The 53,930-nt window shown below is 35.2% G+C and overlaps 1 protein-coding gene across 4 annotated transcripts; it reads right to left on the bottom strand.

The window, feature by feature from the left end:
- Positions 1–27,785: 27,785 nt before the first annotated feature.
- Positions 27,786–40,350, bottom strand: LOC122315629 (putative GPI-anchor transamidase). Of its 4 annotated transcripts, none has more exons than XM_043131654.1 (11): positions 39,923–40,345; positions 39,628–39,841; positions 37,867–37,908; positions 37,607–37,751; positions 36,075–36,304; positions 35,667–35,724; positions 34,238–34,315; positions 34,003–34,091; positions 29,127–29,208; positions 28,186–28,374; positions 27,786–28,108 (listed from the first exon to the last, which is right to left on the bottom strand). In XM_043131654.1, the coding sequence occupies exons 2-11, from the start codon at positions 39,786–39,788 to the stop codon at positions 27,968–27,970; spliced, it is 1,215 nt and encodes a 404-aa protein (XP_042987588.1). In that variant the 5' UTR covers positions 39,789–39,841; positions 39,923–40,345; the 3' UTR covers positions 27,786–27,967. The 4 variants fall into 4 exon arrangements, with proteins under 4 accessions (XP_042987588.1, XP_042987589.1, XP_042987591.1 ...); XM_043131655.1 differs by having other exon boundaries at positions 39,628–39,838; XM_043131657.1 differs by having other exon boundaries at positions 27,786–28,130; positions 39,628–40,350.
- Between the last annotated feature and the right edge of the window lie 13,580 nt (positions 40,351–53,930).

The following is a 53,930-nucleotide window of genomic DNA, read 5'->3' as shown; positions in this document are numbered from 1 at the left end:
ACCTAAATTAGAGTAATATCAATATTTAAGTATATAATTGAATGTAGTAAATGTGTTACTTCTATGTATTATTTATAAAGGTCTGATAATAGTGATAACGATTGACTTCTGAAATTTATTTTTAAGACTCTCTGTGTAAATTAGCGTAATCGCCTTCCTAATCAGTAGGAGGCATTATTTATTCCCCTTATCTCTAATATATATCAATAAGACCAATGCTTGGGCTCGTAGCTCAGCTCTTGGCGTGTCAGACTTAGGCCCTTTATAAATAATTCTACTATTTCAATTATTTATGCTCCAAATTGGATAGTTATTGATACAAGAGATCACTTAGAGAGGAGGAAAGTTAATAGGATCAGTAAGCTAATTGATGACAGAGGACAGGAAATAACAAATGAAGAAGCAATAAGTCAGCAGTTTCAAGACTTTTTCCAAGACCTTTTCAAGACTTCAAACCCTCAAAATATTGATGCTTGTTTGGCTGCCACAAGGCCAAAGGTAACTGCAAAGATGAACCAAGATGTGCTGAGGCCTTATACTGCTCAGGAGGTTGAAGATACTTTATTCCAAACGAATGGTATGAGTTCACTTGTAGCTGATGGCTTCCCAGCAGCATTTTTTCAACAACATTGGAATATGGTTGGAAGGTAGGTCAGTGATTCAGCTCTTTTTGTGCTTAACTCTAAAGGCAGATTGAATGACATTAATAATACTTTTGTTGCTTTAATCCCAAAAAAGAAGAAACGTACAAAGGTTGCTGATTTCAGGCCTAAATGTCTTTGTAATGTCTTATATAAGTTAATATCTAAAGTCGTAACTAACATACTCAAAAAAATATTACCTTGAATCATATCTCAAAACCAATCAACTTTTGTTCCTAGAAGGCTTATCTTTGATAATGTAATTGTTGTTTTTGAGACTTTGCATTCTATGAAATGTAAAATGTCAGGGAGAGAAGAATATATGACAATGAAACTTGATATGAGTAAGGCATATGACAGGATTGAGTGGCCTTTCCTCATATCTGTTTTATGTAAAATGGGGTTTGATACTCAATAGGAAGAACTGGTGATGAGATGTGTTGAATTAGTATCCTATTCCATTTTAGTCAATGGGGTCCCTCAAAGTGCATTCAAACCATCAAGAGGTAGTAGGCAAGTTGATCCACTATCACCTTACCTTTCCAGTATATGTGTAGAGGCTTTAGTTCATTGATCACAAGAGGGGAAGAAGATGGAGTAATCACAAGTGTGCCTTTTGCAAGGGGGAGAATTAGACTTTCTCACTTGTTTTTTGTTGATGATAGCCTGCTCTTTTATAAGGCTAATGCAATAGAATGGGGCAAATTATTTAGTCTTCTGAAAGTTTATGAGGAAGACTCGGGTCAAAGACTAAATCTTGAAAACACTTCAATCCAATTCAGCAAAAATATTGCTAAGGAAACACAAGATTTTATTCTAAGCATTGCAGGTGTGAGGTCCACAATGGCATATGAAAAGTACCTTGGTTTGCCTATTGTAGTTGGTAAAGCAAGAGAGAAATCTTTTAGAGGCATACTTGATAGAGTCCAAATGAGGGTGAGCAGTCAAAGAGTCAAAACTTTGTCTCAAGCAAGGAAGGAGATATTCCTCAAGGTTGTGGTGCAAGCACTCCCAACCTATAACATGAGTGTGTTTATGCTACCAGGCAAGCTACTTCGAAATATAAATAGTGTCATGCACAATTTCTGGTGGGGACAGTAAGGGGCAGAGAGAAAGATACACAGGGTGGCAGGGAGCAAGATAGGAAAGACTAAAGAAGAAGGTGGGTTGGAGTTTTGAGATCTAGAAGGGTTTAATCTTGCAATGCTTGCAAAACAAGGGTGGAGATTGATTCAATATCCCTCTTCATTAGCTTTACAAGTTCTTAAGGCCAAGTATTTTCAAGATACTTCTTTCTTGAATGCAAGGCTGGGGCAGAAACCCTCTTATATATAGAGAAGTATTCTAAAAGTAAGATCTCTGATTGAGAGTGGTACTTATTGGAGAATTAGGACTATAGAAGAAGTGAGAATACGGGGTGACAAATGGCTTCCGAAAGGTACACCATCAACAGTTCATAGCCCAATATCACAACTTGATGGTAATGCTAAGGTTCAGGAACTCATAAAGACAGGTGACAAGAGATGGGATATGGAGTTTGTTGAGCAGATTTTTTACAAAGAAGAAGTTGACATTATTGCTCAAATACCTATAAGTTCATCCATTAGCCCTAATAAGTTGATATGGAAAGGAACCTCAATAGGTATATTCACTATCAGAAGTGCATACTATGTGCAACAGGAGATGAGCCAAGCAACAAAAGGGCAGGCCTCGAGTAGCCATGATTTTTAGAAGGTATGGAAAATTATCTAGAGCCTGTAGGTCACACCAGGAGATAGAGTTTTCCTGTGGAGGGCTTGCTTAGAAGCTTTGCCTACTCGATCTAATCTTTTTAAGAGGAAGATTGTAGACCATCCAAAGTGTACAATGTGCAACATTGAAGAAGAGACAGCAGCACATGCTCTATGGGATTGTGAGGCATCAAGATATGTTTGGTGTCAATGTTCAAAGAGATTGCAAAAAAGCCATTTCTCAAAGCTGAACCTTTTGGAAATACTTGAGGCTATTGTTGATTATATGGATACATATTGTTTACAAGAATTTGCAGTGGTTGCAAGGCAGATTTGGTGGAGGAGAAATCAGTTCATCTTCAACCAAAAATTTAAGCATCCTAATAAAGTGGTTTTTGGGGCTCGACAGATTTTGAACATGTTGAAAGAGTTGGCAGTGCATAAAAAAGTCTCTTCAAAGCCTAGTAACAACAACAATAACCAATGGCAGCCACCTCCTAGGTACATTTATAAACTTAATTGGGATGCAGTAGTTGACAAAGCATGAGTGAGAGTTGGGATTGGCATTGTAGTCAAAGATTCTGAGGGGAGAATTATTGCTACATTAAGGAAAAACCAATGCTTATTTCCCCTTTCTTCCTTGGCTAAATCATATGGGGCACTACAATCAGTTTCCTTTCGACTGGATTTGAGGCTAACCAAGATAATACTTGAAGGGGACTCTTTACTAACTAATAAAGTGGTATGTTTGTCTCTAAAGTTAAGATGAAACTTAGGAGTTTTGTTAAATGGGAGGTCACTCATGTTAAGAGAAGTGGCAATGTTATGGTTCATGTTTCGGCATAGGATTCGTTAGTCATTTATGATGTAATGGTTACCATGGAGGATATTTCTCCATGTATTTCAGATTTGATCTAATGGATAAAGCTCCATAGCTTCCTTTCAAAAAAAAAAAAAAAAACAAAGAAAAAAAAAGGGATCACTTGGTAGAAAGAGGTCTGATTAAAGATAATCATACAAACTCCAATTTACATATTTGCTATAAGAAGTCTCTAGATTTACGGTCAACTATTCACTCATGTATTCCTATAATATACGAGAATATTATTTTTCATCCCCTATTTTCTTTTTACCCATTTATTCCTTTAGTACAATTCTCTAAATATACTTCAATTATTTTTTATCTTCTGATATATTTTATTTTTTTTTGTTTTACTTCAGTCATTTTTGTTATGGTGAATGTGACGAGCGGCATCGCAATCACATTATTGATAGTTAAGGGAAAGTTTAAAATGAAAAAAATAATAATAAAATATTTAAATGATATAGGAAAGTAATAGACAAGCCCATGTATAGTATATTGCAAAAGCTATTAGTTAAAATATATAGATTAGGTTTTGATTAGGTATTTTAGATACAAGTTTAGATCATCCATTGGAAGAGCTCTAAGAAGGAAAGTACCCCCATTATGATCCATTATCACATCACACATGCTAGGAAGAGGGTACCAAACTATACACTTGGGCTAGTTCATTTATGGGGCAACAAATGAACCGAGTTGAGTCGAATTTGAACAAGGATACTCAAGCTCAATCAGTATGTGTAGCACCCCAAGAGAAACCACAGATCAAAAGAATTTTATGAAAACTTTGGATATTTGAGTAAAGGAAAATTATAGGAATATCATGGTTTGAAAATTATACAATCATGAGTATGCCTTGGGCTTATGAAATGAGTTTGTGTAATACCCCATATGATAAGTGAGGATAGGTGGTATATGAGATCTCACATTCCTTAGGAATGAGAAGTTCTTGCTCTTTATAAGATTCTAATGGGACTACAATTGTATCATTGACTAGTCCTTTTGTAGTATAGGTAGAGCTACAAACAAACCGAGTCGAGCCGAGTTCGAACAGGGGGTCTCGAGCTCGATAAGCATATATACATGCTCGAACTCGACTCGAGCTCGACAAAATTTACAAACATCTGATCGAACTCGAATCGCATAACATGTATCAGGATTGAACTCGACTCAAACTCGTATAAGATAAATAAACGAACTGATATGAGCTCGAGTAGCTCGAGCTTGAGTTAGAGTTAAATACTCTTTTTTTGTTGAAACCCAATGCCTAAACCGGAAGGCAGCCTTGCTCAGCCCCATCAGAGAAGCATGCAGCAACAGAAGAGAAACAATGCAGAAATTAATCGCAATAGAGAAAATCTAGAGCTTCAACATAGAGATTGAAAACCAAGGGAGAAACATTGCAGAACAAGATGCAAATAAAAATAGCACCAACAAATTGCAGAAACAGTGACAAACTGAGAATGACCCACTCGGAGACCAAACAAGAGACATATGGAGTAAAAGACCCACAACTATTAAACCCCCGACAGTGCCCTGCCCATTCGATTGCAATTCTTTTTTATGGGAATAAGAGGAGGGGGAGGGGGTGGCTGATCGAGACGAGGGGTTGATGCTTGACGAACGTGTGGATAAACTGGACCGACGGCAGCAGGCGATCAGAGGCAACAACTATTATACCCCCCAAACAAGCAACTCTCTATAAAACCCTACTCAGAAATAAAATATAAAAATTTAAATTTAAATTAAATTTGCCCTGCCCATCCGAGACGAGGTGGTGGCTGACCGAGACGAGGGGTTACTGCTCGACGAATGCATAGCTAAGTTGGACCGACGGCAGCAGGTGACACGCAGAAGCACGGCAGAACCCATGAGAAAATGACAGAGTGCAGCGCAAGGATTGAAGGGGTTGCGGCAGTGATCAGAGGCAACGAGAGGCCCAGCCGTGTGGTGCAGTGGTGGTGGCGATGGGGGTAGTGAGAGCAGCTCACAGATGGTGGCAAGAAGAAGCAAGAAAAAAAATGAAAGCAGGAGAACGGGGAGATGATGTTGTGCAGTGTAGGGAGGGGGAGGAGAAAAAAGAAAGAAAATGAAAATAAGCTGCAGGAGAACGGAGAGATGAGGTCGTGCGGTGCAGAGAGGGGGAGGTGAAAATTAGATGAAACTAGGGTTATGGGAGCTCCAAAACGATGTCGTTTTGGATGGGTTTAGAGGGCTAGGCTCCAGCGCACGGGCTGGGCCCTTCATATTACCAAAGCCTACAAAATTTTTATTATACTATTTTTATTATTTCTTATAGACTTATAGTGTCTTTTAAAAATGAAATAAATTAAAAAATATTTTTAAAAAATACTTAATAATTCTTTTTGCAATTGGTCATTTGTATTGTGGTTTAAATAATTCAATAAACTTGTTTCTACTTAAAAAAAATAACATTGAAAGAAAAGCTTTTTGTTTTCATAGATAAAATTTTACCTATATTTAACTAAGATGCTTTAGGCCATATATTTCTCTTATTGTCAATTTATTTTCCATCATATTGATATTTGTTTTTCATACATTCATTTTTCTGTTATACTTAATAATTATTTAGGTGAATGCTATATAATAATTATATTTTAATAAGAGCATATTAAAATGTAAATATTTATTATAGTAGATTTGTATTTTTCACTATGCACATGTGCCTCCTACTAGTAATATTAAATATGACCAAATAATCAAAATGAAATTAGATAAGAAAGTGTAGTAATCAAATTAAAGTTGCTTACTCTTTATAAACATTTGACTCAATAATTCTTTTGTAAACTTAATACATTATTATACTCAACATTATTCCTGCGTCACCTTGTTATACATAAAGTAACAAAATATATTACTTATATGAAGTATAAAAAATAATACATATAAGTTTATAACACATAAAATATATACAATAAAAGAATATATGTAAGAGTATATATATAAATATTACGAGTATTGTGACGAACTCAAAATGAGTCGAATCGAGTTTATACGAATATTGTTCACGAGCCTAAACCGAATCGAGTCGAGATTATACGAATTTTGCTCGTTTAATATTCGAACCAATATTAGTGCTCATGAACAACTCATTTATTAAATAAATCGAGTTCAAGTCGAATTTATACTAGTCGATCTTGAATTGTTCAAGAGCGACTTTGTTCGTTTGCAGCCCTAAGTATAGGTCATGTGATTTGGGCCTTCCACTGGGGTGTTACAACTGATATTAGAGCCTATCCCAACTAGAAATGTCGAATTTGAGCCGTGCCACCTACGACAGACGGGCCCAACGAGGATTTCGAAAATTTAAGGGGAGTAGATTGTAATAAGTAAGTGTAGGTGGTATATGAGATCCCACATTGCTTGAGAATGAGAAGTTCTTACTCTTTATAAGGTTCCAATGGGGTTCTAATTATATCATTGACTAATCCTTAGAGTATAGACTATGTGGTTTGGGTCTTCCTTTGGAGCATTACAGTTTGTAAAGATGGGTTTGATAGAATATATTTACTTGGCGCCACTGATATGTGACATTTGAGCTTGTGAGTGGTTTGCAATTGCTTGATTAAACTTTGGACTATGTGATGTAATTGGACTATATTGATATGTTTGATATGAATGCATGGAGTTTCGAGTAAGAGGGATCGTCTCGAAGTGTTAGGATCAAATAAGGGATTTATAGGTGTGAAAGTTGGGTCATGATTTATGTGATACCCCACACCCAAAGTGAGAACTTAGAATTTTGCTTTTTGATTTAGTATTTGGATTAGTTGTGCAAGGAAGTCAAATTTAGCCCAAGAAGCAAGGGAAACTTATTAAATGGCTCAATTTGGAATTGACACTTCATGTCTAAATCCCCTATCATCCATGGCCACTTGGATGAAGGTTATTGGTTGATTTACCTTATGGTTAAGTCACTTTAGCTCTTTGAATCAGGTTACTTGACACTTGGCAAAGTGAACTCTTCTTAAGGGAATATCTTCATACTTGTCCCTCATGCCAAGGTTGCTTATGCCGCCCATGCTATCCATAGGAATGGTAGATTTTGGTTGGTAGGTAATAATGACTAGTCAAGGAAATCATTAGAGCTTATTTATGAGCATAAGAAAGTAGAATAATAATTGCATAGAAGTTGAAATTGCTAGGTGAAAATCACAAGAGAAAATTCCACCTTTCCATCTTTGTGTTGCCCATTTCCACCAATGGAAGTTTAAGCGTTTGGGGCAGATTTTTAATCATCAAGGCTAACTTATTTATGAGGATTAAAATCTTGAGTGGGAGGTTGGTAAAAATATATGAAGGTTGAGAGCTATGGCCGAAAACCCTTACCCTAGGTTCCATCATTGTTGCCGTCCACTCTCACCCAATAACACTCCAGCATTTAAGGTTTAATGCTTATTAATGAGTGGTTAGAGCATTTATGAGAAGTTGTTAAGGGAGCTCGTGGAAAATTGTACTACACTTATAAGGTGTCATTAATGGAGCTTGTGGGAAATTGCATTACATTGAATAATGAGCTATTAATGGAGCTCGTGGAAAACTACATTGCATTTAATAAGGAGCTATTAATGGAATTGTGGGGAATTGCAGCACATTTATGAGCCACTTAGGGAAACTTCAAAGCATCCACTTGCCACCCATTTAAGCTAATAGGATTCCAACATTCGTTTTGAGTGCTTTTTGTCAAGACATTTATTGGATGACACAAATTCTAAATGAGCAATTATGATGCAAAAATGTATGGGAAAAGGAAGCCACATGCCTAGTCATTTTCCTTTAAGTCTCCTGCCATACAACTCCACTTGGCACATATTCACAAGTGGGTTTAAGAGATTCTTAGTCTCCCAAAGTATGAAATCATGAGGAATTTCATAAATAGGCTTGGAATTATGAGGGAATCTAAAAAATGAGAGCACCTAAGCAATGATGGGAGAAAGAAGAACTTGAGATTTACAATCCAAGTCACCACTTGGCATCATGCACTAATGGCTCAGTTGTCCTTTAAATTTCCGAAGTGAAGTATGACGAAGGAGAAGGAGAAACTCGAGAAAGACAGCCATTTGGCACCATGCATTAGGGTTTGGTTGTCCTTTGGATTTTTGAAGGAAAGTGCTGATGAGGAAGAAGAAAGGAGCTCGTGACACTTGGCATCCATGCATTAGGGTTCAGTTGTCCTTTGGATTTTTTAAAGAGACTCTTGGGATTTTAGAAAAAGGCAATAATGAATGCTTAGTGGTTTCCCTTAGGGTTTTTGAACTTGCTTAAATGATGAGACAAGGGTTTGGGAATAGCAACCCTAGGTCACCACATGGCACACATGCATGAGCAATCCCTTAAGCTTCTGAAGCAAAGTAACGAGGGGAGAGAAAAATGAAGAAATCAAGAGAGGTATTTAAGGACTATGCACTAATGGCCATGGGGAATACACACCTCAAAGGGAAACCAAATGGTCATTGCTCGATTTACTAATTTTCTCTCCTCCTCCCTTCCATGCATACCTTCAAGAAAAAAATTCCAATCATTTTCCTTTAGTCCAAACAACACTCACACACAACCATACCCTTGCCATGAGTTGAAGGATTCGGGATAGCACTCAAGAGGATCCTAGCTCGGTGAGGAAGTCCTAAACCTACTAATTTTGTTTCTAATTTCATGGCATGGAAATACTAAGGTTTAGGTAAATCCAAAATTTCGGTTGGTATATAAAAGAGTGTTTTAATGTGTTGTGTTATAGATCTAAGAAGCAAGGAAAAGAAAAAGAGTATTACCGTGTGCTATTTGAGTCTCATCCATAGGAATATTAACTATGTTTGAATTGGGTTCATGTGTATGATAGTGTTGATCCTATGTTATAAAGGTTTTCGCAGTTCTAGGAAGAAAATGATTGAGGAAGCCATCTTGGTTGAGCATGATCATTAGTCTACCACTATTAAGGTTTCTATTTGCATACATCTTGAGTAATCCAAGTGTGTAATTTGACGTAGAGGCTTGTGTTGGAAGGTTGGTTGGTTATCATGGCTGAGTAGGTATTTAAGCATTTCCTAAGTATATTCTAAAGATCCACTAAACACAAATATTAGTTATATTAATTTGAGAGTTTTATGAAATGGTTCTAACACAGAATTATTTTATGGCTCACTCATTTGCTTAGTAGTGGAGAGATTGTGACGTGGGGCTAGTAAACTATCGTGAGTGGCAGTTGTGTGGGAAGTTTAAATACATTTCTAAATACACTTATAATAATCTCTCGATAACCCAACATCACTGCATCTCCTCTCGAGCCACCGTTGTCCAATCACCTCTGAAAGCCAAGCCTTGTTGCACCCTCCAGCCAACGTTGTTCACCGCAGTTTAGCCCAACGCTTCTGTCTCCCAATTTCTCCCCCTCACTACCTTTGCCGCTACTAGTAACCAAGCACACCACCACTAGCCATCTCTGCCATGACCACCCCCTCCTCTCCCTCGGGCCTCTCTCTCTCTCTCTCTCTAAGTATCTCCCTTTCAATCCCTCTATTATGTTACCTTCCACCACTCACCGCTGCGGCATAGCCCACACCTTAGCCTAGCATTACCAGTCTAGCCAACCCTAACTAGGGTTTTCCCCCAACATAACCTCCCTCTCTGGTCTCCTCTCGATCTCCCTTCTCCCTCTCTGTTTCGTAAACTAGGATTGCAAGTTCCTCCATAGCAGCCCCACCCACATCTAGTCCTTTCCCTCCCTCGGTCACACCATATAGAGTCAATCCCGTAACCTAGCCAACCCCTATTTATAGTCGTGAAAACAAAGCCACTGTGAACCCTCCCCTTGCATGCCCCCTCCTTCATGGATAAGCCTCCACTATACTTGCACCGCGCAAGCCACGGAAACTACCCCTCTAGTCCACGGTAGCACACACACATCCTCTCTTTCTTTGAACCATGACCCATCCCTTTTCAACTCTCTTTAGCCCTTCCAAACAGTAGCAACGACAAAGAGTAGTAGAGGGTGGTAGCAATAACAGATCTTCCATGGCAATCCCCATACAACATCCCTTCAATTTATAGTATATTTTCTATCTCTTACATTTAGAACTGTTGTATTTGTGAAGCTGCAATTGTGATGTAGTTTGTAATATGGTGGTATGATGTGAAGTGAGGGAATACTATTATTTGTGAAATGTGCTCTGTGTTGTGAACTGTGGGCTATGAATGGAATAGTTGTGATGTGGCTGTGTGTGGTTTGTAGCGATGGGGATTTTTGTTCAATTTGTTTTGTGGCTCTGCGTAGTTTGAAGTGATGGGTATTATTGTGTAGTTTGTGAAATTGTTGGATGTCATGTGAAGTGTTGGGATAAGTCTTGTAGTTTTGAAGTGTCATGTGAAGTGTTATTTTGGTTGGGTTTCTTTTGGTATTTGTTGAGTTAAGTATGCAAGAATTTATAATATGGACATATTTATACATGTAGTGTATTTAGCTCGATAAGTTGGAAGAGCGATGTATTGGATTGACTAAAGAAGCTTGTATTGAATGTGAGGTATGTGGATGAAGATTGTAAAAACAAAGCAGTGCTTGGAATGAATAGTATGTTGAACTTAGGTAATGAAAGGGTAGAGTACATGTTTAATTTGAGTTGGATATTAGTGTTGGTATGTATGAAACTTGTATACATAAGTGGATGTTTTAGTGAACTATATGTTGATCTTAGGTGATAAAAAGGATAGGGTCCATGTATAAATTGGTTGGATACATATGTGGAACAGATTTACCATATGTAATAGATAGTCTGTCTTAAGTATGAGTATAAAACATTTAAGCCTCAAAGTTGGCTTAAAATTGTGTATTATGCATGGTTGAGATTATGATGAGGTGTTGTTTAGATTATGCATGAATGGAGAAAGGGAGTGATGGAGTTGATGGGTGCCTTAACCTTTGAAGTGAATCATGAAAATTCACTTTAAGGTATAAGGACATAGAGTTGAATATCATGTGTTGGAAGTGAAGGAAATATAAGTCAAGTGTAGTTTTATGCATTTCTGATTTAAGTTGCATATGCACTTGAAAATGGAATGATGTTAAGGTTATGTATGCATGTAGGTTACTACTTGATATGCATATAAATAAACTACATGAAATGAAAATGGCATGGAGTTTAGGTAAGTATTATCGAGCTATATTCTTCTAGAGTTTTCTAAACAATATGAAATGATCATGAAAAGCTTTTATGAGAAATGTTCTTTTTATGCAATGAAAGAAAATGAAATGAAGTTTATGAAAGTATGATAAAATATTAATATTTTAAGGTATATGTATGTAATGGCCTTCTTTGGCAGCCCCTATTTATGCACCTCAAGAATAGTTGTATGCATGTGAGATTGATGTTATATGTAGTAGCTATTATCTTTATTTTTTATGAAATGAATTGTTGAGTTTTATGCTTGATGCTAAGAAATGATGTTTTAATGAAGCTATCAAATGAGATTTAAATGACGCTACGAAAGGATATTTAAATGAGGCTATGAAATGATGTTTAAATGATGCTATGAAATGATATTTAAATGATACTATGAAATGATATTTATGAAATGAAATAGATTGATGAATGAAAAGAATGAAAAGGAAAAGACTGAAAGGAAAGGAAATGAGTGAATATTTGAATGTATGAAGCTATGTAACGACTATGATTGAAATGAATAATGGTACCAATGGACTCAAATTACAATGCCGGGTAATTAGTATTGGTAGTGCACACAATGTTGCTCCTTACTAAATAGGATTCCCAACCTATAGCCACGGGTGAAATCCAAGTGCAAAAGGTCGCTAAACCCAACACATATGTGTAGCAACCAATGGAAAGTTATAACAACTAAATTGAATGTTGTGTAATCAATTAGCTCTTTATGAAGGAATGTACAAGTTGCGGGAAATGTTTTGTGAAATCAATTAGCTCTTTTGAATGTTGTGTAATCAACCATGCTAGGTGCGAGCATGGAGCTTGGCTTGGTGAGATAGGCGAGAGATGGACTCAACCACGCTAGTGGCGAGTGTGGAGCTCAGCTTATAGAGCTAGGAGGTAGATGATTTCGACCACGCTAGGTGGCAAGCACAAAACTTGGCTTGTAGAGCTGGGCAAGAGATGTGCTTGGCTTATAGAGCTAGGTAGGAGATATACTTGACTGTGTTAGGTGAGAGCGCAAAGCTCAATTTGGAGTTTGTTTGTGTAAACGTTTGCCTATTTGGTTGCATGAGACTTTTTATTTTTAGTAAAGAGTACATTTCCATAATTCATTTTTTCTATTTTTTTTAGTAGTGGACTTTTTGCCTTCAGTGTAAATTGTTGTTTGATGTTCCCATTTTTATGTTTATGTTAGATTTTGTTTGTAGTAACATGCGCGTAAGTTGTCAAGAAGTCCGTCAACCCCCTGGGCCCATCTTAAATGGTTGTCGAGTCCATTGACTTGTTCTTGAAGGAAATCCACGTGATGTTGTTGTGAAGCTTAAAGGCTTATTTTCGAAGGTAATCTAATGGTGGCAGTTGTGGTGCAAGTGTCATCACTCGACATTTGTTGGAGAAGGCGTTGTGCTGACGTTGCAATCCAAGTGCAAGTGTGAGAACACTCGGCTTTAAGGGGTCCTTGTTTGCCAGGAGTCTAGGCACTCGACCTCGATCGGGCCAATGTTCATCACGAGTCCAGGGGCTCAACCTGAGTGGGACAAATGTTCACCGTGATTCTGGAGACTCGACCTCAACAAGGCTTGTGTTCACCACGAGTCTAGGGACTTGACCTCGGTGGGGTCAATGTTCATCACGAGTTTGAAGACTCAACTTCAGTAGCGCTTGTGTTCACCGCGAGTCTAAAGACTCAACTTTAGTAGGGCCAATGTTCACCATGAGTCTAAGGACTTAACCCAAGTAGGGCTCATATTCATCGCAAGTCTAAGGACTCGACCTTGGTTTGGCCAATGTTCATCACAAGTCTAGGGACTCAACTTTGGTGAAGAAGATGCTCGACTGCATCGTTATGGCAGGAGACTGAGTTTGACCATGCTACTATAGTGGGAGATGGAGCTTAACCGTCTTGAGAGGTTTTCACCAAAAACTAAATATGTTAGTGTAATACAAATTACAAGTTTAAAATTTGTAAACCTGAGCCATTGCACTAAAGCGTGTTGAAGGCTTAAGGCACACAACCAAGAGGCCCCCAAACAATCATGCTTCAACAATGATGAAGGTCTAGGGTGCCCGCAATACCAAGTGGTCAATTTTGATGCAAACAGATTAAGAAGCTTGACCAGTGTCTGGGAAAGGCGTTATAGCCAGTGTTTTATGCCATGCGGGTGATTTTTAGCAAAGTATGTTCCCGAGGTGTGGAGACATTGGGATTCCCATGGAACCTCAAGGAGTTTTGTGGGAACAAACTCTAAAAACCAAATTTGTTAGCAGAAAAAGGAAATTCAAATAGCAAGTTTGAGACACAAACCCAAGCAATTTTGCTCCTGCTTTCAATTTTTTTCCAACTAGGATTGTTTGCTGATGAATGATTTTCACTTAGGGAAGTTGTTCGTCCTTGAGCATTTTTGGAGTAATAGAAATTGTGTGTTTCTGAATTATTCCTATTTGTTCATCCTCTTGGAGTCGAGTGAGTTCAATTCCAAGCTAAGTAGCTCGACCTTTTTTTTTTTCTTGTTTTGGCCAACTTAGAGGAGGTTTGGATGGTGAATTGAGATGAGATGGAATTTGAAATATGAATAAAATACTATTAAAATATTAATTTTTAATATTATTTTGATTTTAGAATTTGAAAAAATTGAATTGTTTATTGTATTTTATATAGGTGTTTGAAAAGGTTGTAATTATTAGATTAGATGCGTTGAGGGGCTTTCTCACTCCAACAACCCCTTACTCAATCACATTTACAACTCGTAGCCTCAGTTAATGCTAGTTAAAACTTGTGGTGAGCAAAGGGAGAGTGGCAATTAAAGAATCTATGGTAAGCAAACCCAATGGGACTAACTCTTCTATGGCGTGGTGGGCAAAGCCTTCGTGGCGTGGCAGGATGCTACACAGGGTGAGGCTGGTAAGAGGTTGTCTACCATGAGGGTGGCGAGATACCTGTTGCCAGCCACATTATGGCAGAATGCTACTAGAGGTGTTTGTAAAAAACATGTTGCCTGCCACGAGGGTGGCGAGCTACAAAAAAGGCTGATTACTTGTAACACCCCGTTCCTGGAGGTCCGGAGAGTTAACTTATATTACTTAATATCAACTTCAATGCCACAACTATAAAATCTAGAAAACTACATAAAATATTAATTTATTCATTCAATCCAAATATCCATGTTCCTTCGTAAGGACAACAAAGAAATTTTCAATAACATAAATTAAAAACTTCCCAAAGACTAGAAAATATCCTTAACTCATCAAATCAAAATATCTTAAAATAAATCAATTTACTAACTATGACTCTCAAATAAGCACTTGTACCCTCAGACACTTATTCCACTACGATTATCACACCTTACTAAAACTTCCTACTCTTGTTCTCCAGCTGAACCATCAAAATTATCTAAAAAATATTTGGAGATAAGGGGTGATTTATCAACAACTTAATAAGCAGAGAACATATACTAGTGTACAAACATGAGTATTTATAGAGTTCAAAATGTAGAAAATAATGGTTTTACTTTTAGAATGCAGAATCAAAATATATTATCAAAAATATCAGAGCGAAAGTTTTAGAAAAATATTCTTATTCAAAGTTCATTTGGCACAACATAACTGAAATATCACATAAAAAAAAAAAATTCATGTTTAACCCCCGTAGTAGGGTTGTGCAAACCATGGTGATCAACCTAGCAGAAACAAAATGTGAATCTTCTTCTTATTATTCTCAGATCCCCGAGTATGCACACAGGAAAGAACACGCAGAAAACCACTTTGTTTTTAAAGTGGGTGCACCAGAAACAAAAAATTTGGTACCAGCTCGAATAGAGGTCATACTTTTACACCCGTGGTAAGGTCAAAATAGAATAGATAGAAACAGAATGTCATGTCCAAAGGTTTTTGGAAATCATATCATATCATATCAAAGTACAAAACATTTTCAAAACATAACATAATCAGATCACAAAAATATAATTTATGCATAAAATTTCATATTCGCTCTCTTTTACATAGTACAGAAATGAAGTGTCAAAATAACTCATGTCTACACCAGTCATGCCAGAAAACATTTTATTCTTATACAAAATTTCATGAGTAATGTAGATAAATAACTGAGGTTGTTTCCAAAATCATTTTCATAACAAAACATGCATATTTTTTCAAAATTAACCTCAGTTCATTTATTTTATGCAAAGTTTAGTATAGGAACCCCGCTTACCTCAACTTCTTAGCTTTTCAGAAATTTTCATCAATAATACTGAACAAAAATTATTTGCCACCTATAAAACAATCATGTAAATTTCTTGTCAAACATATATTTTGATATTAACCTATTCTAAATTAACTCATTCTAAATCTTCATAATTACTAAAATACCATCAATTATCACTAATCACTAAAAACTATAAGCTGACCCAAACTAATTTTAAAACTCAAGTCCAATACATATTAAAACATTAAAACAACCTTTTGAAATAAACCCAGTCTTAAAGAAAAACCCATCTCCATATAAACCCAACGTAAGAACAAAACACCTTCACTAAAAGGTCCATCCCAAATCGAAGCCATCAATCTTGCCAAAAGTTGAATTTAAGGGTAAGATCGTACTTTTATAACCTCTTGCATGCAAACTAACAACAATGTAAAAAGCATTATCGCTCTAAAACCAAAAAGCTACCTCTTACCTAAGAAGGAAAAAAAAATGGAGACACCAAGTGGCAGAGCAGGGCGCGACCGAGTTGTGGATCGGTGACGACGAGCATGCAACAATGGATCACGGTGGTGCGGTGAAAAATTACCGTTGGTCTGAGCGGCTAAGCATGGGAGTGAGAGAGAGTGATGAGAGATAGAGAGAGAAAGATGTTTGTAAGCTGTGGAAGGGGGGGAAGAGAGAGAGAGAGAGAGAGAGAGAGAGAGAGAGAGAGTGCACGTGATACTTACCGAGAGGGCAGCAAAACGACGGCGACAAGGTGGTTGGGCAGCTACTGATCACAGAGCGGTTGGGGCGTCGACGTTGTTGGGCTTTCCTTACTGCACCTGGAGTCACCACTTGAGAAAACGTGCTCTACTTTGAGATGCAAAAATAGAGGTCCTACGGTGAGGTTGAGGGTGGAGTTTCTAACATGGGTTCATGGCTATCTAAGGCAGTGAGGTCCGGGCAGGACTTCTTGTGGGGACAATGGCTGAGATGAGGAATAGGTGGTGCAGCACGCGAACCTCTAAGGCCATGATGGGACGAAGAAAAATTGTGGACTTTAACTGTAAAACTCAAGGCTGCGGCAACAATGCAGGAGATAAAAAAAAATACTTGAGAGTATTTATAGAGGTGATTGGAGAAAAACCCTAAAAGGAAAAAGAGAGGGCGAAAAAAAAAAACTGCATAATGTGAAGTATATCTCCCAGCGAGCTGTTGTCGTGAATGTCATGGGGGTAGGAATGTGCATGTCGTGAATAAAATGTACATGAAGCATGATCAAGGCCGTGTGCAAAGGGAAATTCTAGCATGGTTCTTATGGCTTGGGCTTTCTCCCCAAAATCTTGACCCCGAAAAATCCTTAAATAAAATTTTACTTGTTCCATATGAATTTAACTAGCATGGCAAGCTAAAAAAAAAAAAAAATTTAATATCCATCAAAAATAAAATCTAAGACTCGTAATTTCTCCCAAAAATTTATTCATAATCCTAAATTGGCTTTTTATACCTATAAACCCAAAAATACTTAGAAAGCGTGCCTAGTGCTGGACTCAGGTGTTACATTACTAGTGGCAGCTGGTGGCTCCACGAGCTCACTGTTGGGCTAAGCTGGTGGGCACGTTGTGGTGTTGGTGTTGAGCAACTTTTGTATCAAGCTTCTGTGATGGTGGTGAGGTACAACAGTGAGCAAAACCTCCATGGTCAAGGACCATCTTACAGGCGACCAAAATTGCTGGCAATATAGGTGGTGGCACACAAATGCCGGGCTTCTAGGCCTTCGGTAGCATGCATGGCATAGTTGAGCTTGCCGGTGGCTTCTAGGTCATGGAGTGCCATGGCTGCGAGCGAACTCCACACCATGCGTGACGAATGGAGAAACCATATGAACTCCGCAATGCCTGTCACGAGGGTCACTAAGTGCAAGGCAGTGTGCACCCATTGTCTACATGCCCACTACGCATCTGCATGGGCATGCCTTTCGTGCATGGTATTTGTCTCCCGTGCACAACTCACTTTGTGTATCTGTATATGCTTTTGTCTTTTCCTTCTTTTTGTAGAAAAAGTATTAATAAAATAAAAATAATAAGAAAAAAGTTAATTTGAGAGGAAACTTATCTGGCTTGCTAGAGATGATCTCATGAGTTGTGGAATCTTTGTATTCTCCTTTACAGCACAAAGAATAAGAAATAAATTCTACAGACGGCGCTAACTGTTAAAGTCAAAAATTTCACAATAAGCCGAAAGGGAGGAAAGAATTATTCCCAACCCACGAAGGTGATTCGGGCTTCGATATAGTGCTCTTCACGTTTATCCATGAAATAAATAGTAAATAAGTGAATAAAAATAAATAAATAAAAACATAAAAATTTTCATGATTCGATATAAAAGCCTATGTCCACTGGGTGTCTGGGGCAAAATCAACTAAAATAGGCGATCTATAATATCTTATGGCCTCACATATCTCTCAATACAATAAAGAAATTTAGGGTTTCAAGAGGTAAAAAATGATATCTCCCTAGTCCTTTGAGAGAAGATCCTTGGGAGTCATTGTTCATGATGGAGTCTATGAGTAGAGAAGTCGTAGAGAGCCTAGCCTATGTAGATTTATAGAGATCTCTTCCATATATAGAATTCTCTTTTATTTTTAGAGTGATTGAGTCATATTTATCTTATAAAATTCTTTCTTTTAAGAGTATGAGTCAACTTGCCTTACTCTTTATTGTCTTTATCTTTAGGCTAGATTCTTGGTTTAATCTCCTCCCTTATTATTGAATTCAGTCAAATTCATCTCCAACATGTACTGATTTTAAACTTTCTAAATCCTAGGTAACAATTTAAAAAAGAAAAAGTGAAAATTACATTAGCTGAACAGTAATTTTCCCTATATGTCTATACAGTTATATTTTAGAAAGTTTAGGTCATTGCATAGCTTTGAGCTGCTGGAAAAACATAAATATTACTGCTTTATTTCTCTTTTGCTGTATTAGTGTCATGTGGAATATCTTGTTTGAAATTATTATTTTTATTCGGGGGTGTCACACCTTACCTCCAGCTAAGAACACCGCGAAGAAAGAGGGCAGAGGAAAGAGCTTTGGCTCCACCATTTCTCTCCTTTTCTCGACAATAACTTTAGTTTTCATCGACATCTCTCTTTTCTTCTTCTTCTTTTTTTTTTTTTTTTTTTTTTCATTTTCTTTTCTTAGCATATTTAGAATTTTTTTTTATATAATGTTACACCCATCTCGTCGAGAATTCTTATCCAAAATCCTCACCAATGCATATAGATTTTTTTTTTCAAATATTTTTTTAAATATTTTTAGAAAAAAAAATAGAAAATTAAAAAAAAAATACTTACTTAATTATTAAGTAGAAAAAAAATGTACAATCAATACCCACTTTGGTATTAATTTTTCCTTTTTTTTTTCTTCTTCTTCTTCTTTTTTATTTATTTATTTTTATTTTTTTAAAGATGTTTGTAGCTTTGATCTATAACCTCCAACCAAGGGGTGTGCGTATATGCCCACATGCCTCAACTTTGCCGCATGGTCATTGATTTGCCTCTCTCCAAAACATAACATAATGCCATCCATCCAGCTCTCCTAAACCCGCCACGCCCGTGCCCAACCACTTCCCTTTTTCGTCATGTTGCCAACCAACCCTTCCTTGCCCATATCATTGGCGCATTTGTCACACGCTGACGGCAGAACGAACAACCCCCACGCATACCTACCTTTTGCACTCGTTTGTTTACATATTATTTTTCTATTCATTTCATCTAATCTAATTATTATAATTTTTTTAAATTTTTATATAAAATAAAATAAATAATTTAACCTTTTTTAAATTTTAAAATAAAAATAATATATTTTAATAATATTTTATTTAATTTTTATTTTTTATTTTAACTCATATCGTCTCGTCTTATTTTATCTATAAAAATAAACTATGTCAACAATTTGTTAGACACTTCTCTCGTACAAGTCCAGTGGCTTTAGTTTGAGTTGTCTTTTATTGTTTTCTAGATTTTTCGATTGTTTTTTGGTATGTAGGTACCCATTTTCTTTACTAAAGTCTTAATGAAAAGTCTTAAAGGGGTCCAGCTTTTTCTTTACTTTTGGAGATCATGTATTTGATTTTGGCATTTGTCCACCTACCCTATCTGCGAATGCATAGATGTGGGATTGGATATTGTCATGTACGGCCTCGACACAACCAAAATCCATGCTCACCCTCCCGTTGAGGGAACCTCTTGCAATTGGTTATTTAAAAGTAAACTTTTAATGAATATGTGAATTTATTTTTAAGATATTTAAACTTTTTTAAAAAATATTTTTAAAAAATACACATAAAATAACAAAATACAAAATACACTTATAGGTAGGACTCTCGAGGCCACGTGGCAGTTCCCTTTGGATTTCTCCAAGAACCTCCATTACAACAACCAATTATCAGACCAATCTTTCTTAGAATGATGACATTTTTCAATTTGTTATTTTACTTCTTGTAATGTATCTACTATTTTGGAATGATGGTCGGAGCCCATCTCCTCTAAATAAAATGCTCTTATATGCAATGTAATTTTAAATGGAAAAATCTTCTTAAAACATACTTTGTGTACTAATTTACATACCGATATTAATATGTAAGACATATATTTAACAAAACGATATGAATTGAAAATGAAAATAATTTTTATGAGATATGAGATTTTCTTATTCTTTCAAAAAAAATTATATTTTTTTTAAATAAAAAAATTATCAATACACGAATTGGTATACGAAGTATAGTTGGTCCTAGCAAAACTCATTTCAAATTAAGTTTTGTTATGTACAAGTAAAGTCGCGTACTAATCTGCGTACTAATACTGATTCCTTCATATTCAAAATTTAAATTAGTATTGTTTTCAATAAAATCTATTTTTTGATCAATCATATTAGATTGGTGTACGTATTACTGTATAATTATATTTATAATTAAATTTTTCATTTCAAATTATCTTGCCCTTAAAAAAACCCTTTGCAAAAAATCTACCTTACGTGTCGGAATTGCCCCTCACTGATTTCTCCAATAAGCCTAAAGTGTTTTCCTGTCCACAAAGAGCTTAAAGACTGATACTTGGAAGATGGGAGTTGTGCTAATAGTTTGTTGCCGCCTATAAGATATTCAATTAGTTGAAAGGGAAATGATATAGTTACCGAAAGTTGGGTCCCAATAGAAGTCACCGACTGTATTTTTTTTTAAACATAATAAATATGAAGTATTTTTTAATAATATTGTGATTTTTTTAAAAATGTTAAGGCTACAAAAAAAAAATTATGAAAAAAAAATGTCAGTGGGAGAATTTTTCAAGCTATACCCTCGATGGATGTAGCATGACTCTAGTTGAAAATCCATTTGAGAATCACCTCTTATTAATCGTGACCCTAACAAGAATGTAACTTAGGCTTTGGAGTTCTCTCCTACGCAGAATTTCTTTTTCACAAGAACCTTAAGTATCGAACCTTATTAAACGAGAGCATGCCTATAGATGTTAAGCCAAAAATACACGGATAGTCTTGACCATGGGGCACCTTGATTATAAGGCCCCCTATCGACCAAGAGTTAATGTTATTGTTATCATGATTGACAGCAACTTTGTCAAGGTTCCTATCTCGTAGATGCAGGGGGTTTTGAGTCTGATGTTGGACTACCTTAAAAAGACGAATTAGTGCAAATATAATAGAAAAACGTGTAGATTCATCAAATTATGATGATATTGATGGCATGCCAATATTTTGGTCATAACTTTAGTTATAAATATCATAATCGCATATATGATTCTAATTCGAAAAACTTTTTTTAGCGCTCACATTGTAGTCACCATCTACACTTGGAGATTCCTGTTTCGTTCCCAAAATAAGCCATTTTTCCTTCCTAATTGTCAATTTAAGTTATTTTCAATTTTTATGAAAAATGTTTTATTGTCGCTTTTAGAGATAATTTTTATTTTAACCCTAAGGGATAGCTCACTTGGTCAGGCCTTGGGTTTACTCCCCAAGAGTCACCAGTTTGAGTCCTCTCAGAGCCACTGGAGGTTTATCTAGTTTTTAACTTCAGGGTCCCTTGTGATTAGTCGAGTTGCACACAAACTGATCCGAACGCCCACCGATATTAAAAATAAAAAATAAAAAAGAGAATTTTTATTTCGATTTGAACCAGTTTTTTGGCAAGATTCTTATTTTGTTATGTATTTTAATTTTATGCAATAATTGAATTTTTGCCTTTTCGAACAAAATTTTCAAAATCCCTAATCTCCTTAGCTATTTGGACATAGTTTGTAGATTTCAAAACTACTTTTTGATCTTTATAAATAAACCCTAGTCTAAAAACTTTCTATCTGTTTTGCATCATTTCTCAGTCCCAATCACTAGATTATGTTGATTAACTAGTCGTCACAATAATTCTTATTCAGCTCAACGTCAGCCTTGCACCTCGGCAAAGCTCCAAGGGTAAGTCATGAATAAGGAGCATCTCGGCAAGGCCCTTATGGCAGGTGAAGTTGGGTATGTCGTAACTGATGACTAACTCGCCAAGGCTCTTATGTCAAGCAAAAGATCCTAGGATACGCCTGGACCAAGGTTCATCTGGGCAGGACCTCTATGTCAAGGCAATGTGGAATGATGCAACGGTGCTCATGAGAAGAAAGGAAACAAAGAAATACACTACAATAAAAGCAACAAACAGACAAAGTAAATGTGAATTTCATATGTTTCAAAGTAGAATACGACTAATCCCTATTTCAAAAAGTCTATGAAGAAGCAGGTCATGGAGGGAGAGTACTTGTACTCTCCTGACAGAGGGCTGGAACCTTTATTTTGTTGAATTCTATGTTACATAAGGCTAAAACAAGCAGCTTATGAAAGAAAGATTAAAAAAAAAAAAAATGAAGAGAGAAAGTACATGATTGCCGAGGAAAAAGGAGGAAGAGAAGACATGAACATGGAATTGATTTTAAACCGAAAAAGAAACCAAACTTTGTGTTGTGTAACACATCTAATAGGTAGTGTTTGGATTACTTGGAAATATGAGAGAAAATGTAAGAAAATTGGTTAGATTTGAGGTTGACATAGCCTCCAAGAGAAGAGAACTGGAAAATATTTTCATTAATGATTCTCGATACCTTTCCGTAGAGCTCTTGCTTCTTACATATAGTATCTAGATTTCCACCCACCTATAGGCCTATACTAATAACATAATATAATTAAAATGATAATTACACTAAGGGCCTAAGTCCATTAACTATTACAACCAAAAGGTCCAGTAAAATAGTCTAAGGCCTAACACACAAGGGTTAAAAGAAGTAAAATGATAAAAGGATAAATGCAGTCAATGGCTTGGATTGGGCCCACATTACTTGCTTTGTCACATTGCCGTCTCCTTTAAAGAACTTTGTCCTCAAGGTTGGAAGCAACGTCTATGAGTCATTGTAACAAACTCAAACAAAAGGTCGAAAGGCCAAATTGCCAGCAAGTAAATGGGTCATGGCCCTACTTCAACAAGAATCTTGCAATTATATAACCCAAGCCCACTATGACTTTGGTCCCTATTGTCCCATTTACAGACGTGTGATAAATCCTCCTCTTTCAAGCACCTTGTCTTCAAGGTGGGGCTATGCTTTCTCGCAGCTGTGACTAGCTTCTTACCCTCCAAGATCTTGGTAAAGAAGCGAAGAACAACATACAGCTTGAACTGACCTTCAACTAAGAATGGTTTCATAGCCAAGTAATCTTCCCAAATATTAGTAAGGCTCTTATAAACTACAGCATACTCTCTTGCAAGTACCTTCACTTTTTGCTAAACCCAATGAATACTAGTCCCAAAAATATCAAACTCCAAATGTATGCAGGATTGAGCGAATTCAAGTTTGTGAAGCTCTTTTTGAATGGCTACATTAGCATCATGAATCTCTATTCTATATATAGCTGCGTATGGGGTAGATATAGTATTTGCGTCATCTACATCTCGGAGCAACTTATCTAACTCAGGCCACAATTGTTCCCTCCCAGCAATAAAATTGTAAAATAATTGTCTGCAATACACTGATCTTTGTCGCCTAAAACAATTGTAATAAGATGCTTAGCACCTTGTTCATTAACCACTTTTCCAAACCGACCACATTGCACTTTAGTCATGGCCATCATTCCTTGTAGGCCATCAAAAGTCCCAAAGAATATTGAATTCCCATAATTAGATCTAGGAGCATTCTTATCACCCTCATCCAAATTAACATGTATTTCACCATTCTCTTTAAGATCAGAATACAAATAAAAAAGGTGAAAAACATTATTCAAAGTTTTGTTTCAACAATGATTTCCCCCAATCTCCTTTCTCTTTCCTCTATCAAAGGGCCACAAGCCATATTCTTCTATCAAATGATATTCTTCAAGTTTTAGTAGATTTATCTCATACCACCCAAGCATACCCCTAAATGACATTTCATCGAGCAACTGAGGTGCACTATCCCTGCCTACTAGCATTTGCAAGCACCTAAAATTTTTCCACTCTTTACTACTAGAGATTACAAGAGAAACACCAATTACTTCAAATTTCTCTAAAGTCTTTCCAACGTTGGTAAAATAATCTTGACAAATTTTCTCAACCAACCTATAATATTCATGGATATACCACTTGAGATTTGAAATAGAAATAGGTACCAACATATTCATGGAGCTTCTCCTCTGTACCTCACCGCAATTACCAAGAATATTGTCATCGCCGAAGAAGCCTCTGAATAGTCTGTAAACGATCAAACCTCTCAAATTTGCAACATGGAAGTGGACGATAGTGTTGGGGTCTTCTGCAACCCTCTCATCCCTCAGAATCACTCTCAGTATCTCAATCACTTCAACTACCAAAGCTTTATTCCCTTTCCATGCGGTGCTTGTGGCCTAGACTGATCCTTCAAAAGGGAACCATGACCTTGAATTACTTACATTGTTAGAACCTATGTTGGCCCAACTTAGAACACTTTGGCCATAGATCTCGTTTGGCTTCCTCTTCGTCAGCCTCAACTGCAGCACAAGAGATCTTCCAGTGGAGCTTTCCCATCCCCTGAGTTGGAAATCACGGTCACAGCACTTGCCGTTGCTTTGGCTCCCGGGCTGCACAAAGGTGTCCTGTAGCTTGTTGACTATGGGAATTACCAAGTGGAAGGGAATTTCTCGGTAGACACTGCTACTACTACCAGTTACAAAAATCCTAGCGAGGTTGTCCAGTGTTTCGAGCAACTTCAGGTAGCTCATAGCTCCTACAATGGCAGTGTGGACCACCTCCTTCGCAACACTTGGAATCGGCGATGATGGAGGTTGAGAATGGAGTGTGTTGAAGATGGAATGAGATTTTTTGGGATGTTGGGGTCTCTGATATGTGACTGAATTGATGGGGAAGTGCTAGGCGAGAGGTAGGTTGAATGATTGGGGGAAATGACAAGAAACAAGGGTGCCGGAAGGGAAATGAGGGGCAAACCAAAAAGTGAAAATGATTTGTTGATAATGTTTGAAAATGGAGGGGAAAACTGTATTCTTAGGATGGGTTTTTGTGGTGAGGGCAAGAAATCGACACGCCCACCGGGATCAAACTTCCATCTGATGGCTAGGCCTTCTCTTCTTACCGTTAGTGAGTGTTTGTTGCTAGGGACGATTGACAGATACGAGGGAAAGAGAAAATAATTTCTGAGAGGAAGATCTGAGAATGCAGGAAATGGTGTTTGGTTTCTAATAGGATTTATGGCAATATGAGAAAGAGTAAGGTGAGCAGAATTGACCACCTCTTTTTCTCCCATTGGTGCTGTGTATTTTTCCTCTTCTTGCAGAGCATAGAGTTGGTTTTCCAGATTTGAGAATTCTTCATTGAAGTTATTTCTGAAGTCTTCAAGGTTGTTCTCCATATCTTTGAATGTTTGTGAAATAACTTCAAAATGTTGTTGCGATTGCTCAATCATCTCTTTAATGTTAAGTAATGATGAGATAATTTCTTCCATTTTCATGGATTGATGAAGTAGCTGCCAAGGAAAGACTGGCTCTGGATACCACTTGTAACACACCTAATAGGTAGTGTTTGGATTACTTGAAAAAATGAGAGAAAATGTAAGAAAATTGGTCATATTTGAGGTTAACCTATCCTCAAAGAGAAAAGAGAACTGAAAATATTTTCATTAATGATTCTCGATATCTTTCCGTAGAGCTCTTCCTTCTTACATATAGTCTATAGATTTCCACCCACATACGGCCTATACTAATAACATAATACAATTGAAATGATAACTACACTAAGGGCCTAAGCCCATTAACTATTACAACCCAAAGGTCCAGTAAAATAGTCTAAGGCCTAACACACAAGGGTTAAAAGAAGTAAAATGATAAAAGGATAAATGCAGTCCATGGCTTGGATTGGGCCCACATTACTTGCTTTGTTACATGTTGGTTTCAGATTGAGGAGAACTTATAAAAAAACTAGGAAACTGCTATAGAATTGAAGCAGCAACTGACGAAGAGCAAGCAACAACCTGAACGCGTAAATTTTGAACACCAATAGGAACTCAGTTGCCCCCCAAAAGAGCATAATGGACTTAGGATAGGTTCTATGGGGCAAGCGTGCAGCTGATCACTCTGAATCAACAAAAGGTTGGGTTTTGCACCTCTAAAGTTCGAATCATCATAGACGGGGATGCTAGAAGGAAAACGTCGTATGCAATCGTTTTTGGGGCATCTTTGCGCACGAAACATAAGGTGACAATATTAAACACTGCATTTTGGCATTTCGAAACCAGCGTTTTCCCCTTCTTGATCTTCCTCTGCGAAATCATCTCCCCTTTTTCTCTTCTCCCACGCAGAATATGAGAGCAGAGCTATGCCCTCTCCCCTTCTTCTCTTCTTCTCCAATCTCCGAATCAGCCACGCTCAACATGAATAAACTGACCCAGTTGGATCTTGTCACTAAGAATCAGATCATCATGCTTATCAAGGAGAGATTCATAAGTGGCATGAGAGGAATCCGAAAACTTGAGATAAAAAAGCCTTTGTTTGGGAACAACTCACCGCCTGCAAGCGCCAGAACAATGCTCACAACTTGCAATAGCAATGCCCTGTGCCCTTCGGCAACCTTTATACATGTGTTCATGTGCTGCAGAAGCCTGAGGAGGACACCGGGAACAAGATTGGCCACGTTCGGGGCCTTCAATACAAATCTTAAATATTTCAGATCTGAACACAAAAATCTTGTAGAAAGTGTTACACTTTAGATACCTACAACATTTCTCCCAATACCCTGGTTTGAGACAAGGAATTGAATCAGCGTACTTTGATTGCTTGCAGAGTAGGCAAACTGGGATTATAATTCAGACCCAGATGGAATCCATTTCACAAACAGTGTTTACCATGGAAAATCAAAACTGAAAAAATTTCACACCCTAAATGGTTAGAGATGCAGATTTGGAAGGTCTGAACTTTTAGTACTAAACCAAAATAAAAACCTTAATGATAGAACCCCAACAATACACGAATTAAATATTTGGGTTCCAACAACTGGTAGTAATAGTTGTCTACAGCTTGGGGGGATGGGGAACACAGGTACTCACCAACCAAGAAGAGGACTCAAGACTGATATTAAAAAATGTACTCTCTTCTTTGCAAAATTATAGATCAACTCGTGCAGGAAAATTTTTGGTTGGGCATGAATTCTTATAGACTAGAGTCTAGAGAGCCAAAACAGAAAATACGGAAGGGTAGAAGGCACTTTTCTGGAAGAAAGAGAAGGGTCTTGAGAATTGTCTGCAATGAACATGGGATGTGCTGAAAATTTGCAGGAAACAGAGAAAAAGGTGCAAGGGGTATCATCAATGTCAGAGAAGAGAAGGGGAGAGAAGTCGCAGGTTTCAAATCGGAAAAACACAGCCACACCATGTTTCGTGCGCAAGGGGTGCGCCAAAACAATTGCATATAGCGTTTTCCATGCTAGAATTGGGCAAGCTAAAATAGAAGATAAAATACTGTACTAGTTGCAGTGTGGATGTAGCACCAAATACACCCAAACATAGTACTTGGTTTCTCTCTTTTAAACTGGTGTATTAGGGTCTTTTAAGGGGCCAGTGGGTGTATTTGTTAAGTCTTATGTGTGGACAAAATTCCTCGAATATTGCAACTTATGTCCTCTAATCACTTCAAAAACTACTCACTTGAATATATTTTCGAATGCTGGATCGGCTTCGAACAAGGTCTGACCACATTTTCCCTTCTTAGCCTCTAGCATACAAGGGAATCAAATGTAAATTGAAAGGTCATTGGGCAGGGGATAAAGGTCTGGACTCTGGAGAAAGACAGATTATATGTTGCCTCAAAGTTTCACCATGTTAGCCACATGGAAACAGCCAACAATGGAACTATTAGTACTAAGCCATAGCTCACAAAGGCATCAACATCTTCGACTTTTTCCATCTCTTTTTGTATAGTACTCCATATACGTTTTAAAGCGCCATGTTGATCCTGCACCACATGTACCTTCCCTCTTTACTACAATTGTATAATTAAAGTCAAAAGTAAGGCTACACAATAAGCTTTACCTCTATGTTTAATTCGCTAATTTGATCCAAATCACTGGGATTATCCATTAATCTTTTCTTGTCAGGGACTGATTTATCTGCAGACATCTTGATTTCAACCCTGAAAGACTCCTTTCTTGACAGAAGACTATAAGCTGAATCGGTATGTATCATTTCCATGACTGAGCCAAAGAAGTTTGTCACAGGTACCTAGAGATATGACAGAGATACTGAAACTTTATTTTGAGCTGACCAAATAAAAAAAGAAAACCATTCAAAATAGCAATACAAAGATGCAAATTTTTAGATGTTGCTTTAATCTTGAGGAATACACGATGTGAAATGGTAGAGTTGCTTCAAGCTTAACATATACTTAAACTGAAATACGCAAAATCAGTTTTTTATGGCTAAACCAGAAAATAACCTAAGCCCTCCTATATAATTCAGCCCATGGAAGGCATTTTGATGATTTCATTTTGTGAAAATGACAATGCTCTCAATAGTACATCACATTAACAAGATGAGGATTAAAAGAAAAATCTGACAGCCTTTTGAGAATTAAATTCAATATAACAGAACATCATACAAAATACCCAAAAGAATATTAAATTCTAGGAGACTTCAAGTTCCATTGAAGTCAGAAATAAAAGTCCAGCAACTGCTTCCTAATTGCAACACAGAAAGCAATTTCAGGGACAGATTATTTTTCCATAAAGGAGTCAGGAATTCTTTTTTTTTTTTTTTTATTCCACAGGCAGCAAAGACTTGTGGAAAGCCAGCTATGGGTTATGTTAGTTCAATTTTTTTTTCTTTTTTTTCTTTTTTTTTACATAAAGGAGTTTTAATAAAGGGTAGTGTAATGTGATTCTAATTACATCACAGATAATTAGGAAGCAGCAACTTCAACACATTGTAAAATTAAAAGATCAATAGCAATATAAATAAGTCTAGAATTTCCATACCTCTTCTAAATGACGTTGGTATAGATCTGTTCGGTAATATGCTGTTGACATCAACATACTAGGATTATACGAACTGAAAAGACTGCAAATAACCACAAAAATCCACGGCACAGGTCTTTATTTGAATAAAAAATGATGCATAATCATCTATCTGCAGAATGTATTAGATATTCCCAAAGGCCAATGTAATCACTGTATATGCAAAAGATGATTCATATCTATTCTTCTAAATGGGATTTATACAAATACGAGTGTTAGTTTCAGTAGGCTGTGCCATGTTAAAATGGATTAAACAATATTTATGCCAAATACATCCAGAGATGCAGTTGTTGCTGTGACAGTTTGGACATCCAGAGATGATTCATATGTATTCTTCTAAGGCTCCGTTGGAAGTTAGATTGAACTGAGTCTAATTTTAAGCTGAGTTTAACATCCAAATACCCAACTCTCAAATCAGTAAACTCATCTCAACTCAAAACCTCTTTACATGTGAGACCCACAACCTTTTTCTACTCAAAAGCTCTTTACACGCAGGACCCATAACCTTTTTCAACTCCCCATGTATCGGTTATGACGATCAGTTCTTGGCCTTACTTGCTGCCATCAAAGCTGGGCAGTCCAATGCAACTATGAAGATCCAGTCAGCCAAGAAAAGGGAAAGGGAATTAAAGCAACTTACTTGTTCGGTCAATTATGAAGGAAGTGCGAGTCATGGTGGGACGAAGGGTAGGGCAAAATCGGTGGTTTTATGAAGCTCAAAATAGTCTCATGGAATGTAAGGGGGTTGAACAAATTAGAGAAGCGCACCAAAGTACGAAACCAGCTTCATAGTTGGAGAGTGGATGTGTGTGTTTACAAGAGACAAAATTGGCACTCATCTCCCATAAAATCATACGGAGTTTATGGAATTGTTGTCATGTGGGGTGGTCGTATTTGCTGTCTAGTATGTGGGGGAATATACGGTGGCTACTTCTTTCACAAATGTTGAAGATTTCACAAGTATCAATGGTCCTTTGCCAGTGTTTATGGTCCCAATACCAATACTGAGAGAAGAGGCATGTGGGATGAATTGGCCGGTCTTTGTAGATTATGGAGCCTTCCTTGGTGCATTGGGGGAGATTTTAACGTCACTCACTTCCCAAGCAAACGACTAGGAGGTCCTAGCTCTAGCTTAGCAATGACAAATTTTTCAGACTTTATTTATGAGCAAGATCTTTTGGACATTCCTCCAGTGAGTGGCACATTCACATGGTCCAGTAATAGAGAACATCCCACTCGGTCAAGACTTGATAGATTCCTCATTTCGCTTGATTGGGAAGCACATTTTCCAGATCTAATCGAAAAACGGCTTCCAAGGTTATGTTCAAATCACTTCCCCATTCTCATTGATCGTGGAGGCATATAGGGAGGTAAAAGATATTTCAAGTTTAAGAACGTGTGGCTGAAATCTGAAGGGCTTCATTGAGTGAGTTAGACAATGGTGGTCTTCCTATCTCATACAAGGCAACCCGAGTTATGTGCTGGCTTGTAAGTTAATGGCTCTCAAGGAGGACTTGAAGAAGTGGAATGAGCAAATGTTTGGGAATGTGGAACACCAAAAGAAGTCCCTCCTCAACGAATTACAAGGTTTGGAGGAGGTGGAGGAGGAGAGGGGGCTTCAAAAGAAGAAAAGGCTGGCAAAAAGCAAGTCACCTCGGATATTGAAATGATGGATTTAATGGAAGAGATCTCATGGATACAAAAATCAAGGGCTTTATGGCTAAAAGAATGGGATAAATGCACCAAGTTCATCCATCGCATGGCTAATTCGCATGGAAGACACAATAACATGGAGTCCTTGTTGGCAGATGAGAAGATTACGTCAAATCCATCTAAGATCAAGGATCATATTACCAACTACCATACACAACTACTTTCAGAAAAATTTTCTTGCAGACCTTGTTTGGATGGCCTTGTTTTTGGGTCAATCGATCAGCAAGAAGCAAGTTGACTAGAGAGGCCTTTCGAGGAGGTGGAGATTCACAAGGTGGTGAGAAGTATGGCCACTGACAAAGGTTCAGGTCCTTATGGGATCACTATGGCCTTCTTTAAGGCATGTTGGGAGGTAGTTAAAGACGACATCATGAGCTTCTTCCAAGAGTTTTATGAACGAGGTATTTTTGAAAGAAGCCTAAATGTAGCTTTCATAACTCTTATCCCAAAGAAGCCTGGGGTGGTGGAGATTAAGGACTTTCGTCCTATTAGCTTGGTGAGTAGAATGTACAAAATCCTTTCGAAGGTATTAGCTATTCGATTGACTATGGTATTTAGGGGTGAGCATCGGCCGGTCCGGACCGGCAAAACCGACCGGACCGGCACTATTTGGACCGGACCGGACCGGACCGAATTGGGTCCGGTCCGGTCCGGTCCCATTTTTAAGGGACCGAAAAGATTCGGTCCGGTCCCGGTCCGGGAGTTTTTCACCCCGGACCGGACCGGACCGGACCGAATAGAAAAAAAAAATATTATTTATATATATTATTTATATAATAGTATTAGCATATTACTAATATATATAATAGTATACTATATGTATATATATTAAATATATTACAATATAATTACATAAATATTAAAAAAAATGTCATTAAATATTAGCATATTATATAAATATATAGTTATCACTATTACTATTATTACATATAGTTATTAGTTATAGTATAGTTATTATTACATATATTTATTAGTTATAGTATTATTACTAATAGACTAATAGTATTAGCATATTACTAATATATATATAATACTATATGTATATATATTAAATATATTACAATATAATTACATAAATATTAAAAAAAATGTCATTAGATAAAAAAAAAAAAAAAAAAAAAAAAAAAAAAAAAAAAAATCAACCTTGGACCGAATGGACCGACCGGACCGGACCGGACCGAATAGGACCGGACCGGACCGGTCCTGATGGAGTTCGGTCCGGTCCAGGGTTGGAAAACCCTGGACCGAATAGGTCCGGTCCGGTCCACAAAACCTCCCCGGACCGGACCGGACCGGACCGAACTCACCCCTAATGGTATTGGAGAAGATTATATCCAAACTCCAAAATGCATTCATCCAAGGTCGGCAAATCCTTGACTCGGTTCTCATTGCCAATGAATGCTTTGAGAGTCGCATCAAGTCGGGTGAATCCAGGTTATTATGCAAACTTGACATGGAGAAGGCATATGATCATGTAAGCTGGAGTTTTTTGTTACACATGCTTGAGAGGTGGACTTGGAGCGAGACGGTGCTCTTGGATCAAATTTTGCATATCCACCATACGTTTCTCTATCTTGGTGAATGGTACCCAATTGGTTTCTTTGGAAGTTCAAGGGGTTTGAGGCAAGGTGATCCCTTATCTCCATTACTCTTTATTTTCATAATGGAACCTTTTAGTAAAATGATCACAAGTCTTGTGGAAGGTGGATTTTCATCTAGATTTATTGTAGGGGATGCAAGAATCGGCACACTTGAGATGACTCACCTTTTATTTTCAAATGATACTCATCTTTTGTGGGGTTAGTCATAATCATATTCAAGTCTTGCGGCTCTTTTACTTTGCTTTGAAGCGGCTTCAGATTTGAAAGTGAATCTCGCCAAGTTAGAATTAGTTCCAGTTGGAAATGTTCCAAGTGTTTTGAGTTTGGCCAATATTTTGGGATGTAAAGTCTCCACCTTGTCAATGAAGTATCTCAGTCTTCCATTGGGTGCCTCTTTAAATTGCTGTCTATTTGGGATGGAGTGCTGGAAAAAATGGAGTGTAAACTGACGAGTTGGAAGAGGATTTATTTGTCCAAAGGTGGTAGGGTTGCATTAATAAAAAGTACCCTATCCAACCTGCCGACTTACTTCTTATCTTTATTTCCGATACCATGCAAAGTGGCTCACCAGATAGAGAAATTGCAAAGAGACTTCCTATGGGGGGAATAGACGAAGAATTCAAGTTTCATTTGGTGAATTGGGCTACAGTTTGTACCCCTATACAAGAAGGCGGGCTTGGAATTCAGAATTTGTTGGTTTTCAACAAGGCTTTATTGGGTAAATGGTTGTAGAGATACCACGAAGAGAGGGGAGCTTTGGACAACAGGCTGTTAGTTTCAATAGGCTGTGCCATGTTAAAATGGATTACACAATATTTATGCTAGAGATGTAGTTGTTGCTGTGACAGTTTGGGCACAATGACACAAAATTTTAAAAACTATTAAAACCAATTAGAAAAATGATCTGGAGGAAACAAGTAAATATGCACAGTTATTGAATTATCACCATTTCAAAGTTAACTTTATGGTTCCAATTTTTAGAAGAAAGAAAAGCACCAACTCAATATTCTCCAATTAAGAATCATAACACCAATTTCTTCCAAGAAAATGACTATTGCGGCCAAACAAATCCTGTGCAATAGAAGCACATGAACTCAGAAAAATATATTCTTTTTTCCTCTTTGATCTTTGCCTCTTTTCTTATATAAGTAAAATAAAAATATTTGCCTATCTTACAGTGAAATAAAGGTAGAGGCACTCCTCAATAGATCAAGGAAACAAAACTATGACAGGCATAAATGACACTACAATTCAAAGGCAGTGTTCAAATTCAAAATCAAGACGTTCCTAGCTCCAACAGCATTGAAACTTATAGACAACTAACTATAGGTGAGGGTCTGAAAATAACACAAATAGCAAAGTATAGGAGCTGAAAAGAGCATAATAAGGAGGCAATATACATTTTTTTTCAAGTTTTTGCCTCTCTTGAATATAACAAGGAGGCAATATGAATTGCAGTTATTCTTTTACTTCTAGTTCAATATGCCTGATTTTTTTTATCAGTAAAGAAGAGTTCAATATACCTGATCAATGAGTCATTATTGTACATATTTAGCCTCTCAAAGAATCCAAGGGTGTAAAATGTGAAACGATCCACAACTGAAACACCAACCTGTTTAAGATAAACATAATAACAAGAAATCTTACTATGTGGTACCTAAGACCTGGTGAGATAAAAGTCAAAAGAAAGTTATATTGATGCATACTTTATTTATATGGTCCACATATGGAAAATACTGTAAAAAAGAATGCACTTACGTCTGAGTCCAAGTGATGTGAGTATGAGTTCTCTCCCTTCATGCTGCTTCCAATGGCCAAGACACCAGGTGATTGAAGCTGCTCAAGAAATGAACTTTAATCCATTTCTAAATAAATCACTAGAAGGGCCACATTTTGCATGACATGGTAACTAGATTAATCTCACAATGCCAAGCTCATTTGGGGACAAGCACAACCCAAACTGCATAAACCAGTTTGATCATATATAGCAGTGCCCAAATGACATGACTGGCACACCATAGTAACAGAGACATCCTAATGTAAACAATGCTAAGATCACTGAATTACATGTTAGGTTAATAATATCAGAATGGAACAGCTGAAGGATTTATCATGAACAGTACTAAAGATATGTCTAATATGTAACATAGATAAACTAAGTCAGGAATTCATATACAGAATACAAAAGGCACTTCACCCAGGGATTGTTTTCGTTTTCATTTTACCAAACTAATTATCATTTAGGCATGATGAACAATAAGAGTGCTGGCTATCCACTGCATATTGCTAATTCCCGAATCTTTTAATCAACATTTGAGGTTAACAACTCTCAATTTGTTCATCCAATTTTTTAACATTTACAACCAATGACGAGGAAATTTTTAGGCCAATAATGCGCAGAATAGGAGGTCTGCTTAAGAACAAGGATTGATTTGTAGCATACATGCAGAAGTTTCACAAGTTGAATCCTTTTTGAAGAATTAGCAAGCACATTTAATATCTTGGTCTTGAAGAATGGAAAAGTTAATAATCTAAATAAATTGAGAACATCATGCTACAAGGCGCTTTTTGTAACCATAGCATAGTCTACAGATTGCATACATAAAGGGAAGGTTTACAGGAATTTTGAGCACTGTTTATAATCTTAGTTGATATTAGGCCTTATAAGATCAAGTTTATCAATCTTGACCAGGATTGATGATGCTTCATTAATTTATGTTTGCATGCATGCCTCTACTAACATTACTGTAATTATCTAGAGGCCGTATATTTTATTAAAAGGAATTATAGAAGTTTTATGGAATGTTATTTCATAGGACCACACTTTGGCTCATTAATCCAGTTAAGCTTGTTACTGGTTTAACAAAAACAATCTGTTCAGTCTTGCAATCGGTTATAATGAAATGTAAGTCAGGAATTCTTTTTTTTTTTTGGTAAGTACTGTGAGTCAGGAATTCTAAAGATCAAATTGAGATCTATAAAGTGTCAGCAATGTGATCTTTCTGTTTTCCCCTATTGTCTCTGAAAATGTCAACAGTGCCAACAAAAATTAATGTTCTCGGTGAAATGTGGACATTCCACTAAACAGATAAGTAAAATTCCTTAAAACTAATAGGGATTTTGATTACAAATTATTTACATTAGTGGTATACTAAGAAAATCACCCCCTTTAGAAGGAGTCACATACCTGAGAGAAGAGAGTCGCCGCTTGGCAAGTGTCCACCATTATGAGCAGCTCCTTGAATCTGGAGTTTTTAACATTATTAACAAGATATCAGCTCATTTTCCACCAGAGCTAATCTATATGGATAGTCAGCAAGATTAGAGAGAGAGAGAGAAAGTCAGCCAAACTTTTCTTATTAGATACAGAGTCACGTCGAAATTTCTATTTAAAGAAGTTAATTACTCGCATATCTTCTGGTTAGCTAAACTTTTTTTTATTGTGAAGGAAATTATATGCAGAATTCCAACCAAATGGCAGAACCATATACAATTAGAGCCTCCACAATTGATTTTCTTTGTTCTTAATTGAAATAAAAAAATTCAAATACAGATATCATGGGAAACATGCATAAAAGTAGAAGATTCCCCCTACCTACGCTTTTCTTTCATTTGTTTCACAGCATCAGCTAAATCATGACTCTGAAGCTCTTCTGAGTCCTGAAATTTCAAAAACTCATCTCCTCCATGTCCTGTCATATAAAGCAGTATGTGGCTACCTTCATCACTTAAAAGACGCTTAGATCTTGGAACGGCATTCTCATGACGCCCAGTCAATACCCGAAAAAAATTTTCAACTGTCACTTCATATCCTCGATAATCTACCTGAGAGATTGCAATTGGTAAAAAGTGAGAGTCCATTCTAGAAAGCCAATTATCAAAAGTCCTTGGTTATTACGAACCTGAAGAAAGGAACATAAAACCTTCAAGACTCTTGCATATGATGGACAGTCTAATACACCACTGAACTATTTGCAAAAATTCAAAGAAAAGAGAGGAAGGGGTGCACTTTTCAGAGTGTCTTTGGCATGCTAGAAAATATAATCTCCACAGTACAAAACTCTACATCCCTACATAACAAATAATATGACCAAACAAGATCATTATAACTTTTGCATTTGGTTAAATACCAGAAAACATAGAAATTTTATGGGTAATACATTCGACCATAAAATGGAAGGATGGGAAGGAGGGGTAATCCTATCCCACAAATCAATGTAGTTTCAGATAATCTACAATGCATGTGAAATAAAGAAATTTAGATGAGCATATAAGAGTTGCTAATTGAATCTCCTCTTTCTATAAAGGCCCCTCTTTTGTCTCAAAGGACAGGAGATTTTCCATTAACAAAAGTTTGGAAGTAACTGAACTTGACTTTTCTTTCAAACAATAAGGCTCAAGTTTACAATACTGCCAAAAATTGTATCTGTGCTTTTAAAGAATTCATGACTAGAGGAGGCAGTAGATCTGTTCAAAGCATCCATACTGGGAAAACTGCAGATCTTTTAACTAGGTTGATGGTATTCTTGATGGACAATTAACTAGAAGGCAAACAAGTTGAGGGCCCACCACAGATATATTCCATTGACCTAAAGTACACCTGCAAATGTTAAACCTACAACAGTCACAGTTATCATAGACCTTGTCTCCCATTATTATTGGGTATGCACCTTAATATTAATATTCATTCCTTTTTTACATATATATATATATAAGTAATCTTAATATTCATTCTTAGATGACATTAGGATATTTCTAAGCTACCACAGATAACAAGCAATAAAAAAAAGTGGTAGCCATCATCATGAGAAAAAAAAACAAAAAACAAAAAACAAAAAACAAAGGCATTCTAGGAATATCTCAAATAGATTAGAAATGGTGATCATTCCAAGCTCTTTGTGGTACCATTTAGTATGGTGTATGTATGGCACAGATGGTAAATGTAATACCAATCAAGCCAAATCAAATCCAAAAGAACAACTAAAGAATACAATCAAAAGAAATAATAGATTCGGAATTTATTGATATCGTTATCCAAACAAAAGAACAGCCTCTTAATGAAGTAACCGTATAGATACATTTGCTCTTTAGAAGCATCAAAAGCCCAATTGGAGACACAAGACTCACCTCAACATTATCTCCGTACAAGTTAAGTTTGTGGTTCTCGTTGTTAAAAACTTGGGCAGGGTATTTGTTTCTGGCATTGCAAGCCATGTCATCTGCCAGCATGAGGATTATTCTCTCATCAGGTATTCCTAGCCGCTTAACTGTCCTGGAAGATAAAGGATTGGAAGATTTTCAATCAATGGTTACCAGGTAAGAGGGATCCCAAAAGAAACAACAATCAAAAGCCTAACAAAGAAAGGTATTTAAAGCTATTTTCTTACCTATACAAGGATAAAGTATTAGCCATGTGTCGATAATTAAACCTGAAAAAGGACATAGATGTAAGTTATTCAACAGGAAAAGTCAAATTTCTCATAATGCATATCATGCAGCTCGGCACATATGATGTTGATTATATTGTGTCTTGACTGGCCCGACATCAAATATCAATTACTCGGGAGCATTCTAGAGGTAGAAAGACAAAAAATAGTCTTACAAATATGATTTCAACACTTAAAAATTGGGGCAACAGTGACATTTTATGTTGAGCACTGTAAAAGAACAGTGTATGTTATACACAGAACCAGCATATAAATTAGTATCATGAGTACTGTTCAGTCACATAGATATTGATAATGTATGTCAGAAATCCACCGTAAGTCACAGCAAACCGTTCTTCAAAATAGCACATATAATGATAAGGAAACAATACTAGGTCCTGTCATCTCCATGGAAGAGTTGGAATTCTATGAAAAGTAAAGGTTAGATTATAATTCCAGAAATTAAAAAGCTACATTTTTATAGGTTAAAAATTAAAAGGAAAAAAAACTATATGCCAGAAGCCTTTCTCTGAATAACTTTTAAAGGTTCTAGATGACTAAAAATGAAAGACCTCGTTATTGGAAACTACTAGGTGCAGAACTCTAGCCCAAGTTTGTAAAAAAAATAGGTAATTACAAGATTATTCTAGTCTCGTATCAATATAAACCCAAGGTCCTTCAAGCTCTAAATTGTCAAGTTTCTCTCCTTAAAATATGGAAGCGATGCACCAATGGTAATAAAACATTAAAATACTGTTTTTAGAGGAAAATTAATTGTTTCCCACTATCGGATACAAAAAAATAGACATAAATTATTTGATATTATCTTCAACCATTTATCATCTAAGAAAGGGAACAACTTAATTAATTTGTTAGGAAACTCAGATACCAGTTACCTACTAAAAGTAAAGCATCAGCATGATTCGTTGATCAATATTCCCCATTTTTTCTGTTACGAAGTTCGAATGACGCAACACTGAGGTCAAAATATCAAATTTACAAAGAACTAATACTGATACTCAAACATCACACATAGGTGCAAATCATTTGGCACATAACTTTAATTTCACCTTGATTGCAACATTGGAAAAGATTCACTTGGACAGAAATGAGTCAAATGACCCATGAATTCCATTTCCTTGCAAGTGATGTTGCCAATGATGCAACATAAGCAGTTAAACATGAATTCAAATATCAATCACAACGGCACCTTGAGATTATTGGCAATAGGATGGCAGTAAAACATGAATTCTAATATCGATGGAACCTTTAAAATATGGCAATCTTCGCTCCTATTTCCCAGTCACTTACATCAAATACAAAAAGGGGGGAAAAACAGAGAGAGGACAAAACAGTACCAAAATTCAGACTAGTATATTGTTTATCATGTAGGTCCATTAACAGCTTATCAAGCAATTAAACAAAAACCTCTAAGGAAATAAGAAAAATACACATGGGTGGTGTCAATCGTGAGATTGTATATCTAGTTAGGTATTACTATGTATACTTCCTGTGTACTTGGCTATGCCTATTATATTGTGAATAAAAACATCTTGATTACCTATAAAAAAAATCATAAGAAAATACAAAATGGGTAGAATTTATTTCTCCAAAACAATACAAATGATAAGAAATAACATTAATAATAACGTGGGTATGCTTTCAATGATTCAAAAATCATAAATGTAAAAGTTTTAGAGCGAAAAGTAAAGCTTGAGTTACCAGAACCGAGAGGTGCAGACCAAAACAGCCCAGTTGTTGGTGTGCGTAGTAGCCTCAGAAGACGTGTCCGCTAAACAATTGCTGAAGTTGCAATCCAGAAGCAGAAACAGAAGCAGCAGCACCATTCTGCACCGGAATGAACCGTACATCTTGAACCGCATTCTCTTCGGCCTTCACCTCAACTAGTCGTCAAAAACTAATTTCTTTTCTTCTTCTTCACAATACGGGAGATTGATTTGGTTAGGTTCCTCAAAATATAAGCAATGGAAATTGGGTCAAGAGAATATCTTCTAACCGGTCATTCCGTTAGTGTCCCAAAAACACCCTCCAATTGGACTTGTGTAAAATTTCTCTTCCAAACTCTCGCGGCCTTGCCCAAGACTGAAGACCCTCTCCCAGAACTCTCTTCCAGACTCGCCTAAGACCCTTGACCCTCTCCTAGAACTCTCCTCCAGGCTCGCCCAAGACCCTTGACCCTCTCTCCCAGATCTCTCCCAGATCAGATGGCACTAACCCAACACTAAAAATACACTGTAAAATGGCACTAAACACTCCAGATCAGATTTAAAATTTAAAAAGAGAGAGAGAGAGAGAGAGAGAGAGAGCCAAATGAGAAGATCATCAAGCACCTAAAAACCTGGGCATGAAATTGGGCTTAGAAGATGTTCTTAAGATTGATTAATGATTACTTGATTAATTTCAAAGAAATATAGTTTACTTTTTGGAAGAACAGCTCGGCGTGAGATGGAGAAGACACCCGATCATATTAAATAAATTCTTTTTTTTTTTTTGAAATAATATTAAATAAATTCTAAAAAAACCAAATGAGTAGATTATCAAGCACCTAAAACACTGGTCGAAATCAGAGTTAGGAGATATTCTCAAATTTCATATATTTTAAAATATTATGTTTTAAATATAATTATTATTAGTTTAAAGATTAAAAAAATAAATTATTTATCATGTTTTATTTAAAAATTTTAAAAATTTGTAATAATTTAAATGAAATGAATTTACAAATAAACAAAACAAACTAACAAAGCCTCAATTTTGTTTTCGGTAGGAATCCCGTGTGCTGATCCACACCTCTCTAAAATGTATATTGCTTACGTGGGTTTCTTTCTATTGCGGGGTGTTAAGTAGGCCTGTGTAGAAAAGGGCTTGGCCCGATTAATCCGACAGATCCGATATGGGCCCAATAGACTAAATTCAAGTTTAGCGGGTCAAACTCTTTACGGGTATAGTACACATCAAAAATCGACCAACCCGTCGAAACCGTCCCAAATCTCCCTCATCCTCAAATCCTAAAATCTCTAGAAATCAGCCCATAATTTCCTACTCTGGCCACACCCCTGGACATCAAGAGTTGCTGTTGGAGCATCTAGATGATTTCACTCTCTCTCTCTCTCTCTCTCTCTCTCTCTCTCTCTCTCTCTCTCTCTCTCTCTCTCTCTCTCTCTCTCTCTCTCTCTCTCTCTCTCTCTATAAATGCAATATTTCGTTGCCTCACCCATACTCCCCTCTCGATTTTCTCTTGATTCGAAAACAATATCTACTCGATTTGAGCTTCAAAAGCATACCGAAATGGTGCTGGTGGGTCTTGTAATCTTGCGGTGGCATGAAGCTGAAGAAATGCGATCTCGACATCATTTTTAATGGCTTATATGGTGTCGTACCCTCTCAATCCGAAAGTTTTCGTAAGTTCTCAAGATTACAAACCAAACCTCCCAATTGCTTTCATCCCGAAATGGCCATAACTGAGCATGATCTGTAATGGCTTTCATTGTTTTCTCTCAAAGGACGCCAAGTAGACGGTGCAGGAGTGTGTTTGGTTGGTTGATGGAATCAGAGTGGTTGTGAGAAATGGAATCAAAGAAAAATCTGGGTGTGCTGGGTTGGTTGATGGAATTGGAGTGGTTGTGAGAATAGAGAGAAATCTGGTTGAAAACCTTGGATGAAGTTGAAGGATCCAAAACAGAGAAGAGCAACGGGTTCGACCCAACCCGAAAATCTATGTGTCAGAATGATGGGATTGGTGTGCCATTTCCCGCGGATCGGGTCAGATCGGGTTGGGTCGGGCCCAAATCTAATTCGGTTGAGTCAGTGTGTAGGCCTAGTGTTAAGTGTCACTTCGCACTAGTTCCTTTTGAAGGGGAACTGGCCTGTCAAACTGATTAACAATTGAGTCAATTGACTCGATTTTTGAATTGAATAATGCTCAATATCATAATTCTTATTACTTTCTTGTTATTTTATAATATGATATTAAATAATTAAAAATTATTTATTATATTTTATTTATAAATTTATTATTTAATGTTAAATTATAAAATAATAAAAGAATGATAAAAAAGATAGATAATGAATAAATTTTTTCAAATCGGGTTGGTTCAGATTGATAGGCATTTTTTCTACAGAAATTCTCTAGTCTTGTTTTTTTTAGGAGAAAAAAATACTAGTGATTAAAGAAAATATTTTTTTAACTACTTTATGGTTTTTTTTTTAAATATTTAAGAAATCTAAAAAAAATTTAAAAAAGTAGCCAAAAAAAAAAAAAAACTTTGAACTGTCGATAGAAATTTTCAGTGGGTTTTCTCGATGAACACAACAGGGTCTTTAGGAATTTATCTTTTTAGGCTTAGTTGGGATATTTAATTGAGATATGATGAATTGAGATGGTTTATGAATAATAATGAAATATTTAAATTAAAATAAAATGAGTTAGAAATGATTTGAGTTAAAATATTTTATACAGTTTTGAAAAATGAGAGAGAAAAAGTTTAATAAAAATATTATAAAGTTAAAATATTGTTAAAATATTATTTTTTAATATTATTTTTATTTTAGAATTTAAAAAAATTGAATTATTTTTTATGTTTTGTTTGAAAGTTCAAAAAAGTTATAATAATTAGGTAATGATTAGATGAAAAAATTAAAAAATAAAAATTTAAAAGTATTTGAATACTAAGATGAGATGAGATGAGATGTGATAAGATAGAAACATTTCTATATCCAAACTAGACCTAAGCGCATGATTGAGATTGCGATAGGAAATATAGTTTATAACTTTAAAACTTATAATTTATAATTTAAGTAATAAGTTTTACTATTAAAAAAATATTTACTATTTAGTAACCATATATTTAAAACACTTTTAAACATATTATATTTGTTTGGAAATAAATTTAAAAAGTACTTTCTAAAGTATAAATGTCTATTATTTGAATTTTCAAAAATTATAACCATATCCTTAAAAATTTAAACTTGTAATTATCTCAAAATTGTATGAGTATTTTCATCCATTTATAGCCTTTTTTAAATTTGAATTAAGTTCCGCATTATCCCAAAAAATGCGTTTGAAAAAAAGTATCAAAATGATATTTTTCTTTAAACATATTTTTTAACTTATTTGAGATTAAAAGTAATTTATTATGTAACATCCAAATAGTCTAATTTTTTCATTAAAAAGCTTTTAAGATTATTTTAATACTTTTCAATACTCGTACCGCAATTCCCAACAGGCCTTCAGAGTTAAGTCTACTTAGATTGGCTTGTTAAATATTTTAATATGAAACAATAAATATTAAGATTCACGACATTAAATGATAATAGTTAAAAAATGTATCTCTCTAAATTATAATTTGATAAAAAATCTAACTTGATTATAAGAGAATAATCACTTTAACAACTTTATTTTCGAATGTCTCTCGATGACTAGAAAAACAATTATGTAGTAGGTAAGACCTCTTTAACCCTCTCAATTCTTAAATAGACTTATGTCCATTATAAAATCTAAAGGTGTTTGTGTATACTCATTAATTAAGAGATATATTTGAAGTAGTATAAACCCATAGAGATATGAGTGTATCAGATATTGAGTTTTAATAAAACTCTTACATTCTTCCACTTAGCCTATATGCTCATAAAACAACAATTTTTGTTTATAAGTTTGTTATAAGAAATTAATCATATTGTGCATGTTCATTTTCAAGAAAGTTTTTCCTAGCTCAAAATACATTACATGAGTTTTGTAATATCAATGCCAAATCAGCTACCAATGTGAGTTATGATGGTCCTCTGTTATATAATCAACAAAATTCTTTCAATGTATCACAACACTTGTAACTTAATTTAATACGATCTTTAATTAAGATAATTAAAGCTAATACTGTAATGCATGGGTATCAATTCATGTTTATTGCAAAGATTATATTGTCATCGTTCATTCACACAATTTAATGTATGTTTAAAGTAGAAATATAAGACAACAAAAACAACTATAATAAATATATTTTAATGTCTAGTAAGAAAATATTTAACATATCAATGATCTTGTTAACATGTTCAAATCATGGGTATAGGCATAAAGTCCATATTTTTAACATGTTCTTTAAAATGCAATATTGATATATTATATGGACATTATTTAATTTTGTACTTTCTTCTTAATATTTATAGTTAAAATTTCATTAGGCTTGACTATAAAGTCGATAATTCCAAGTTATAAAATAAATGTCCTTAGTCATATATCATACACTGTGACCTCAAAGCATGTCACAAACTCATGCGGAAACTGGGGTTAACCTCCCAAGAAGATCATCCTTTCAAGATCTTTGTTGGCCTGATCTTAAATTTTATTTGGAGGCTTCGAAATGAGTTGGTTCATAACCAAAAGGAATTCTTTCTCCAAAAAATTTCATTGCAGTTAAATTTCTCTTATGAAAAAAATTTACAGGCTTTGAAAGAAAATACCAACACCAAATTAGAGAAAAAAGGGCAAAATCCTCCTACAAATCATATTTGCATATCTTTTGATGCAGTGGTTAAAAACTCCTTCTCATTGGCCTCGACAGCAAGTAGAAACTCAAAAGGGGATGTAATTGAAATCTAAACTGAGGAGAACCCTACAACATCCACAGTAATTGCTGAAACTCTCATGGTAAAATTGGCTTTCAAAATGACAGAATTTATCAACACATCTCATATTTCCCTAGTTGAAGATTCCCAGTTGGTAATTTCTTCTATCTCCAAAGTAGAGGTGATCTAGAAAATTTCTACAATCTCGGATGACATTGCAAATTCCTTGAAGTCTCATCCTGGCTGGAGTTTCAACAAGATTGATCAATCTCAAAATTGACTTACGCAATGGGCAACTACAAACTCTTTGTTTGGTAGCATTTCATTAGATTTCATTCCTCCTAATATTTTGCTTTTAGACAGTGGAAAAGATCATCCAGATGGTTTGTAACCTTTTAATTTATTAATATATGCATGCTTGATTAGGAAAATAAAATGTCACAAACTCAGCCTTTATTGCATATGAAACACGAAGAGATTTTGGTTTATACTTTTCCAAAAAATAGCTCCACTAAATAGCAAAATGCAAAACTATAACTTTATTTTCTATCATTAAAGCAATCATATAAAATAGAGTTTAAATATCCAATTACCTTAAGAGTATCAGTTCTTTTAAAGGTAACAATATAGTCTTTAATATCTTTCAAGTAACATAACACTCTTTTCATACCTTTTGGGTCAAATATCTCTAGGTTATTTTGGCAACAACCAAGGATGTTAACTGAAAAAATGATATTTAGCCTTAACCAAGTTTTCCTTGTAATCAATATATATTAATAGCCTAATCAATTTTAGGACATTGTAATGTACCGAGTATGTCACATTTTATTTTTAAAGCATCTATTAACCAACAATTATTCATGCAAATCTTTCAAAACTCTATACAATTTTACAGAGACAATCCTAACAATTATCGTCTTAATATTAAAATTCAATCCAAATTACTAAGGATGTCTTATTCATAGATTTCATTTTTTAAAAAACTCTTTAGCGATATAACTTTAATGTCATACTATAAACCATGATTTATTCTTACTAAAATATCATATGAATACTTGACCATAAATATAAATGTACTCCCACTGACCTTTGGGTATATATATCAACAATAAATATGTTTATTTAATCCAAAGGTAGCATTTTTATTATCAATCTTCAAATACAATTTTCAAAACTTCCATTTTAGAAGTAGCTTTTTTTTATTGTTTCTCGTGGATCTCATAATCCAAATGTTTGCTTTACAATAGTTTTCATATCTATTTGATGTAACTCTAGATCATAATGAGCTACTAATATCATAGTGATCTTGAATGAATCATTGCAGGTTTATTAGAAATCTTTCTTTCTAAGCAATGTTCAGTTTTTAGTGAAATACACAATTACAAGTCTAATTCTATGTCGTTCAACATTACTTTTGAAGTTAGGATTTTATCTCTGAGAACCATTTACAATAGACTTTTTATATTTTTCAAACAATTTGATGAAGTTATAGAGTTTATGTTGATTTATGGATTTCAATCGCTCTTTAATGCATCAATCTTTTATAGAATCGCTTCTTTCTACAACCTATTCTAATGTCTCCATGACCAATTCTTCAGGAATGCTTCCATTATGAGGTGGATGATCATTAGCTTGTTGTTCTATGTTATTATTGAGATGATGATCAGAAAAAAGAAACTAAAAGTCTTTTTGAAGATAAAAGCATGCACTTTCTCAACAATCACACTTCTAATTTCTATGCTCCCACTGATTTTGGCAACATTATGAAATTTGACATTTCAATTTCTTTAATACTAAGATCATGATTAGAAACAATGTAACATATATCATTTGAATCTCTGTGAGTAATCAATAATGATAATATACCCAATAACTATTATAGGACTCAATTTTCTTTTGTTTGGGTTATAAATATTATTTTACCTTGACTATCCATACATGTACATACTTTAAATCAGTCTACAACTCAAAAAATAAGTCATTAAGACTACCTACTATGAACACAATATAAGTTCCACACTATTATTTTTAAGAGTTTTACAATATTTTCTCAAGAAGTTAAAAAAATAGGCTAGGGTTATGACCTACTCATAATACTTTTCATGCTACTCACTAATTCAATCCAATTCGATTATTTTCACTTTTCTAACTAGCTGCATTTCTTCCTCATGAAAAGTATCTTAAGAATTACAAAAATTTTGAGACTTTTATCTATCCAATATTATAAGGAAAAATGTCTATCTGTGTCTATATGCATTATCTCAAAGAACTCCTTATTTCTTGTGACAATTTTTCTTGATATATTTGATTTGCTTTTATTTTATACAAATCAACATGCACCTTGAGATTAGAAAAGCTAAATGCAGCAAATCTTGTATTTACTAATCTTTACAACTTTTTTTTAGAGATAGTCTCCAAAATTTTATACCACAAATAAAGTTTTTTTTTTTAATCATGCTTCAAACTTTTAGAATTCAAACTTTTATACCATGAATTCTAAAAGTTTTTCACAAATTATGTTTCCTATGATTCTAATACATGCCTCGTATAAGTGTAGAAAACTTTTAACAAAAGCATTATGATGGCATGTTGAATAAAAATTTTAATGGAAGGGAAAATAGAACCAATATAAATGGCATTTAAAACAAGTTAAAACATGAACATATTTTCTCAAGTTCAACGACAAAAAATAATCATAAATATTTTTATATAGTTTGATTTGAAACTTGTACAGACAAAATAAAGATGAATATTGTACTCGAGTTTAATCTAAAAAAATTTATAAACATATATAAGACCTGATTTGAAACTTATACAAAAAAAAAAAAAAAATTGAAGCTTCTATTCGAATCAAGCCTTATGCTTAGGACACATAAATCTTCATATGTCATTGTTTCTTTCAAAATTCAATTGATAAAATTCTTATATTTTCGTGACTATCATTTCCTTCTTCTTTTTTCCCAAAAGATATAGTTGTCTTTTTATACAAATTAGCAAAATAAATTTGTATCAATCTAACAAAAATGCTACAAATTCGTTCATATTTCATTATTTTAATGAAATAATAATACATCTTAAATAAATCATTACGTACAAAAATAAAAAGATTTCATCATTTTCATTCTTAAAATTTAAAGTCTGATATGTAGTTATTAATTTTATCTTCTTAAACATTGTACTTTTCTAACCCTTGCCATTATTCATAATAATAATTGATGTTAGACTTAAAAAGGATAAATTAGGGTCTAAAACTCTTAATGTAAATATGATATGCTCATGTTTTTTAAAATAGAGTCATTCTCTACAGGAAGTCTTGTAATGATATTTTGTATATTTACTACAAGGAAAACATTTTGATCACATTAATATTTTGAGTTCAACACTTATAAATAATAATAGAATTTAAATCATTACAGATTAACTAATAGTGTCACTGAGATTCATCATTTGAGAGTGAACTTTAACATACAAAATATTTCCCCCAATTTTAAATTCATAATCTAAACTATTATGGATAATTTAAACCATTATAGATGAACTAATAGTGACATTGAGATTCCTCCTTTGGGAGTGAACCCCAACACATAAAATATTTTCTTTAATTTTAAATTTTGTAGATGAAGTAGCTATATTTCCAGAATTATCTTTTGGGAGTAAACTTTGACATATATAATGTTTCCTCCAATTTTAAATTTTATAGATGAACTAGCTGTATCATTAGAATTCTCCTCTAAGAATAAAATCTGACATACAAAGTGTTCCTTTCAATTTTAAATTTTATGGATGAACTAATTGTATTACCAGAATTCTTCTTTCGAAGTAAACTCTAGTATACAAATTATTTCCTCCAACCTTAAATTATATGGATGAACTAGTTATATTATCACAATTCTCATTTGGGAGTAAACTCTAACATACAAAGTGTTCTTTTCAAGTTTAAATTATGTGGATAAACTAGCTATATCACTATAATTCTCCCTTGGGAGTAAATTCTAGCATATAAATTGTTCTTTCCAACATTTACTTTAGTAGATAAACTAGTAGTACCATCAAAATTCCTCATTTGGGAATGAAATTTGACACACAAATTGTTTTTTTCACATCAATAATTATGTTATAGATCCAATCATTTTTCATTATTACCCATCCAAAATTAAGTAAGGTTTTGTACTTTGGGCAACCAACCACTTCCCTAATTTTAGTACAAATTATTCACCCATCATTTAAAATGAACAATTATATATATAGCCAACCATACAATAAAACTCATAAGAAATAATAATAATTTTTTTTTTATAAATAATAGTCATAATTCAAGTTCTACTAATCCATACATTTATATGGCCAACCAAACAATAAAATTCATAAGAAACAACAATTAAGAATTTTATAACTAATAGTCATCTTTCAACTCCAAGTAATTTATATATTTATATGGCATATCATTTGAAAAAATTCATAGGAAACAATAATTAAGAAATTTATAACTAATAGACATAATTTAAGTTTAAATAATTCATACATTTATTGAACAATAAACGACATGCTTTGAGAAAAAAAATGTTTTTATTTTTTAAAAAATAATATTAAAATATTCTGGTTGGATCTCATTTAGGACTGAATCCATTCGTTCAACAATGTGTGTGATTCGATTCAATACCACTGGGTCAAGTCATTATTAGGGTAGTCTCTTTCTATTGTTTGTTTCTTTTCCCTTAATTCAGGCTGAGCCAAAATTTGGCCCATTATGTTGGCCCACAAGCTCCAATCCTTGACTTTTTTGTCACTAGTCTGGGCTAGACCTATGGTCCACTATCATTGGCCCACACTAATGGGCTTGAAACTTCACCCGTGTGTGTGACCCTTGAGCCGCTTCTTCTTTCTTATCTCCCATGTTCACACTATCACCACACCAACAATGCTTTCAACCTCTTTTGCAGTGCTGCCATGCAGCTTTCTGGTGGACTCCGGCAAAGAGGCACCGATAGGACATTTATGGTATCCTCTTGCTTCTGATGACCACCATCTCCTCCTTTTTATTTATTTATTAATTCAGTACTTTTCCACAGCTGCAGCGCTTAGCACCTCTTTGCGTTACTGTTGCAGGGATGCTACGAGGAGGTTTCCAACATCCTCCTGATGCCAAAACACTTTTTTATTTATTTATTAACAAAATACACCAAAAAGAGACACTTTCATCACCAATTCGGACTACACAGCGCACTGGCAACCCCACACAACGAGTTACCGACAAGGGTACTCAAACCCCGTTAAGCCACTCTCTTCCGACCACACATAGCTACTCTTCCTTTCTCAATTTTCACATACCAAGACCAATACATAGGTATGAATCAACCGAAAATATATGAATTTCATGAGCATGTAAAACCGAAGTAATAACATAAAAGTTTTCTTTCATACCCAAACAGAACAACGTAAACTTTTCCTCTCAAACCAAAAATAAAATTAACATAAACTGAGAGAAGCACGCGGAGGCCATGAAGTAAAATGAATATACTATTATTATATATCTACGATAGATTTTACTTAAGATCATAGAATATCTATTATAACACCCCGTCGAAACATACCAAGAGACTATAAGGATAATTGAGTTTTGACCATATTAAGGGACTTAGTTAGTGAAGAATAGGATGCATCTAGAGCCATAAATTAGGAATTCCTTATAGAGCATTCTTTTGTCAAAGAACCCATAAGGAAAATGTCAAGAAACAACTTACTACCTAATAGGCTTAAGGATAAAACCCATAACATCTTGAGAATCTTAGCTAAAAGGAAAGTAGGCTTAAGCATAAAAAAAGTTAAAACGATCCAACTCTTGAGGAAAAAACCGAATGGGCCCAAGGTAATGCCCAAAAGGGGGGCCCAAGGTAAGGCCCAAAAGGGAGGCCCAATCCAAATGGACCAAGGACTAATAGGAAGCCCAACAACTAGGCTCAAATCCGAATGGACCAAGGCAAAAACTAAAGCCCAAAGATTAGGTCCAACCAAATGGACTAAGGCCCAATTTAAAAAGCCCAATCCAATGCCCTAAACAAAGCCTAGTTCAAACTATAAAACTTGGACCCAAAGTTTCCCAACTTGGTCTCCAAGTTCGAGAAACTTGCACGCCACCCCTTGCCTTATGAATTCAACACCTAGTGCATTTTGACCCTTTTAAGTGGCGCCCAAAGAACTCCTTAGCTGTCAAGTTTTACTCTTCCCATTCAAGAGGACAACTTCTGATTTTGTATAACTATATAAGACAAAAACTAAAACAATTAGCATGAAAATTCTATACCGGCTATTGGACTTCAAACCGATCCATTTGAGAAATTTTTTTTGAAAACTAAGACTTTATCTCTTTAAATTAGATTAAGTATTAGCCAATCTAGGTTAAAATTAAGTAACAACACGTGTCATGACCATAGGGGACATGTCAAAGCCAAACACTCCACACAAAAAACTCACTAATTACGGATCGAATACCCTTCAATACATACCATTGATTGCTTAACTTAAATTTGCATAAAATTTTTGAAACAAGCATAGCCCCACCTCCATAATCAAATCTAGAATTTCAGATTTAGAATAAAGATAATAGGCGACACTCTCTTATACACTCACAACAGGAATAGTGCACTAAAAATCAAACAGTGTATTATCACTTTACACCATTCAAACAAACAAAGTCAGCCCATCTTTAGATAATAAAATTTGTCCCCGAGTATAAAGAATAAGAGCTCCAAGACATTCAAATCTCCCTTTTGACCCCTCATATTTTATTTTGTTAACAGTTGAAAGAAAGAGGATAGAACAAACCAAAGACACATTGCGCATCCAAACTTAATTTCTCTTCCTTCCATATGCTACCAAGTCTTCATCCTTTCAACTAGACTTCTTACGTGTTACCTTAAGCAGGGAAGAAGTGCCAACTCATGTCATATCCTCTAGCAACATGTCAAATCTATTCATCTCACTCCAAGCACCAATTGAGTGCAATTAGGTACCTCTTGAATGAAGCCATTGGTTTGAGTCAAGTTTGAATGAAAACTTCTAGAGTAAAACAACCCTAATAGAAGATCATTGATGGGAAAATCAGACATAGCTTGAAGAACTAGGCTGCATCACTGTACACATACAAAAGAGGAACTATAGCACCTAGCATCTCGTCAAGTATCGTCATGAACAAGCTTACAAACCACCTTCTATTCTGACTCCATCCTTTGGTTCCCAAGCAAAGATTGAAGTACCAAGGCATTCAGCCATTAGTTGACACATAATCCTTGGCTTTACCACAAGAACTTGAAGGAGAATTTGAATAGAAGATTGAAGAAGCCAAATGGCTATTCTTGGCCACCAACACAACACCCACCTCTCTTCCACCTCTTTCACCAAAAAGCCAAGTGTCCCTCACTCTCATCTCTTTCTTGCACTAGAAAAGAATCACTTTTTCACCTAATAAGCCATTAGAGCTGAACTAGCTATGAGAAACAAGTGGTTTTAGGCAATGGTTTTGAAAGAGATAGGGAATTTGATCATGATCTAGCTATGTTCATAGAAACTTGTTCAAACTTTAGAAATTATTACACTCTACGCCCCACAAATTTAGAAAGACTTCATCCTTAGGTAGACATGAGATTCTCATAGTTGCACATAAGAAAACAAAGAAGAAACATCATGATAACCCCTAGCTGATTACACCATGGTAAACCTATGGGGTGAGTTGTGTGATGAACCATGTTATGTGTTGTTTCTTGAATGTTTCTCTTATTCAAATGAAGTATATAAATAGCAACCCTCATGCCTTACTTCATTCCAAACCACATTCATAAGAACTTGAGTAATATAAAGAGAAGTTTCAAAAGAGTGAAAGAGAGAGCTATAGCTGATCACTTTGAAGGGAAGCTATGGCCTAGATAGAATTTCCACGGTAAACACTTGATTCAAGATGCTTGAGAGTTATATAGGAGTTAAAAACATGGAAGTTATGAAGTTGCATGGATAATGTTTATATGACTTTGTGTAAATGCCACATTCATGATATAAAATTATTTTGATCATGAAATGCATTATAACATATGAGCAGCATTCGGTCACTTATCCTGACATGTGTTGATTTTACATTGTTTAGCATGACGCACAAAAATATATCATTTTACATGAAGTATATTACTTGCTACAAAGAACAGCACATGTCACCAAATATGTTTTGTTGTGAGCATGGCATGAAAAACATTTTTATCATGATCTGATGTTAGGATGAAGGAACATCCTAGTGGAACTCTTTTATTTACTATGAAGTGATTAAAAATGGAGTGGTAACCCCTAGGTTGACGAAGAATAGTCAACAAAATTCGACTGGTTCCCCTTTAAAGGATTCTAGGGCATTGTCAAATTATAGCACTTAACGCTGGTTGGTGCCCAAGTTATAAAAAGTTATGATCAATGCATTGAAAATTATTTGTGCAACTCTAATGACGTTGTTCGAAGTAAAAGTTGGATTGTAGTAACCAATAGCTACTCACGATGCAAAATGGGGAGCCATGTTGATACAATATGTTAAGATGAATCATAATTAAAGAAAGAAAGGAACTGGACTGATAAAAGATGAAAACTATGAAATTTTCTCTGTAAGAAAATGTGCGTCTAAGTTTTTTGAAAGATGTTGAGAAATTTGGATGGAAAACAAGTATAATTCTTTTCTCTGCATCTCATGCATTGATATCATATTTATTATCTGTCATATTTATACTATCTCTGTGTATGTTGGTTGTTAGCTTACTAAGATTTCAAGAAATCTCATTATATTAGTTTACTACCATTCCGTTCAGGATGGTAGAAGTTGTAGTATAACCCAAAAATGGTGATTAATGCCAATCCTTAGCTGAGTATAATTGAGGAGAAGATTAGACTGCCAGTTGGAGTTAATTATGATATTCTTAGAGATAGTCCTGCATGCCATTTGCTTATTTAAGAGATGCTTAGAAAATGTTTTGTTTTAAAACCCCCATCAAGCACGACTTTATAAGGAGATATATTCTCCATTTGTTTGTAAGTACTATGTACCTGCCTCATGTTACAGACTTTTAGATGAGGTGTGAATGAATGTTAATGAAGTTATGTTTTTAGTTATTCTGGTGTAAAATTTTTACTAGTCACATTTTTGCTCCAATTATTACATACTACTAAATGAATTATAGGTTGCACTGCATGTTATCCGTCATGAACGGGGATATGTGACCGTGGTTACATGTCTTGATGCTCCAAGTCTTTGTTCCACCATAAGCAGAGGTTGGGGGTATCACATCTGTAACTTAACGCTATAATACTACATGTTAAATATTTTAACATGAAACAATGAATATTGGGATATTCGATTTTCTATAATCCATGACATTAAATAATAATAGTTAAAAATGTATCTATCTCTATTATAATTTGAT

The sequence above is a fragment of the Carya illinoinensis genome, chromosome 7 (genome assembly GCF_018687715.1).
Source record: "Carya illinoinensis cultivar Pawnee chromosome 7, C.illinoinensisPawnee_v1, whole genome shotgun sequence".
In the NCBI taxonomy this organism is placed as follows: Eukaryota; Viridiplantae; Streptophyta; class Magnoliopsida; order Fagales; family Juglandaceae; genus Carya; species Carya illinoinensis.
The sequence above is the reverse complement of the archived record's forward strand: the minus strand, read 5'-3'. Positions and strand labels throughout refer to the sequence as shown.

Coding starts and splice junctions, on each gene's coding strand:
- LOC122315629 (XM_043131653.1), bottom strand. CDS start 39,788: ATGCGGTTCAAGATGTACGGTTCATTCCGGTGCAGAATGGTGCTGCTG. Junction 37,752..37,866: donor AATACTTTATCCTTGTATAG/GTAAGAAAATAG, acceptor TTTATCTTCCAG/GACAGTTAAGCGGCTAGGAA. Junction 35,725..36,074: donor CAAATGAAAGAAAAGCGTAG/GTAGGGGGAATC, acceptor TAAAAACTCCAG/ATTCAAGGAGCTGCTCATAA.